At 45.0% G+C, this 72,089-nt stretch overlaps 2 long non-coding RNA genes across 2 annotated transcripts; both read right to left on the bottom strand.

The window, feature by feature from the left end:
* Window positions 1-8,480: 8,480 nt before the first annotated feature.
* Window positions 8,481-43,408, bottom strand: LOC310683343. The gene is made up of 2 exons (XR_014514381.1): window positions 43,354-43,408; window positions 8,481-8,585 (listed from the first exon to the last, which is right to left on the bottom strand). It is a non-coding gene; the product is annotated as an uncharacterized lncRNA (long non-coding RNA).
* On the bottom strand, window positions 33,308-35,740 carry LOC310684109. Its single transcript, XR_014514688.1, has 3 exons — window positions 35,693-35,740; window positions 34,486-34,561; window positions 33,308-33,394 (listed from the first exon to the last, which is right to left on the bottom strand). It is a non-coding gene; the product is annotated as an uncharacterized lncRNA (long non-coding RNA).
* Window positions 43,409-72,089: the final 28,681 nt, after the last annotated feature.

Raw genomic sequence — 72,089 nt, forward strand, 5'->3', positions numbered from 1 at the left:
AAAGACTGGAGAAGCATCTTTATACAGTGGTACCTCAGGTTACAGACGCTTCAGGTTACGGACTCCGCTAACCCAGAAATAGTACCTTGGATTAAGAACTTTGCTTCAGGATGAGAACAGAAATCATGCGGTGGTGGCGCGGTGACAGCAGGAGGCCCCGTTAGCTAAAGTGGTGCTTCAGGTTAAGAATAATTTCAGGTTAAGAACGGACCTCCAGAACGAATTAAGTTCTTAACCCAAGGTACCACTGTATTTTCCCTTTGCTAACCCCAAGGAAGGAAAACTAGGCCATTAAAAATAAAAAGCTCCCCTGAATGGCAAAATAGGGACAGGGACAGAGAATTGTGACTCCCCTGGGTCAATAGGGATGAGAACATGGGCAGTTGAAATTCTGTCCATCATTGGGTGACTGACTGCTCACCTTGGGGTGTATGACCATAAGAAGAGCCTGCTGGATCAGGCCCATGGCCCATCTCGTCCAGCATCCTGTTTTCACAGTGGCCAACCAGGTGACTGTGGAAAACTGATAAGGAAGACTTAAGCACATCAGCATTCTTCCCTCCTGTGGTTTCCAGCAAGCAGTGCTCGGGAACATGATTGCCTCTGATCATGGAAGCAGAACATAGCCATTGTGGATAGCACAAACTGATAGCCTTATCCTTCATGAATTTGTCCAATCCTCTTTTAAAGTCATCCAAGCTGGTGGCTATCATTGCCTCCTGTGGGAGTGAGTTCCATAGTTAAAGTAGGAATGGATCTGGACACTAGGAAAGGATATATTGTTTAGTTATTATCCATCCTTGCTCAGGTTAGTGAGATCAACAGAGTAGTATCCTTTGCAGCTTAAGCTTGGAAGCTAAGCCAAGGTTGATTTAACCTTCTAGAAACAATAATCCAGGATGCTTTAAGGCAGACTGAATTTTCCTGGTATTGCAATCACACACACATTGTTTTGGGAAGAAATAAAAGTAGTATTTAATTACATAATCTAGATCTTGAAGCAGCAATTACAGTAGCAAAATAAAGGCAGGTTTATAGCTACTATCTAAGTTACGAAAGTACAACATCTAAGTTCAAAAATGGTGTCTGAGCTGCAGAGCTCAGACATGCATGTGTGGCCAGCTTGGAAGCATGATGAAGAAAGAAAAAGATGCCCAGGCAGGAAGGATGTGGTGTTACAGCTTCCTACCACGGCAGCCAAAGGAAGTGATCTCACAGCTTCCTACCAAGCTTCTCTAGCAAATTTTACAGGAAAGCTCTGTGAGCCTCAGCCCCTTCATGTACCCATCTGGCAAAGCATGAATTGTTGGTTTTGACTGCAATAATGTCCCACAGTTAACAACACACCATGTGAAGAAGTACTTCCTTTCATTTGTCCTGAATCTTCTGACATTCAGCTTTATTTGAACTTTACAAGTTTCGGTGTTATGAGAGAAGGGGAAAAAGTTCTTTCTATCTGCGTTCCCCATGCCATGCAGAATTTTATAAACTTCTATCACAGTACCAGGAAGAGGGGGCTGGGGGAGAACCATAGCTCAATGGCAGAGCACCTGCTCTGCATGCTGAAGGTCCTGGGTTCAAATCGTCAACAGCATCTCTCGTTAGAAAGGAACAGGGAGCAGGTGATGATGGGAAAGGTCAGCTTCCAGTCAGAGTAGACAAGCCTGGCTTTGATGGACCTATAAGGTGGCTCCCTTTGTTCCTAATTTAAGCTGACCAAAACACCCAGGTCTCTGCCCCAGATCATCTAAATTTGGCAGTGAAGGGAACAGGAGGGAAAGGAAGGACCTGATCCATGCTGTGTCATGGCATGCATAGAAGCCTTGACTAGCTGGTATGTGGGGATACCCAGAGGCCTCTAACTGTAAGGTCTGTCTCAGTGGAGAGGCCTTCAGAATGTGGCAGAAGCCATGGAGTTTTGGCGCTCCTTTCAAAATGTGCCCCAGATTTTAAAAAGCAGGTGTAGGCGCAAAGAACAAGGTGCGTTCCAAGCAAGAGGCAGGCAGTGTTAGCCTTGCTCTCTAGGGGGCACTATGATGGGAATTACCCCTGCTAAGAGTGTCAGGTTCCCACTAGGGGACACTGCCATGCAAACACAGAAGTGGTCTGTTTGATAATGGTGTTTTGAACACTGCAGAATATTAGGATGCAACAGTTGGCTTTTTCCTTACCCCCCCCTACTTCCTTTTGCCACTTATCCTCTGAAGTTTCCTTTCACAAACTGAAACACTGTCAAAACCACTGTCTTTGTGAGCTGGTTTCTCTCCCAGGGGACTCCCCCCTCCCTTTGAAGAGGCTTCTCTGCTGATTTAACAGTAATTCTTTGTTTGCATTTTTTCCTGAACTGCTCAACCAAGGCTCTCCAAACATTTTGCTGATGTTAATTAAGCCTCATGGCACCCCACTCTGTGAGGCCAGGTAAGGCTGACTGCCACAGGGGACCTGGATTCTCAAGGATACTTGGAGTGCTGGGCTGGGGGCAAAGCTTGGAAGGAGAGCCTTGTGGCACCTTGAGCTTCAGCGGCTCTGGCCCATGTCAAGAGTCCACCCTCACTTGGAGCAAGGAGAACAGCATCATTATCATTATCATTGTTGTTAGTATTGCATGATTCCCCTTTTTGAAATGGTCATGTGGTCTAAGACTTCAAGGCAGCCTTACAATATATTCTTATACCAACCCCATTCTCTAAGTGGCAAGAGAGCCAGAGAATCAAAAAGTTGGAAGGGACCACGACCAGGAGTTTTTGCACAGGGTTCAGGTTTTTGGAATGAAGGACAACGGAGACTGTGGTGTCCTTAGAATATATGGTTTTATTTACACATAAATACAACCTGAGCATAGGATGGAGGGGTCCAAAGCATGAATGTTTCAATTGATCTTGCCCCTCCATCAGGTTTTCGGGGAAGCCCCCGGCCTTGGCTTTTTGTGTTGATGCAGACAGATTTTGCTCAGTACAAATGAAGAAACAACCAATGTGCTTTTCCTGTATATGAAGAAAAAGAACACCTTTGTGGGGCATTAGAACAATTCTTGCAGGCATTGCCTCCTATCCTATCTATGTGAAATGTATGTTTGTGATCAAGGTAAAATGTAAAGGTAAAGGACCCCTGTGCTCCTGTGTGTGTGTGTGTGTGTGTGTGTGTGGTTGCCCCTTGGTGAGGGAAAGGTATTTTGCATATGCTCAAAATTATCCTTTTCTTCACAATTCCTGAAGGCCTTCCTAGCTGAGACCTAGCACTGAAATCAGGTTCTGGGGCTAAGCCCTGGCGGTGCAGACCCCAATGAAGCTCTGCTCTGCCCCAGTGCCAGAGACAGTGCTAGGAGGAGGCACCCTTGTTTTTTCATGCAGGGACTTTAATGCTGCAGTGGGGATGGATGAAGTGAAGGGGACCAGAGGAAGGGAGGAAGGTGGCAATTGGCTTTGTGTTGCCTGTGGAATGTGCCCACCAGACTGTTCACTGCCAGGGCATAATTGTCTGAGAAACGCTTGAAATCTCCACTTAATAAGCCAGCAATCTGCCAAAGTAATTAGTATTTACATGTTAGCCTGGTGTATTCTATGAATAGTTAATGGGCCGGGTGCCCATCAAGAGACCCCCTCAGAGCCTCCACAATGCTGACACAAACATATGAATATTCATGCTGTGGGAACCTGAGTGCTTGAGCAGAGAAGGAGATTGACAGGTGTCAGTCTCTCTCCACTGGGGCATGGAGGCTGGCACAAGGGACTTTGCCCAGGGTTATTTTAGGTGTGTTTGGATTGACCCAGAGCACTATCCTCAGTCTGACGTGCAAATGTTGATGTGGAGTGTCTGATGGATGGTGCCTCACCAGGGCTGGGCTTGGACCATTCTTTTGTACATCAGAAATAGGTGATAATTTCTGATGTCCAGACGGAGGCATGCAAACTAAGCTTCAAATCCCCATTGGGTCATGACGCTGACTGGGTGGCCTTGAGCTAGACACCAAAGTTCATCCTAACCTTCCCCACAGGGTTGTTGTATGCATAAAAATGGTGAAGAGCAATTTGGAGGAAAGGTAGGATAGAAACATAATAGGAAGGAAGGAAGGAAGGAAGGAAGGAAGGAAGGAAGGAAGGAGGGAAGGAAAAGCTCTTTCTGATGCCTCTGAGCATCCCATGCAAAGTGGGAATGATGTTGGAACAGCTGGTTCACTTGCCAAGGGAATGGCAAAGCTCTCTGTTCTATTTAGTCAGTCTCTCATTGAGTGTGGAGTAGTAATGTGAATAAAAGGGTGCCTCTGAGCAGATGCAGGGTGCTTTGTTGCTCACCATCAAGTGGAAATGTTTGGGGTCTAAGCTCAGGTGTACCCCGACTCCAATTGGGCCTTGGAGCCCCCTGTTTCTAGCATCTCACACAGGCAGGAAAAAGCCCATTTCCCATCAGACCCGACCCTTCAGCTGTAGGGCTCCTGGTTAGAGAATTATAGGGAGGGTCTGACCCTGAGGAAATGGGTGGGGCTCATGACCTCCGTGGGTGGATCTGGTGGCCCTCTTTTCCCACGCTTTCCTGCTCCTTTTCTTTCTGTCCTGGAGAGTATTTGAAGCCTGACATCCAGGAAATAAATGGGAAATTACAGGCCTATCGACTGCTTCTGAGATGGAGCAGACAGCTCCTTTATTAAAGCAAAGCCGGCTGATGGATTCCTTGGCTTTGCACTGGGGGCCTGCTGCTTGCTGCCCTTGTGGACCTGATGGGACGTGTGCAACACCTTGCACCCTCCCCTTTCCCCATTTGCAGCTGGAATTATTGTCCATTGATTTCCTGGCTCTCATTTTTAATGGGCATTGATGCTTCAGGCCACAGGATAGTGGGTTGCTTACTGGTGTGTGAGGGGCTGTTTCTGCTCCCAGCACCTCCAAGTTGCAGGAAGCTGAGAAGTTTCTGGTACTCAGGTATAAGAGGTGACACATGTCTCTGGGTACAGAAGCTGGGGCAGCCTTCTTCAGCCATGGATTGTTTCAAATGGGGAGGACAGCAGATCTAGAGGCTTTATAGCAGACAGTGCCACTGGACTGGTTCACTTGTATCAGCTGATTCCTAGGACCTGGAGGATTATGGGATGTCTTGCTAGTGTGGTAACTCAGAACCAGAAGGCCACAGGGAGGCAGGATGAGTAATAGGGAAGGGGACTGATGCCCAGGTAGAAGGGAGTTAGAAGTCACAGTGGGTGATGCAGCATGGGGCAGAACCTCACCTAAGCCATGGGCTCACTAGGTGATAAGGGGCACTCTTCTCCCTGGTGATAATAATGCTATCCTGCTTTGGAGGGTGTTTTAAAAATAACTGGGAAATTGTGAGCACTGGGCTTTGCAAACTTGAAATGCTCTATATCAATGGTTCCCAATTAGCTAAGTACTGCGGGCCCCAGTTTTTCAAAGGCCAAGCCATGAACCCCCTACTTTTGAAATTGCTGATATCTCTATAGTAGTTTTTGTTATGTGAATGGTACCAATGGTTACGTGAACCCCCTGGGGTCCACAGACCACCAGTTGGGGACCACAGCTCTATATCATGGGTGGGAAGCCTCCCATCGACCTCCATTTCCCATTGTTCCTGACCAATGACCATTCTGCCTGGGGCTGATGGGAGTTGGGGTCCAACAACATCTAGAAGGCTGCAGGCTTCTCACATCTGCAAATTCTGATGGTAGATATTCTACAGCTGTTTTCTGGGTGTGCTCTTCTGTGAATATCAACCCTTTAGAACAGGCATTTGACATCCAACAACTTTTTGTACAGCGCACGGTATTTGGCTTTGTTTGACAAGTGACATACAGTGATATCTGACATGAAGCAATGAAAATCTGATGGTATCTGACAGCAAGCTGAGATGCTTTGCATTATTCTCATATATTTGGCGAGCAAAACATTAAAAAAATGATAGCAAATCCCAACATTAGTCTATAAATTTTGAAATTTTGAAATTCCCTATGTCTCAGAGGTTTTTGAAATTTTAATTTAATCTCTGATAGGAGCAGCTGAGCATCACCTTTTCAACCACTCCTTAGGCCAGTTCGAGGTCTAGCAGCATGCTCTGTTATGCAGCTCTTCCCCTTGTATTGTGTAGAAGAAAGGTCTCAAGAGGCACCTTGTCTTGAGGCACATCCTGGATTCCCGCTGACCAGGTTGCACTTCTTCCTTGTGATTGTCTGCCCCTCCCAACTGTGGGTGAGTTATCTGAGCTGGATCAATGTTGTTGTGAGGAACAAGAGGTTCATTGATCCTCAAGAATAATCCCCCCCTTAGAATGCAGCCAATTAAGTCCGTCTAATTAAAACAAACGGCCTAGTATGTTTCAATCTGAACAGCTCCCCTGAGAAGGTCAATGACTTCCGGAAAATGACTGTGGGTTATTTGGAAGGGTGGGGTGGAGTGGAGGCAGCACAGATATTGGTCTCTGCAGGAGCCGAATTGGAAGGGCTGTGTGTTCACATCAAAAAGAGCTGAGCTGTCTGTTCATCTCGAGTCTAGGGGGTGAACCTGGGTGAAGATTCTCAAAAGCTGCCTCTGATAACCTGGTGTCCTCCAGACGTTTTGGACTGTAAGTCCTAGCAGCCCCAACAAACTGCAATAAAATTCAGACCTGAAACCACCCAAGCTGGCTTCAACCTTACAGCGACCCCTGAGAACTTGGACTGAGAGGGATTTGTGAATAATTCCATGATGAATAATTTGGTGTGTGTGAGAACCCTTTTGGCATAAAAGGAGCCCTGGAAGATCTCAAATATCTCCCGTTTACATTTTTTGGTGCCCATTCAGTTCTCTTTGCTGACCCCCCTGTGTCAGTAGCTTCAGTGTCATTTTAAAAACGTTGTTGTTGTTGTTGTTTACCTTGGGTGTGTGTTAAACACGATCCTAGACAATCAGGGATGACCAGCATGTTTTTTGTCACATTGCCAATCTATTGTGCCTCTGTAATGATGTCACTAGGGGCCAATGGAACCCTTGTAAAATTGCCCCCTTTTTGAACTGGGTGGCGGGGGTGGGGAGAGAAATGGAATACGTCAGCCCATTGCCCTTCCAACCCAAAATCATCTTGCTCAAGTCCAAGGAAAGATATCTGTATGCAAATCATGTGCTGTAGAGAGGAACCAATGGTTGTGTACCTCAACACACATGGGAGTGAGAATGATGTTTATCTGTGCTACATTGTATTCAAGGGGGTGTGAATATGAATGCATCAGCCATAGGAACATAAGAAGAGCCCTGCTGGATCAGACCAGCATCCTGCCTTTACAGTGGCCAACCAGATGCCTGTGGGAAACACACAAGTAGGCTCTGAGCCCCAGAACACTCTCCCCTCCTTCGGTTTCCTGCAACTGGTTTACAGAAGCATTATTACCTCTGACTATGTAGGCAGGGCATAGCCATCATGGCTAGTAGCCATAGAATCATAGCCGTCATAGGACAATAGAATCATAGATTTTGAAGGTGCCCCATGAGTCATCTAGTCCAACCCCCTGCAGTTCAGGAATCTCGACTAAAGCATCCATGACAGATGGCCATCCAACCTCTGCTTAAAAACCTCCAAGGAAGGAGAGTCCACAACTTCCTAAGGGAGTCTGTTCCACTGTCACTGTCTCCATGAGTATCCCCAGAATGTGGGCAGGACACACTTTGCTGCCTCAGACTGAGGACAAGATGGCGGCCTCACCTGAATGCAACCAGAGTACTGTAGTTGTTGACTCATAATTCAACACTGGCAAGGAGACAGCATCATCTACTGCACCTGAGGGCGCCATTCCAGTTTTGGGCAGCAGGGCAGGCTATAAGGTGTACATGGTCCTGTTCCCAATACTCCACTGCTCCTGCCTGCCTCCCAGCATCTCCCTCCTGAGGCCTCCTCCTCACTCTGTCTAATGGTAGAGCCAGCCCTGAATGGGGGAGGGCAGGCACAGATCAAAGTGCAGAGATCTCTTTTGCTGGGGTGGTGTTTTCATTGCCCACCCTTGCAGCCTACCCAGGAGCTTAAGCTGAGATTTCCTGGCAATGGGTCAAGGCATAACCCTCCCGCCTCAAATTTCTGAAGCATGTCCCTCCCTCCACAAACAGCCCAAAGGTAGGTGTTCCACCGCTCTATCACAGAAAGCTTTGGTAAGCACTGATGTTCTCATGCTTATTTAAGATATTTGGCAAGTTTCAGCAGACATATTCAACAATGCACTGAATTCCTACTCGATACCCCTCCTTTCCACTCTAGCAACAGCTCACCAATTAAATATCCATCAACAGTGAGGAAAACAAACTTGCAGAGCTGTTAATGTGCCACATTAAAAAGTTAATAATACCATCCAGCACCTGCGGCAAGCCGCACGAATTAAGAGCAACGACAATGTAATCCAGCAAATAGAAGAGTCGTGTAATTAACACTCATAAAATGACCGAGCAACGGCTCTTTGGTGTGCCTGTGTATACAAACATGCAGGTACACAGGAACTTCAAAAAAACCAGACCAAGAAGCAGCTGTGTGGGGTTTAATAACATCTCAGCTGCACTGAGGGGGTGGACAATTCTTCTCATCTTCATATTGTGCTCTCTCCTGGAAATGGATTTCAGAATACCCTGAGAAGCAAATAAGGCAGGGACATATGTTAGATCTATTGTCTCTCTGATTAGGAAGGTGTGCGCCACATTTAGAGCAGAGTATTCGTGGAGGTGATGGTTCAAGAGGCCACCAACTAAAATTCTGACAACACCCCCAACCTGGTGCCTTCCAGATGTTTCCCCTTTGAAACCCCTTATTATTTACCTACTAGTCAATGCGAGGCTAATCATCATCTCCGGTTGGAAAGATGCTTCATTTATCATTAGGGAAAGATGAAAAACTTATGCACCACCTCAAAGTCCTCAGGGATGTTGCCAAGCCAGAAGACTTTGCTGCATATAGGGAGGGGCCGTAGATCAGTGGCAGAGCATCTGCCTTATATGCAGAAGGTCCCCAAATTTTTTTTCACATGTGGTGGACTTGTAGTAAGGTAAAAGCTTACTGGGAAATGATATATAATGAGATAAAGAAAATGGTTAAAAATACATTTGTGAAAAAACCAGAGGCATTTCTGTTAGGTATAGCAGGGAATGAGATCCCAAAGAGAGATATAAAACTGTTTATGTATGCGACAACAGCAGCAAGAACTCTTTTAGTCCAAAAATGGAAGCAACAGGAAATTCCATCGCTAGAAGAGTGGCAGACAAAGATGATGGATTATGCAGAATTGGCAAGGCTGACTGGGAAAACCCAAAACCAGCGTGATCAAGCTTTCCAAAAAGACTGGAGTAAATTTGTACAATATCTGAAGGAAAATTGTAAACAATTAACAACACTAGCATGGTTGTTGTAAGGAAACTTGCAATGTTAAGGATTTGTACCTTTTTATATTTATTTAAAAATTTGTGATTAATGGGAAATGGGAAAATGTATAACGTAAATGGGAAAATGTATAAATGCTATGAAGTAATAATGAATTATGGAAACCATGAGAAGGTAGGGAGGGAAGGCAAAGCTCGATTGAGCAAATATGTAATAAGTATAATAAGGATTTGTTTAAATGTGATAAAATGGAAACTTAATAAATAATATATATATATATATATATAAAGGTAAAAGTAAAGGGACCCCTGACCATTAGGTCCAGTTGTGGCCAACTCTGGGGTTGCAGCGCTCATCTTGCTTTATTAGCTGAGGAGCCGGCATACTGCTTCTGGGTCATGTGGCCAGCATGACTAAGCCGCTTCTGGCGAACCAGAGCAGCGCATGGAAACGCCGTTTACCTTCCTGCCAGAGTGGTACCTATTTATCTACTTGTACTTTGACATGCTTTCGAACTGCTAGGTGGGCAGGAGCTGGGACCGAGCAACGGGAGCTCACCCTGTCGCGGGGATTCGAACCGCCGACCTTCTGATTGGCAAGTCCTAGGCTCTGTGGTCTGGACCATAAAGAAGGCTGATCGCTGAAGAATTGACGCTTTTGGTGCTGGAGGAGACTCTTGAGAGTCCCATGGACTGCAAGAAGATCAAACACATCCATTCTTAAGGAAATCAGCCCTGAGTGCTCACTGGAAGGACAGATCCTGAAGCTGAGGCTCCAATACTTTGGCCACCTCATGAGAAGAGAAGACTCCCTGGAAAAGACCCTGATGTTGGGAAAGATGGAGGGCACAAGGAGAAGGGGACGACAGAGGACGAGATGGTTAGACAGTGTTCTCGAAGCTACAAACATGAATCTGACCAAACTGTGGGTAGCAGTGGAAGACAGGAGTGCCTGGCGTGCTCTGGTCCATGGGGTCACGAAGAGTCGGACACGACTGAACGACTAAACAACAACAACAGGCTCTGTGGTTTAACCCACAGCGCCACCCACGTCCCATATATATATATATATATATATATATATATGCAGAAGGTCCCAAGTTCCGTCCTCAATGGCATCTCCCGGTAGGGCTAGGAGAGAGCCTTGCCTGAAACTCTGGAGAGCCACTGCAGTCAGTGGAGACAATACTGAGCTTGGAGGACTGATGGTTTTGACTCCTTATAGGAAGCTTCTTTTGTTCCTTCCTGTACAACATCTCAGACCTTTAATTTTGCCTAAAAGTGAGTTTATTGGAGAGGCATGTAATTTCTTTTTGATGTCCTTGTCCACTTGGCTTCTCTCCTTGGCCTGAACAGACTTTCATCCTCCTGTTGTTTTCTGTATAATTTTCCTTTGTCCTTGTCATCTTGCCCTTGCCTCTGACCTGCTTTTCTTTTGTTCACAGCCTTGATCTTTTCTTTGATCTTCCTTTTCAAATGGCTCATTCAGCGACTTGATGTATGTCAACTGCTGTTCATGTTTTTGTACCTGTTTTTCACTTAATCTTTTTTTTTTAAAAAAACAACAAATAAAAAAGAAGTCCTGACTAGAGGTCGACTTCAGCATGCAAGTCACAGCAATGTGTGGCTCACAGAGGTGCAGTTGTCAATTGCCTCCACCCCTCAGGTGTCTATTTTGCCTCTTCCCTCAACCAGAGTTTTGCAGAGTTTTGCATCAGGTCTGGTTAGCAGAGCATGGAGTTGCAGTAAAGACAACATAAGGTAAAGGTACCCCTGCCCGTACGGGCCAGTCTTGCCAGACTCTAGGGTTGTGCGCTCATCTCACTCTAGAGGCCGGGAGCCAGCGTTGTCCGCAGACACTTCCGGGTCACATGGCCAGCGTGATAAGCTGCATCTGGCGAGCCAGCGCAGCACATGGAATGCCGTTTACCTTCCCGCTGATAAGCGGTCCCTATTTATCTACTTGCACCTGGAGGTGCTTTCGAACTGTTAGGTTGGCAGGCGCTGGGACCGAACGACGGGAGCGCACCCCGCCGCGGGGATTCGAACCGCCGACCATACGATCGGCAAGTCCTAGGCGCTGAGGTTTTACCCATAGCGCCACCCGCGTCCCTTAAGACAACATAGTTTACTCATTTATTTTCAGCCAGGGAGGCTTACAACCTCTGCCCTCAGGCTTACAGCCTTAAAAAAGAAGAAGAAAAAGGCACAAAGGGAAAAAGGGACAGGGAGGGAAGAGGAGAGCAAGCAAACTCAGACATCCATCCCTATTGCTATCTGGTTCTTTTAATAGGCTTTGGTGGGCCTGCAAGAAATAACCTGATAACCTGTGATGTAGCTAGTAGTTGTTGCCCAAGCATGTTGGGATGGGGGCACAGAGGGAAGCCTTTAGAGGCCCAGGTGGCATCTGCTGGCTTCTTGTCAGGCCAGTGTGACAGTTAAGGTCCACAGGGGACCAGCGAATGCCATCACCTCCAGAACAGAGGGTCCTCTTCCTTCTTTCTAACATAGTTTTTGAAACCAAGGGCCTGGTGAGGGAGGACCCCACCCTCTAGCACAGTTCGCAACAGCAGGAGTGAGTGGTCCAGTCAGCATGGAGAGTGGTGAAGGTTGATGTAAGTTGTAGTTCAACCACATCTGGATGGCCATGAGACCATCACAATCCTGCCTCAAAACCTCCTGTCATTCAGGAAAAGAGGGCAGGTCCCAGGGACACCTCCAGATTAATGTCAATCCATCTAATATTTATTTGGCACCTTGTAGACCTAACAAATGTATTGCCGCATTAGCTTTTATGGCTGATAGCTCACATTGTCAAATTCATGAAGTGTTCTTCTTGGATATAAAAATATACCCAGTGAATGTAGGGCAAAAGGTTAAGGAAATCCAAGTCGCCCCGTTTCAAAAGGTGGAAACGTTTTGCAGAGAAATGTCTCAGACATTCTTTCCAGCTCCTTTTGTTGCTTTTGTGCTCCTGATCCCACTATTGTTTCTCTTTGCCTGCGTGTGGGTGTGCAGGCATGTGTGCACATATATATCTGCAAATCAAGGCCAATGTTTCACGCACCTGAAGAAGCTGCCTCTAGTGCATATATGTTTCTGCCACAATAGGAACAAAGGAAGCTGCCTTATACAGAGTTAGACCAATCCTCCATCAAGCTCAGTATTGTCCATTCTGACTGGCAGTGGCTCTCCAGGGTTTTAGGCAGGGTTCTCTCCCAGCCCCAAGAGGGATTGAACCTGGGACCTTCTGTATGCAAAGCAAATGCTCTACCAGTGAGCTATGACCCTTCCCACAAATGTGTCCAGTCTGTAAGCCACAAAACCCTTTGTGGGTTTTGCTGCAACAGGCCCATGCCTCTAGGATTTGCCACATGCCAAAATTTCTGCCTCCAAGAAACTGAAAGTATTCCGAGGATTTTTTTCTCCAGCCTTCCTTTGGGCAAGAAGCCACTAAACTCACCAGCTGTCATCTCGGTCTCCCTGTCCCTCTTCTGTCCCTGTTCTGCCCCCTCTTTTCCCTACCTTGTATTGATTTGATGTATTAAGCCTTTCAATTATTTTGCTGTTTGAAGCCCAAGTCAATAAACTCTAAAGCTATCCAGCGGGATGACCTTTTCCAGGGGCCTTTGCCTTCAGTGGAAGAAAACTGCATTTCTATTGACCAGTGTGCAGCCTTCAAATATCATTCTGCGACCTGTCTCCCTGGTTTGTGAAATATTTGCCCTAAAGGGGAGGGAAGCAAAGGGCTGCTACCTGCCAGCCCTTTCCTCCCCACTTGAGCCACAGAAATAAAATTGCCACCTTTTATTCCAAACAGAGCACCTCTTCTTGAGGCCAGACAGTCTCTTGGCTCTGTGAGAATGGGAGAACAATATCAGTCTACCTTACGGGGGTGTTGTAAGACAGGATGGGGAACAAGAAGTCATGGGGGCCAAATACGCCTCTAATCAGCTTTGTGGGGGCTCTCACTAGGCCACACCCTTCCTTGGGCCACACCTCTCACTGGCTCCTTCTTTGTTGCACAACTCCTCAAGCACTTTTGTTTGGCTGAGATGAGCCATTGACCTGTCTGTGATGAGGCCTTTTGTTGCTGGGATGGATGGAGGTCTGAATATGTGTGGAAAACTGACTTTTGTGTGACTGAAATGTGACTCCCTAGTGATTCTTCCACCACATCCAAGGTCTTGCCGAGATTATGCAGGCACTTGTTTGACTGTGGGGTGGAGTGGGGGGCATGGATAGGTGAATATATCAGCTCCTGGGCTGGTATACTCCACTGCCCCATTCCAAGTGCGTGCCCAGAGAAGGAGGAGTTTGGGGATATGATGGTTCTAACGCCTTCCCTGACCCACCCTGATATCACCTGGGATGATGTCACCATATTTCAAGGCAAATCTATCAAATTTGCATTTTCCGAAACAATGCAAACTGAAATCCAGACATTCTTCAAAATTCACACATACCCAAATATTGTGGTGCACTTCTCCAACCAACCAATGTTTCCAAAAGTGCATATATTACAGAAAAGTGTGCCTAAAAGTTAATACACACCAGGCACATTTAAAAATTGAGTATCACAAACAGGGGCAGAAATATGCAGAACTGAATTTAAGTTTGGAAAAATGAGAAAACAGAGAGAAGTGAAATGGACCGATCCTTCCATCCCCATGTGATGTTCTGATGTACACAGTATGCAAACAGTATTTTGCAAATATTAGGGTTTTTTACGACAAACTAGTGTGAGACATTATGTATTGTGTTAGGTGTGTAGGTAATTCCATTATGTGAATTGGGGTAATTGGATGGGCGCAGGAGAAAGTGTGCTTGGAAGCTTGGAAGTGAATGGTGATTGGATGAGAGTTTTGGAAGGGGGTTTGAACACTGATGGGGGTGGAAGTTGGATGTGTGAGAGGGTGTTTGGAGGGTTGTGGCAGGGTTAGTGAGACAGAATAGGGTCAGTGTTGTTCTTGGTTATGGTTTAGGGATAAATGGTGAGGGAGGAATTAGCTTAGGTCAGTGGCTTTCAACCAGTGTGCCGTGGCACCCTGGGGTACCTTGAATTATGGTCAGGGGTGCTGTGGGCAACACTGGACTCTGTCCCTCTTTCCTTCCCTCCTTCCTCTTATGCCCTCTCATGTCTCTGCCTCCCAAAGGCTTGTGAGCTTCTTTTTTTGCAGCAGGCCCTGGCTACAAGCTCTTCAGGTGAATGGTGCCTCTGGGGCTGGTCAGGGGGTGCTGGTTGCCAGGAGCTGAGGTGCCCTTGGTGTAAGCAAGCAAGTGGGTGAAGGAGCCCAGCCAGCCAGTTCACCAGCCCTTGCTGTTGGGAATGGACAGACTAGTGGGAGCCTGGGCAGGCAGGCAGGCAGGTGCTGCACTGGCATTTATTTTGCTTGCTGTGTGCAAGGCCTGCCTGGGAGCTGAGTGCCCAGTGCTGAAGGGGAGCATTTCCACCATGCAGGCCCAGTGGCGCCTGCTGCCGCCACTGCTGTCTCCCAAGGTAAGGTGCTGGCCTAACGTTCACCTTTGGCCAGTCTCCATTGGGCCACTAAGGCTGGGGGTATCCTCTTCCCAGGCCCTTGTGGGGCACCTCTCCTTGGGGTGTGTGTGCAGCTCAGATCAGGAGCAGCAGCAGTGGCTGCCCAGAGGACTCCCAAGGAGGGGGGATAGGAGAGGAGGCTGAGGAAACCCTCCACAAAGGTGTTCAAAAAAGGGTGAGAAGCTGCCTGTACATAACTGAAAGTACATACTTCTCTGCACTGAATTATCATAAAACCTTTCATTCCTTTTGTTACCAATGAAATCCCCAGCTCCTCACGGGACACTGTGGAACGACACTTTTGTTTGATCTAGTCTTGTTGTATGGCATTACTTTAAACCTTGATTCAAATGAATCAAATTATTCTTTAATGCTATCTCTGTACTTTGGAGAGGGGCTGGGTTGGAAATAACTGTTATTGTTGTTTTCTTAATTTTGTTATACTTGAAAATCAATAGTTTTTTAAGAGTAAAATTTAAAAAATGTTGCCTTGTACACATGTGCCACCAGACTAGCTATGCTAGAGGTGAGAATCATTCAGCTACTTGGTATCTGCAGTGGCAGCAGACAGAGAGAGTTTAAAAGACCAAGCGGCAACTGAGATGAGGGCTGCACACCTTAGAGAAGCCTTTCTCAAGCTGTGGGTCCCCAAATGTTGTTGAACTACAACTCCCATCACCCCTAGCTAGCAAGTCCAGAGCTCAGGGATGATGGGAGTTGTAGTCCAACAACATCTGGGGACCCACATGTTGAGAACCACTGCCTTAGAGAAAGAGGTGAGTTGTTACACAGAAGCTGAGGTGGATCTGAGGGTGGGGCCAGAGAACCACATAGCTGAGGGGGACAGTGGGTGTGACACCCTATTTTTCAATCAGAGAAAGAGTGGGCCACACTGTCCTAATGGTATTATAGGAAGCATTATATTATTATCTATTAATTACATTTTTATCCCAACTTTCCTCCAAGAAGCTCAAGGTGGCATACAATCTTCTCCCTGCTCTCCATTTTATCCTAATCCCTGTGAGGTAGGTTAGTCTGAGGCTGTGACTGGCCCCAAGGTTACTCATGGATGAATGGAGATTTGAATCCAGGCCTCCCATATGCTAGTCCAACACTCTGGCAGTCTGACTAATAGCTTTTATTAATAGCCGCACAACAGGCAGAAATTCATCTGGCATGGCTTCTCTTTGCACTGGGATGTGCTGAGGGGAAATGCTTTAATCAGATGAACCCCCCACATGATTGGAGACAATGTGCCATTATGATTGCTGGATGTTGGGGGCAGACAATGGTAAATAGCAACTGCATCTTGTGACATTCCCAGAAGCATCCTGGCTGGATCCTGCTGGACCAGATGGGTCCTTGGTCTGATGTAGCCCAGCAATTCTTCTAATTTATATTATATCATTTATTAAACTTATATCTCACACTTTCCTCCAAAGGACCATAAGATGGAAAACATGTGAATGCTAGAACAATACAATTAAAATGGCTAGAAAGCAGCTAGTAACAATCTTCTAAAAACAGTTAAAAACTCCTAAAAGCAACCACCTACTCTCAGACTAATAATTTCAGGAATGCTAGGGACAGAACTTTCAACCATCAAATGCCTGGGTAAATGCGAATAATATTAAATTTCTCCTAAAAGATAATAGTGAGGAGACAGTCATTTTTCTGCGACATTACTCACTGGTATGGAATATTTTCACCTCTCCTCTTTTTCTGCTTCCTATGGCAGCCATTTTGTGCTGGTACCCATAGCCCCTTTACAGGAATCAAACAGCCATGTGGGGATGATGAAGCAATTAATTTTGTTCAAATTTTAATGCAAAACTACCTAATTCACACTTTCCAAATAGATAAGGGAACTGAAACACAACTGCCTTTTGAAATGCAAATTTCTCTGAATAGCGAATGCATATGTTAGTGAAAATGATGTACAAAACTGCATTGTGTTAGGGAAAGCTACATGAATTTCCAGACTTAATAAAAGAGAAAAATCTGTCCATGTCTAATAGTTTCCCAATAGATCTGCACATCAGATGATCTTGAAATGATATTCAGCAAAAAGATGAACGTTCACAGGCTATGTGGTGAATATTTGACAAGGGAATAATTTGCAAGATGTTGTTGTTGTTATTATTATTATTAATAATAATTTTCCCATAATACAGTAAAATTGCAACTACAGAAGATACAAATCAAATAAGTAAAATATGAAGTCCTCTCGTAAAAGTAATTCTTGGCCCTTAGCATCCACAGAGCACAATAGCTCCTCCCAGCTCTCACCTGGGATCTTTCCTTTCTCCTCCCAGCCGCTCATCCTGGGATACCAAATTTTCCCTTTCTCTCACCCAGAGTCCTCAATCAACCCTCTATCTCCCCTATGAGTTTACAATCTCTGGACCATAATAAAGGCCCAGACATAGGATTGCAAAGAAATAAGAGAAAGGAGAAAAACAAAGAATTGATCCACTTTGTCAGTTTTTGACGAAAGCTGAAGTCCAGTTTCACAGTCCTCCTGTTTTGCAAACAGCTTCTGCTTTTTGATTTTGGGTCACCAAGGACTGAGAAAGGAGGGGGGGGGGGAGGGAGGGACAGAGCTCATGCTGAAGTCACTGTCAGACTCCTGAAGATGCCCAGATGCTCCTGCATGTCACTATCGATCGCCCTGTCCCCGACAGTTTGCTCCAGTGGAATCTCAGTCCCACACCACTAATTGAGGGAGACAGGCCTGTTTTTTCATTGCCAGTTCAGTTTATTGGCGCCATCAATTGTGGAAGGCTGCAGATGGGGAACGGCAGGAGAAGAGGGCTCTGCATGGGTCCCGTCAGTGCAGTCAATTTGCATCCCAGCCCAGCCAATGGGATGCTAGAAAGCAACCAAAGCAGTGGCCCCAAGAGACTCTGAGCCACCTTTGGCTGAGAGGACGGTCTGTTGATTGTGGTTTTTACCAAATGTGAATGACTTTGTTAAGAGGAGAGAGGTCACTTGGGCAGTTCACAAAGGGAACAGTAAGGACGGCCCTACCATTAGGCTGAGGGAGGAAACCACCTCAGGGGATTATTCCTCCTGAAACCCCCAGCCATTGCCTCTCCTGGTCCCTCTAATCTGTCCCACGGCCTCACGTGTGGCAGAGGATGCTGCCCTGAATCCAACTGCTAGTTTAGTTGTCTTCCGTATGTGCAACGGGGAGGGACTGCCATTTTGCCTTTCGTCTCTGGCAGCAAATTGTCTTGCGCCAGCCTTGAAGGTGAAGTTACTGGTGGATGCACCATGGTAACAGAGGAAGGAGAGATTGGAAGGATAAGACTATCAATGGCAGCTTGCTATTGTGCCTGTGTTCTACCTTCAGTATCAGAGGCAGTATGTCTCTGTACACTCTGTTGCTGGGGAACACAAGCGAGGAGAGGGCTGTTTTGATCATGTCCTGCTTTCAGGTTTCTCAGCGGCACATCTGGCTGTCCATTATGAGAACAGGATGCTGGACCTGATGCAGGAGTCAGTCTCCTCTTATGTTCCTAGGAAAGGGCAAAATCCCTGCCTTTTGGCACTGAGAAGGGGGCAGTGGAGGTGGGGTCGCCTTGTGCAAGTTCACAGCTGCTTGAATTGATGGATGGATGAATGGGTGCTAATGTCAGCAGCTGCACCCATAGCAGAGCAATACTTTCAGCAAGCATCTACTTGCACAGCACTGAAGTGCCCTCAATTCCTCACTCCCATGCCATGAAGGCAGGGGTGCTCCTGCCCTCACTTTTGGGTGCAGGTTTGGCATAGAGAATTGCCTCAGTTGCCCCCACTAGCTAACAGTCCCATCAGAGCTCTGGACATCAATTGGGCACTCCTGAGGAAACCCCCTTTTTTCTCTCCAAATGCATTTCTTTCCAAATGCAATTTTGTGAGTGCTTGGGCACCTAGGGCCCCAGGGAGTTGGCACCCATGGTGGGTGCTATGTATAAAGCGGCAGACATTCTGGACTCACAGCTGTCCATGGAGGCGCAGGTCAATTCTGTGTCCAGGGCAGCTGTTTATCAGCTCCATCTGGTACGCAGGCTGAGACCCTACCTGCCCGCAGACTGTCTTGCCAGAGTTGGTGCATGCTCTGGTTATCTCCCGCTTGGACTACTGCAATGCGCTCTACGTGGGGCTACCTTTGAAGGTGACCCGGAAACTACAACTAATCCAGAATGTGGCAGCTAGAGTGGTGACTGGGAGCAGCCGCCGAGACCATATAACACCGGTCTTGAAAGACCTACACTGGCTCCCAGTACGTTTCCGAACACAATTCAAAGTGTTTGTGCTGACCTTAAAGCCCTAAATAGCCTCAGTCCTCTATACCTGAAGGAGCGTCTTCACCTCCATCGTTCTGCCCGGACACTGAGGTCCAGCGCCGAGGGCCTTCTGGCGGTTCCCTCACTGCGAGAAGCCAAGTTACAGGGAACCAGGCAGAGGGCCTTTTTGGTAGTGGCGCCCGTCCTGTGGAATGCCCTCCCACAAGATGTCAAAGAGAAAAATAACTACCAAACTTTTGGAAGACATCTGAAGGCAGCCCTGTTTAGGGAAGCTTTTAATGTTTAATAGGTTATTGTATTTTAGTGTTTTGTTGGAAGCCGCCCAGAGTGGCTGGGGAAACCCAGCCAGATGAGCAGGGTATAAATAATAAATTATTATTTTATTATTATTATTATTATTATCTGCAAAATATCAACATTGTTTCTCCCTTTCTAACACACCCAAATAAACCCACCAAGCAAGGTCTCAGGCAAACAAGACCCGACAAAGTACTGTTTTGAATGCTAGGACTTGGTGGCTGTAATGTTCACTTGTGGGTGGGTGGCAGGAGTGCCAACTTGGCCCTGCAACTGTGGGTGCCTGGGGGCATGGGTGCCATGCAGTGTGCATGTCCCTGGCACTGAAATCTGTGGGTGCCCAGGCCCTGCATGGGGAATTTTGTGAATACTCGGGCACCCAGGGCCCCAGGGAGTTGGCATCTATGTATAAAGTGGCAGACACACACTCTGAGAGTGCAGAGAAACAAAGAACACTCATTTTTGCTCTGATGCCAGGCAAACAGCTCTAGGAATCTACTAAATCAATCAGTTAAAGCAAGAAACAAAAACACCAGATACTGATGCACCACAAAATGCAACTCCCTGCCCCATCTCATTACTTTGTTGTTTGTGATGGAGTGTTCTGTTTTGCAAATGGCCCAGAGCTACAATCACACACACACACACACACAGACAGAGAGAGAGAGAGAGAGAGAGAATGGAGGAGGTGTGTATGTCTGGCTAGAAGCAGCCACTTGCTACTGCATTCAGCTGGCCTCTCTGTGCTGTTGCTTATCTTTCCATTTGTGCCATTCCCAAGCCTGTGATGGGTGCTTCAATTGGGTTGCCAGTAGCAGTTTATTAGAAGCTTCATTCCCCCTGCCCATGGGTTATACTCTTGCATTGAAGGGAGAGTGAGATAAATACATCTTTGTCTTTCTGCATTAACTCAGCAAAAAAGAGAGCTGATGATTCAACCTTTAACCTCCAACCAGTTTTCTGGAGTGAAAAACTTACCCCAGGCACACCTTTCATTATGCAGGTTACACACAAGTAGACCTACAGGGTAGTCCTCCATTGTGAAGTTTACACACAAGGCAGTCCCAAATTGCCACCTGTACGACACCCCCAAATTTCAGCCTTAATGTTGTCATTCTGGAAATGAAAAACCACATGTGAAATAAAATACCCCAGAATTGCATTGGATTTTGCCAATGGGGTGTTTAGAATCATAGAATCATAGAGTTGGAAGAGACCACAAGGGCCATTGAGTCCAACCCCCTGCCAAGCAGGAAACACCATCAGAGCACTCCTGACATATGGTTGTCAAGCCTCTGCTTAAAGACCTCCAAAGAAGGAGACTCCACCACACTCCTTGGCAGCAAATTCCACTGTCGAGCAGCTCTTAATGTCAGGAAGTTCTTCCTAATGTTTAGGTGGAATCTTCTTTCTTGTAGTTTGGATCCATTGCTCCGTGTCCGCTTCTCTGGAGCAGCAGAAAACAACCTTTCTCCCTCCTCTATGTGACATCCTTTTATATATTTGAACATGGCTATCATATCACCCCTTAACCTCCTCTTCTCCAGGCTAAACATGCCCAGCTCCCTTAACCGTTCCTCATAAGGCATCGTTTCCAGGCCTTTGACCATTTTGGTTGCCTTCCTCTGGACACGTTCCAGTTTGTCAGTGTCCTTCTTGAACTGTGGTGCCCAGAACTGGACACAGTACTCCAGGTGAGGTCTGACCAGAGCAGAATACAGTGGCACTATTACTTCCCTTGATCTAGATGCTATACTCCTATTGATGCAGCCCAGAATTGCATTGTCTTTTTTAGCTGCCGTGTCACACTGTTGTTTATTACCCCAGCCCCTGTTAGTGGATTGGGATACTAATGCTGCATCATTTTTCCATAGACAAATGGTCAGGGAAAGGTCAAGAAACTGTGTGTGGTGTGTAAATAGACAGAACACAGATCTGATGGACTGTATTTGGGTTGCTGAATGTCTGTGTGAACATAGCTGGAGAAAAAGGAAATTAAAAAGAAGAGAATTTAGCCTGTAGGGTTTCAGTACAACTAGACCTTATTGAGTTATACTCACTATGCACACAGGAGGGGCACCAGGTTGTGGAAAGCTGGCATTCTCTGACTCTGTCTTCATCATTACAAACTGGTGTAATCTGGCTATGAAACATGATGGACTGTATTGTGAGATGGCGAATGCACTCAGATTCCTTGTGGTTTCCTTTCCCCCCAGTTCCCAGAATTTATTCCCAGGAAATAGAGGACTAGTGGAAGAGATAAATTAGAATTATTTTTAATAAAATGGAGATCATTTTTAATCACGTTTAAGTTATTTTTCTTTAGCCAGCTTGCATGGTGTAGATGTCCCTGAAAAATGGGGGACTTTCATCTCTTGCCGCACAGAAATTAATTCCGACCTGTCAGCCGTGGTGTTTAATGTAGATAATAACTATTAGTTCTATGCCAGACAGTCTACTCCATTCCATAGCTCTCCCCTCTCCCACTGCAGCCGCCACAGTCTGTTAACCCTCTACCAGGAACTAAAATTCTTCAGAGGTAGAAATGATTGGGTCTCTCTGTGTGGCAATGATGATGCATGGAAAGTACATTGTTATATATTATAAATGAAACAGATTTCCACTCCCTAATCTGTAACAAAAATTCTTGGAATCCTGGCCCTTTGACCTGGAAGTACTTGCCTTCTAATCCTCTGTGTGTGTGTGTGTTTGTTTGTTTGTTAAAAAGGGAAGTGACTGGTTACTTCCAAAGCAGGGGTGTTTCACATTGGTGAGGAAGCTAAATTTTAAAGGCAGTGCTAATCTCCCGCCCTAAGTATTCCAGAATGGTGCTAAGGGCCTGTTGGCACTGAACCCTGTATTCTTTGATGGGACAATGCCCTTCTGCAGAGCATGAAGAGAGGCGATGGAGTTCGGATGCCGACAGATAAGGGCCCAGATGGAAGCAATCTCTCTCCCCTCCTGCAAAACTCCTTTCTGGCTTTCTGTGTTCCAACCTGTGGGAGCTGCTGTGAGCACATGGCTCAGCATTGTAATAGAGTCATTACAGAGCTGATAGAATTCCAAAGCATGGATGGCCTGAGGTGGAAGGAGCTGGAGCATGAAACAGCAGCTCCTCCAGCTGCCTTGCCTGTATTCTTTGGGGATCTAGCATTTGTGACAGCAAAAAAAAGGGCAACGGCAATAGCAGTGTAGGGGTGTGTGTGTGCTGCACCGACCCCACTATCCAGTGCGCAGACTGCAACTTTCAGAAACAAATGGATGGCATCCATCTGAAATGGGTTGGGAACACATTCCCATCCAAGCAGCAATCTCTTTTCACTTTTTCTATCTATCCTGGTCCAGTCAGTTCAGGGAGTAGGTTGAGTCCATAGAGCTGGGGATTACTAAGGAGTTGATGGCTCCATTGATGGAAGGACAAGTTGCTGGACCTGGGAGGTAGGAAGGCTTGCTGGGCAGCAAGGAGAAATGCCACCCCCAAGGCCTAAGGGTGACACACGTGACTGCCTCCTCCCAGGCTTTGAAACTGGGCAAGTGTGCACTCCTGAACAAGAAATAGAGAAATGCATATATAATAGGAGAAAGTGCATACAAAAATGCATTATATGTCATAAAATTGCTTGCAAGAAGTGTTGTGTGAGGAGCAAAATTGCATAAAAAACATGTATGTGCAATAGGGGAAATGTGCACTGCCTTTGAAAAATATTTATATTGTAAACTGTTGTGGAAATGTGACAAACTGAATTTAAGCTTGGAAAAAATGAGAAACTAAAATTGACATATTTGCCCATCCCTTTTTGAGGCAGATGCACATAGAGCAAGTCAGAAAATGAGGAAAGCAATCAAACAGAGGCATGCTAGCAATTTAAATGGGAATACTATTTTGCAAGATCTTTTGCATTCCTGATGAAAAGCTAAAGGCTGCAGTTCAGCTGGCTGACAATTTTTTTTGTTAAAGCTCAGTGTGTCTTACCAGTTGAACTTTTTCACCCAGAAGGAAGGACCACTTATTCCCAGGAAACAATGCATAACATTGCAGCCATTTTGATTCTAGTAAACTGGGTGTTGTGCCCTGTACTGCTGCTGTTTGGTATGGGTACCAACACAGCTGCTTTTCTAGACTGTCCTTGTGGGCAGAGATATGGGACTTGACATGATGAGTTCCAGCACTTCAGCACTTCAGGATTTACCACTGTGCCCCTGAGATTCTGAAGGGAGCCATGTTGAAGCAGCAGATCCAAAGGTTGCATATTTAGAGATTGGAACTGAGGAGCCAGGACCATGGACAGCTCTTGCATGGCAATGTAATTGCTAGTCTAGCTTTGATCAACATATTCTGCACCATTTCTTTCTAGGGTAAAGAGGGGCTTATTGTATAAACAGGAGCTTTTTACAAGTTGAGCGTATGCAGTCAGAAATAGAAGTTTACTCCCAAGAAAGTATACATAGTATTGCAATTATGGTAATCCTTGTAAATTAGGTATTATGCTGTGTATTAAGCCCCCTTTCATAACGGAGCCACACGGCTGGGCTGGCTGCATTTTTGGACTCATGACTTGCGGGGGGGGGGGGCTGTCGTTATGAGTTTCTGTACTTCAAAATTTATCACTATATCACTGGTAGAACTGCTGCAGCTCAATGGGCCAATGAGCTTTTTACAGATTTTTATGCAGGAGTGACACAGCCAGCCAGAACATACTTCTTCCCCTCTCCTCCAAAACCAATATTTTTCCTAGTGCCACCACTGACAATTCAGAAAACACTTTCAGGCATTCAGACCTGAAACCAAATTTGGAGCTGCAATGACAGTTGAGACCTATTTGTGAGATCTGAAAGGCCTTTCCCGGCATACGCTGGGAGCTATGATAGTCCTTGGAGGTGCTTCAAGGCTGCCCTTTGCCAGAATGTCGTTTTTCACTTCCTAACAATGCACAATAAAACAGTTCCAGAGTTTACAGGTAAAAAAAATATAAAAATCTGTGGAGGGCTGTGTAAAATGCTTTGCCATTAATTTCCAGTTACACAGCAGCAAGCGTAATTCAAGCCAGCCCGACAGCTCAGGAGCACCAAAGTTGTATTAGTCAGAGAGGGATGAAACTGGCTCCTGAGAGAAACAAGGCTTCCCAAAGGGGTCCAAGCTGTCTCCCAGCTTTGATATATACTAAGCAACCAAGTGGGCTTTATGAAGTGAGAGATGACACTCAGGTAGAGTCATGTCAATAGCCTATGCCATTCACATGTTCCACAAATCAGCCACAGTTGCAACAGTTGTTCTCCAACTCCATTTTCTGCCTCTGAAAATGTAGGCTCCATAGCCATAATGATAATCAGATATAGAGAACATTGGGATGCTCAGGAATTCAAGGGACTCCAAAATCAACAAACCTGGAGAGGCTCTGAGCCTTCAATTGTCTTACAGCTTGCCTTTGAATACTGAATGGCTGTGGAAGGGGAGAGGAGAAGGGGGGAATTCATTTTTGTTACAAAGGAGCAAGTGTAATGGATTACATGGCAGCTGATGAACTATAAGCATGCTTTTTTGTCATTTTTGAATCTGGAAAAATTGTTTCATACTTTGAAACAAATGATTGAATTACTAGGATCAATGTTAGTCAGGGTTTTGAAAAAGAAGAAAGCAAACCAAGCTATGGATTGCTGCAATGCTAAGTTTGACTTGAGGAGGCCCTTGGTTAAGATGAAAGGAACCTGGGAGTCTTTCTTTGAATTAAGGACAGCATATTGTTGCAGGTTGGGGGGGAGGGTCAATCTGCATGATGCTCTGAGTCCCTTCCATTTTTGGGTGTTCCTGTATCTGTGGGGGGTAGGATATATGAGAGCAAGCTTGCCAATCCAGTCCCTTTGTATGGTGTCCAACAGTACCCAAATGTAGACCAAAACCTGTTACTTCATCTCATGCACTGTCATGTCAGATTGGTGGTCCGCCATCTTGATTCAAAATGGTATCCAAAGAACATAGACCAGTGGTTCCCAAATGGTGGTTCATGGACTCCAGGGAAAGCAGGAATCATAGGTAAAGAATCCCTGTCCGATGGTCATCCAACCTCTCTTTCTTTTTTAATTTCTTACATGGTATTCTAAGTTGAATTCCATAGAATTCTATAGTTTTCAAATTATACATATTCTGCACAGATATGCCTGAATGAAGCTTCTGTATCACTGGTGGCCTGTGGACCACAGTTTGGGAACCCCTTTACTAGAGCAAAATATGAATGTGCATAATAACTGACCATTGTGCACATTCACCAAGCTTCATGGAGAATGTGCACATAATCCTTCCATGAAGAGGGACTTGCGTATATTTCCTGGTCAATATAAATAATATCCAAATTTGCTAGTATCTGCCATCTGCCTCCTCTTTCATGAAGGAAACCACTCCTGGAAAGATTAGCTTTGGTAATGACCTGAAATACAAGACTGTTTTGGGAAATAGCAAGTTGTCTTGTGTTTTCAGAGCAGGCTTCTACATCTTGGTGTACTCCAGATATTTTAGGCTACTGAAACTCAGTCTGGTAAGGGTTGTTGTTCATGACCACTGGAAGGTACCAGCTTGAGGAAGACTGTTTTAGAGGAGAGTTGGAAAACATGAAGATGGCTAACGATTTTAGAAAAAGAAAAAGATAATGCACGGAGAGCCACTCTGTGGTAAGATGCTTACTCTCCTGTTTCACAGCTAGACCAAGAGAGGGTCATATTTATTAATGACCAGTGAGAGGAGATAATTTCCATCCCATTTACAGTGGCTCTAGCACTCCCGGGCATGGCCTGCTGAACATGCCAGACAGATGGTTTTTCATGCAGGTCTGTGAAGAAATGCCAGCTTGGCTCCAAGGCCTTTGGAGAGTTGCCGGGCAGCATTGGAGGGGAGAGAAACCCTTCATCAGCGGGTAATATGACAGACTGACAGGAGGCTGAGTCTGACCCGAATTGCCGAAGAGAGAAAAGGCCATAAATATGAAGTTAATGGGGCCTGAAAATCTCCACCGTTTCCTCGATGAATTTCCCTGACAAGAGACTTAAGAGCCAGATATTAGTTAAGTCAGCTCAGAAATGTCCCATTAGAGGGAAGGGGCTCGATCCAATGCTGAGGAGGTGAGTGAAGGTATCCACTTTTGGAATGCAAAATCACAGATTTGCATAAATTAGCATATGCTAATTTGCATTTATGCTAATTTAGAAATAATTGCAAATATATATCCCCCCAAAGTTTTATTATTTTTTTATTGACTCAAACAATAAACCTAAAAACAAATGAACAAATTTTTTGTTATAGCAAATATGGCATAAAAAGGGGGGGGGGGTCAAAGGTAAGTAGAAGATGGCATTACAGATAGGGGAATTACTGTGCATAGACTGTCTAGAAATCTGTATGAGCATCAGGAGGTTGGACCAGAGATGGATTTAGAGTAGTGCAACTGGTTCAGGTACACTGGACACGGAGCCTTGGGGGGAGCTGCAGGGAATGCCTCAACTATTATTTAAAACAGAGTGTGAGAAGCAAGGGGGCACTGGATTTTGGCATTGCACAGGGCACTGCTGAAATTTGAGTCCCCAAGGTCCACCACTGGTCAGAACCTTTGACTGTCATATTAATAAAAGTCAAACAGGGGAACCAGACTGTCAAACACATTAGGTTTGGCATGACCTTAAGCTAAGCACCTATGGTGTGTAAACCTTCTATTAAAGCCAGGTGCCAAATGCACCTATACCAGTTGTTAACAGAGAAGTCAGATGGTATTACCAGCCTCCTGCCACTGTATTTCTGGTTGCTACGAGGAGAAATATAGCAAGATTTTTGTGCAGCAATTTAGGGCTAGTGAAAAATAGAGGGGGGGGGAGCGAAGGAAGTAGGTTTTGAAACTGTTTGGCTCGTAATTCGGGAAATATGAATGAAAATGGAGCTTGATATGGGCAATATCACCACATGTGGCGACAGGAGCCCCAATGGTTGCAGCCTCTCCAGCAGCTGGATGAGAATGGTAAGTTCATAAAACTCAGTCTTACTGGGGTTAAGGACCATCAGTGAAGCATCCTCATCCTCATCCTCATTATTATTTTATTTTTTCCAGAACGACGACTGAAGGCAGCTCACAAAAAATTAAAAAGACATGGATAAAATACAGATAGCTAAAATATATATACAGTGGTACCTCGGGTTACATACGCTTCAGGTTACAGATGCTTCAGGTTACAGACTCTGCTAACCCAGAAATAGTACCTCAGGATAAGAACTTTGCTTCAGGATGAGAACAGAAATCGTGCTCTGGTGGCGCAGAGGCAGTGGGAGGCCCCATTAGCTAAAGTGGTACCTCAGGTTAAGCACAGTTTCAGGTGAAGAACGGACCTCTGGAACGAATTAAGTACTTAACCCAAGGTACCACTGTAATAGTAATTAAGCTGTAATAGAGTTTTAAAAAATTTAAAAAACCACACAAATCTATTAAAATGCAAAGAGTAAATATACAGCACTATCAAAAACCCTTTCCTTAAAAACGGTAATAAGACTATCTGCTGGTGAAAGGACAAAAAGGAGGGAGCCAATCTAACTTCTCAAGGAAGTTTGGATTACTGTAACGTACACTGTGTGGTGTTGCCTTCGAAAAGTGCTCAGAAATTCCAACTGGTTCAAAGTGTAGCCTTATTGGAGTACACCGATTGGGTCTGCGTTGCTCCCGGACACGAGGAAGGAAGTCAAATGACACCAAGGTTGGTTCAAAGAAAGAGTTTATTCTGCTCTCTGGATAGCAGAAGGCACTTGCGTGGTCAGTCCCAGGAAGTCCAAAGAAATGAGAAATTTCATGCAGTATATATATCCTCCAGGCACCCTCTCCCTCCTTCCCTAGGAATCCAACCACATCAGCCTATGTACGCAGGTTGACATCACATATGTTCCTGCTCTGGTATTAACCACAAAAGGGTATTCCTTCCTATACTTCTGACCATAAAAGGACCTTTCTGTTCCTACTCTTATCTTGGAGCAAGAGGTCACCATCTCCGAGAACATACTCTGGCGCTGTTCCCAGCCTGGGTCTGTGCGTCATTTGTGGTCAGGACGTAAGATAAGGCACAGATGTGTCTTTTCTGTTCTACTGGTACAGTGAAGGCCATACTTGCAGTCACAAACTGATAAAGGAGAGGGCTCCGAGCACAGCTTTATACAGCTGGGTTTCTGCTCAAGAGCTCAAGTTAAAGCATTTTAGCTAAGGAAAAATAGGGATTTTGGTGCAGTTTCAAACTGCCTGCACAGTCAGTTTTGGGGTTTGGGAAACCCATTCCTTCATTCCCTCTTCTTCTTTTGGACAGCCTTACGGCTCGTCCCAAGGTACTGACCGGTATTCTCGTGTCAGTGCTGTAATCTGGGGCCGGATCATTCGTGACATCATTTTACACATCGTTTGGGAAACCCATTCCTTCAAAAGAGCTGCAGCAGTATTTTTGGATGGGGCTGCTTATAGGAAGCACACACCTCCTTTATTACAGCAGCTCTACCAGCTATGATCTGTTTCTGGGCTCAATTCAAAGTGCTGGTTATGACATATAAATCCCTATATGGCTTAGGCTATCTGAAAGTCCCCATTTCCCCATAAAAACCTTCCCGGGCTCTGGTCGGTTCTGTGATTCTTTTATTGTAATGATAGATATGTTTTAATAGATCACACACAAACACACACACTGAGTATTAATGTTTATTATTTAAATGATTGCTTCCTCCTGCCCACCCCCGATGTTTTTAGCTATTTCTGTTTTAGCTGTAAGCCACCTTTAGTCCCTTGTCATGGAAAAAGGGGGGCTGTAAATAAATATAATAATAACCACACAGTAAAAATAATAGTAGTAATAGGGAGTTCCAAAGCTTGGGAGCAAGAAGGCCTATTCCCACATCCCCACCAAGTGTGCCTGTGAGTGTCATGGTACTCCTCAAAAGATTCCATCAATGGTGTGTCTGAAAAATTTTACGCATCACTTGGGAAGACAGGTGAACTAATGCCAGTGTACTGGAAGAAGCAAAGATCACCAGTGTCGAAGCAATGATCTTCAACATCAACTTCACTGGACTGGTCATGTTGTGCGGATGCCTGATTATCGTCTTCCAGAGCAACAACTCTATTCTGAACTTAAAAATGGAAAGCGTAATGCTGGTGGTCAACAAAAGAGGCTTAAAGACTCTCTCAAGGCAAATCTTAAAAAATGTAGTATAAACACTGACAACAGGGAAACATTGGCCTGAGATTGCTCCAATCGGAGAACAGCCTTTACCAAAGGTGTCATGGGCTTTGAAGATGCTCAAACTCAGGATGAAAGGGAGAAATGTGCTAAGAGGAAGGCACGTTTGGCAAACCCTCACCATGATCAGCTCCTGCCTGGAAACCTATGCCCCACTGTAGAAAGATGTGTGGATCCAGAATTGGCCTCCACAGCCACTTATGGACTCACTGTTAAAACCGTGTTCATAGAAGACAATCTTACTCGGCTACAAGTGATCGCCAAAGAAGAAAGAGACTAAAAAAAGGGCCACACCAGAAGATCTCAGAGCCCGGGCTAGTTCACTTTAGGGAAAATGGCCTTTCAGATAGCCTGGCCTTAAGCTGAATAGGGAATTTATAGGTCATAACCACCACTTTGAGCTTTGCCCTGAAACAGACTGGTAGCTGATGGAGCTGTTGTAACAAGGGAGCCATATGCTTTCTAAAAGCTATATCACCTCCCTATATTTTTAAGGATGACTCATGATCTGTGACCGAAATGGATTTAAAGAGTGCAGTTGTCCATAAGGAGAGCCAAGTGGAATCCGAGGAGTCTTCCAACTCAGTTTCTGAAACAGTCCATAAACTTGGAAATTGCCAAATTTATTGTCCAACAGTGTGTGGTGTAATTCTGAAACTAGCCCTTTCCTACATGTGCTGTACTGAAGGCATCCGGTTTCAAATGCACACCGAGGCTTATGAAACTTCTCCGTTCAGCTGATTTGGTGGGCAAAACTATGGAGCTGGAACATAAGAAGCCAGCACCTCTCCAGTAGTGGGAGAGTGAGTTGCTCTGGGGATTGAGGCTTGTTGTGTTCAAGCATATCACCAGGTTGAGTCGTTCCCACCTCCTCCCATTTGCAGAAACTGATTATAGTGCTCTGGTTTAGAGAACCCTGGGTGATCTAAATAGGGGTGTAGAGGGGAGGGCGAAGGAGCCAGAGCCCTCTGCCATCTCCCCCATGTCTGTAGTGTGGTGGTGAGGAAAGGATTACGCAGGTCATGGAACATCTGTGGGGAAAGAAGGCCAAAGCGAAGAGCTTGCAATCTGGGAGATTTAGGAGAGCATTTCATTGCAATCCAAAGCACATAAGAATAGTTTTTGATTACAGGCTGCAACTGGTGAAGTTGACCAGCTTCCCAGTATAATCTTACATTAGGGATGCCTAGACTGCCTTCTCTTGATTTTTTGTAAATAATTTGCCTGCCTCCTCTCACACATTCCCCCCCGATCGCAGAAGACCTCAATGTATCACTGTCAACATTGCAAGCGAAAAATTTGCATAAATTCCCTTATTTTGCATAACGCACTCTACATTTTGCTTTGCATGGGAATAGGCAAGACATGGAACCGCCTTTCCCCCAGTCAGTGGAAATCTGCCTGTGCACTTCCTTTTGTTTTTCACATGCAAGCCGAACTACTGAACTCAGGAAGCTGAGTTCTGTACTGCTGTACAATATCCTGCAGGTTTTCTGTGCTGCTGCAGAATTATTGGTTGCAGAATGCACTGATGTTATCCACAGAACATGGGGACCAGATGGCCATTGAGGGATTCTAGATTTAAGTTCCACACCATATTAATCTGCCTGCCTTCAGAACACATTCCCAGTTCCCCAAAGGCACAGGGATCAATTCGCAGCTTGGTCTCAAGGGAAGGGAACTTTGCTAGCTTTTTTGCATTTCTCCGCTGAGCCATGTGTATCCTGAATCCTTCGCTCCAATGATCCTGAAAATGGAAGGAGTTACAGAGGCAAGCATAGTTTCCATGCCAACAGGACCAGGCTGCATGACACAGGCTGTTTTGCTAGGGACGCTTCAGTCAGGTTTTACATTTCATATGTGTGTAAATTGAACGGGAAATTTAGGGCCGGCCCTACCATAAGATAGGAGACAGCTGCCTCCGGTGGTAGATATTACGTGCCATTCAAGGGCAGCAAATTGCCAGTTATTGGATTATTTTTATTTCCATGGTGTCACCTTTTCGATTTCCCCTCAGGCTGGTTCTAGAAGAAGTTAGACTGATTAAAATGTACGTTTGATTTCAAAACAGTTCCCTTAACACCACACTTTTTCTCCAACAACAGTGCTCGAAAGTGATGTCTTCCAGATGAAAATACATTATTAGCACCATTTGTGAAAGCAACCACAATGGTTATGGAGGGGTGGCAGGATTTCTCTTCATCAGGGGCCAGACCTTGAAGCTGATTTCATTGGACCCGTTTCCAGATGTGCTAGGATCACCTGGAGCAGTTGATTGATGGCAGAGTCATGACAGGACAGTAGGAAACACTCCTTCACACATTGTGTAATTCCTTATGAAATTCTCCACCAAGTAAGATATGATCTTAAATGGCCTAAAAAAAGACACATCCATGGAGATGTTAACCCATGAGAGGTCAAATGGAACCTCCAAGTTCAGAGGCAGTATATCTGTTATTGAGTGTTGGATACTAGAAACAAAGATCAGTGGGTGGACTTTATTTCCAGTATTTGTGCCTTTCTTGTTAGTGAGAACTTGAGGAAACAGGATGTGGGACTTAGAATGGGGGCACCTGCCTCATTTTCACAGCTTAGGCTCCCCCACCTTTACCCTGCCAACATTTGATCTAAAGGAGAGAAGCATTCTGCAGCAGGTATGCTAGTAAAGAGCCATACAGCTGGAGAAGACTTCCAAGCCTAGTCACTAAAACACAACGGAGGGAAAGCACAAATAGGATATGCCTTTAGACTGCACGCCTGCTGGGCCATGCTGGCTTGGTTTTGTTCTGCTGTAAACCAGTATCATGAAACCTGTGGCCCTTCAGATGTCATCATCCCTGAACATTGCCCTTGCTGACTGGAGCTGGTGGGAGCTGGAGTCCCATCAGCTCCAGAACATCACCCCTGCTGTAAATGGCTGTGGACATCAACCATGATATAGCAATAGACAAAGAAAATAGACTCATCTAGCCATAATATGGACAGTTTGAAGCCTTATGGGGCAAAGCTCCTTTGGTGGGCCCCTTCCTATGTGGTGGACCTCTTTATGATTGTTTGTGTGGAGGCTAACTTCTAGCATTGTAGAGTAGCTGTTTTTCTCTTCAATTGCATGGAGCTGCAGAGCTAATGAGAGGCAGACACCTGCTGGCTACCATTTTGTTTCCCCCATAATTTATTGGACATTGCTGGACAGGGCTCCTAGCAGTTGCCCAAGGATTCCAACACTGTGACTTACTACCCCCGCAAATTGGTCAACCTTCTCTGCGTGCTACTTTTTCAGTCAAACACCAAAGAAAACATCAGCCCTCCAGATGTTTTGGGACTACAGCTCCCATCATCCCTAGCTAACAGGACCAGTGGTCAGGGATGATGGGAATTGTAGTCCCAAAACATCTGGAGGGCTGAGTTTGCCTATGCCTGCTTTTGAGCGTATGCTTAGTGAAAAATATGGGTTTGCACTTTGTCATGTGTGAAACAGCCCCAAGGATGTACCTTAAGATGGAAAGAGCCTTAGGAGGAATCAGCTCATTCATGCTTCAAGAACACATCTGGAGATGATCACTGGAGGTCAGGACCAAGATTGGCAGTGGGAAAGTGTGTGAAGGAATGTGGATGCCGCTGTTGTCATGCTTGCAAGCAAAGCCTTTGTCTCCTCTTCATTTCCCCCCTCTTTTCATGCAGCAGCTACAACGGAACTGGCAGGAAGGACCTCATTTTTCAATTATTGTGATTCCTTTTTATAAGGTGCCAAGAGGATGGTTGGCAAGTAGAGTTCCTTCTGACATGGAAGCTCGTATACACACTCAGCGGCATCAAACCAAGGAAATTAACAATAGAATACCGTTCCCTCCACTACTACAACTTGCAGAGAAACTGAACTGTGTCCACCCTGCAGGGTTGTCATGCTGTGCCAAGAGATAGAAGGTTTCTCACTTGGCAGATTAACTGAGAGCTTCTCCTCAGAGGAATTTCAAAGGAAACTTAAATACTTTTGCCAGTTTCTCTGATGCGGTCCCAGACATCCCTTTTGTTTTGGGGGGAGTGTCACTGCATTTTGCCTAAAGCAAAAATGGAAACCACAAGTGGTGGAACCTTTTCACCAGACAGGACAATAGGAGTGGGGAAACGGTGGCTGTGTACACACTGTCCCTTTAGAGCATATTCAAAGAACATTTGCCCCTCAAAGAATTATGGGCATTGTAGTTAGTTAAGGGTTGCTGGGAATGGTAACTGTGAGGAGTAAACTACAGTACCCACAATTCTTTGAGGGAAACAACGTGCTTTGAATGTGCTTTAAAGGTATGGTGTGTGAATTGTGGCCACCAGATGATGTTGGACTACAGCTCTGATTTATCCTGAACCCCTGGCTACAGAGGCTGGGCAGTTGGAGTCCAATATACCTGGAGGGCAGCTTTATAGGGCAGATGGGACTTGATGGGCTCTTTGTGACACCTGCTGGGCTGATAGCTGCAGTTCTGCACTTTGGCCATGTGCAGTGATGGCGTTATAGCACAGCAGAAATCAGGCTTGCAGTTTCTCCTGTGTGCAAGCTGCAGTGGGGATATGATGGAAGGATTAAGGGATGGGGGAAGAGTCTGATTGCTGTTGCCCTGCAGCTTGGTTTGAGGACCCCCCCCCCACTACAGAGGTACATTTTGATAAGTAGCGAAATTTCCTGTGTGTGCATGTTGCAGTTTCCAAGCATTATTAACTTCTTGTATCTGCCCCTCAGTTTGTATGAGAACAGTTGGTGCTTTCAACAACAACAAAAAAGAACCCTCCCCACCTGACAGAGACGGAGGCACTAATTTCCACATGTCTCCTCCTCAATCGAGATTATCTGCCCCCATCAATAGGAGCCCCTGGGAGAAAGAAATGGCTGTTTAAAAGCAATTCAAAGGAGCCCAAAGTAATTTATGGGAAATTAGGGTTTTGTCGCCGTCGGAGCATGGCAGGTTCCTCCCCTCGCTGTCTCGTTTTCCTGAGACTGGAGCCATAATAGGCAGCTCATGCCTCGCTCTGGAGGTGTCTCGCAAGGTGATATTTTAAACAAATCTCTCCTGGAGTCCGATAAGAAGAATCATTAATCCCTGATGAACAGGGCTGCGATTAAAGGCAGGAGAAAAGGAGAGGGACCAGGTTGGAGGGAGGGGTAGCGAAGGGGAGGAACTGACTCCTTTTGTTCAAGCTCAACGGAGCTAGAAAACAATTTTAATGAAAAATTTAAATAGACACCATCCGTCCGCTGGTCGGCTGCCTGATTTGATTGTGGGTTTTATTGGGTTTGATTAGGGCTTCTGTGGTGGGAGGGGGGGCAGCCTAACATGTCTGCATATCTTCCTAGCTGCAACTAGAGCCCTCCCATTTACTCTGCTTTGTCAGGTTAAACAATAAACACGTTAATATATCTTTAAAGCATATTCGAAGCACATTCTTTCCCTCAGAGCATTCTGGACCTTGTAGTTTGTTAAGGGTTGTAACTCTGTGAGGGGTAAACTACAGTGCCCAGAATTCTTTGAGGGAAAGAATGTGCTTCAAATGTGCTTTAAAGGTTTAATGTGTACACAGAACTGTGGTGATCCCATTCACATCTAGAGTAAGGCAGGAATGCCTCAGGGTGGCCTTGGACTCCCCCACCCTCTGCCTAACCTACCTCATAGGATTGTTGTGAAAATAGAAGAGGGAGTGGAAAACCAGGTATGCTACCTTGTGCTCCTTGGAAGACAGGTGTGTGTGAAGGGGGATCTAAACATAGTGGATAAATAAAACAAGCTCCTCAAATTTGGCGGAGACATCACCGGTTAGCACACATCTTCATGAGGCTATCTTTGCACTCTCCCCCTTAGAATTTAAGAGGAATCTGCATTATTAAGAAAACCTGGTGCCACATGATCACATATACTGACTACAAAACACCATGGGCTATGAAAAAGGAGAACAAGCAGACTTTTCTGGAGAGAGTTTAAGGATAGGGAACAGAGATCTAGACTCACCGAGCACAATCCAGTTGGAACTTCTGTTCTAGTCTCAGTGACAGGAGCTGTGAAAAAAGAATTCTGTTTGCATCATGTTTGGGAAGCAGGAAGTCATCGTTTTGGCCCCTTATTAAAAAGAATCACAATAATTGAGAAGTGTCATCCCTGAAAGCTACTGCATGAACCCGGAAACCCCCAGTTTATGAGTTAATTATCAGCATTGCCATTACGTTTTTATCCCCCCTTTCTTCCAACATGGAGCACAAGGAGGTATTTGTGTGGTTCCCAGGAGCTTCAGCAAGCTGGTGCTGACCTCCCATGGCTTCAGGTTAGGAAGCAGAATGCGGTATTTTCCAAGAAGCTCCAGGATACCTTTGGGTTGTGGGTAACATCATGTGCACTTGGCTTCAAACACCAGCAGTGGGTCTGTGCTGGAGCTGGAGTAGGTGGTAACATGTGTACAGCTTGAGTCAGAGTCCATCTAGTTCTGTCAAGACGTCTCTATCTGGCCCTGTGAGCTCTCTCCAGGCCACACCCACCTTCCACAGGCCACACCCCTCACAGGCCCTCCTTTGCATTACAAGCGTTTTTGCCTAGTGGGAGTATGTCCTTGAACTCTTCCTTGTCCGAATAGAGGACAGAGTAGAAACTAGCTGACTTTTCAAATGTGAAACTTACACTTGTTGCTCCACCCACTATTTGTTTCTGGCCCCGCCCACCACTTGCATTTGACTTGTGGAGAGTTGCCTAGAAGGGAGTTTGGTCCCCAGGTGGAAAAAGTCCTCTACCAAGAGCTGGCCTGCCCAAAAGGCGGATGAGATGGCTGCCTCAGGCGGCATGCCCAGGAGATAGCAAAGCCCCACTGCCTGGCGGGAGACCTCTCTCTTCTGCCCGGGGGTGGGGGAGAGATTCCACAAGGGCTTCTCCTTGAGTTTTCCCCCCACAGCCCATTGCTGAGGTGACCGCAGGACATTTCAGCTCAGGTCCCAAGACACCTTGAATTGCCCCTATCCTCCATCCCCATGATCTACATGAGTTTTAAAGAGAGGGTCTTTCCCAGCCCTATCTGCCTTTGCCAAAGATTGAACCTAGGGACCTTCTGCATGCAATGCATATGTTCTGCCACTGAGCTACCATCCTGACTTTAGAGTTTTGAAACAAATGGAGTCTTTTCTTTAATCAGTCAGCACTCTTTCAATGATTTTATGGTTTTCAACATGTTGTTGTTGTTTAGTCGTGTCCGACTCTTCGTGACCCCATGGACCAAAGCACACCAGGCACTTCTGTCTTCCACTGCCTCCCACAGTTTGGTCAAACTCATGCTGGTAGCTTCGAGAACACTGTCCAACCATCTCATCCTCTGTCGTCCCCTTCTCCTTGTGCCCTCAATCTTTCCCAACATCAGGGTCTTTTCCAGGGAGTCTTCTCTTCTCATGAGGTGGCCAAAGTATTGGAGCCTCAGCTTCAGGATCTGTCCTTCCAGTGAGCACTCAGGGTTGATTTCCTTAAGAATGGATAGGTTTGATCTTCTTGCAGTCCATGGGACTCTCAAGCGTCTCCTCCAGCACCATAATTCAAAAGCATCAATTCTTCGGCGATCAGCTTTCTTTATGGTCCAGCTCTCAGGTTTTCAACATACCAGATGCTAAATACCAGCAAGAACCTCTGGAATCTTGCTAGTGCTTTGCACAGGGTGAGGGTGGTGCCCAACCTTTGTAACACCGCAATTGCTCAGTATTGTCTACACTGATTGACAACAGTTCTCCAGTATTTCAGCCAGGGTGTGTGTGTTCCCAGTCCTTCCTGGAGATGCTAGGGATCGACATCTTGTATGCAAAACAGATGCTTCACCACTGAGCTACAGCCCTTCCCCACTCCACCTATTGTGCTAAGAATGCCCCCTTAACCTCTGGTTTTCTTCTCTTGCTCCTCCCCTGCTGAAACAGTCTGCTGCTCTTATCAACATTCTTTTAATTCCCCTCAAAACACCTACAGATGTTTCACCCACAAAGGGCCTTCTAAATTCACCTTGAATTTCACATTCAGGCAAGCAGAGCTGTGTGAAGATCTCCTGCCAAATTCCACGAAGGTTATCTTTTAAACTTCCTGCAGAGGACCTTCAAAGAGGAAGCTGCCTTTTACCAGTCTGGGGTAATTTTCTACTTAGCCTAGAATTGCCTCCTCCGGCTGTCTGTGGTTCTCCAGGGTCTCAGGGTGAGACAGGTCTTTCCCGACACCTGGCTACTATGTAAACTCTTTTTAACCAGAGGTGCCAGAGACTGAACCTAAGTGCATGAGCTCTGCAACTGAGCCATGCTCTCCCCCCGTGTTATGCAGCACAGCACTCTCCCAGTTGGCTTCTGTAGGTCACAACCGGTGATCTCAGAGTTAAAAGGGGCTGCGATGGCAAATGGATTTGCCACTGAGCACTGTGGAGTCAACTGTTGTTTTCTCCTTCCTTCCTGCTCCTGAATGTGCCTGCTTTGCGCCAGGCCCTTTGGCACCAGTTCCCCTCTATTCTGTCCCAGCCAACTGCTTGGCGTTTCAAGGTTGCGTGCGTGTGGATGTGTGTGCCGCTTTGATTTGTGCTTTGTGAATCACACGCGTGCAGCCCAGAGTTGTGACAGAGGCTGCGTTTAATCTCTCACTCTTCACAAAGGGAGCGGGGATAGGAGGCGATTAGTGGGATGAGAGCTTCTTTTTGAAAGTCAGAAGCGCTGGGTCTTGGCGAGAGAATTAATGAAGCCGTTGAATTATGGATGGACTTTGAGAAAGTAAACACATCCAGAGCAGGTTGGGACTGGCAATGTAGCGTAGCTTGGTGTTCCATCGTCTGGACCTCTCTTTCTCTCCGCTGCCTTCATCCTCTTTCATATTAAGCTTCTTGTAGCTTAGCAATGCAGCTTAGAGCACAGGGGAGGGCATGTTTTATTCCAGGAAGATGAGGATAGGAAAATCCATATAGAAATGATTTGAGGTTACAATTGCATTCACTCTTTTTCAATTCAGCCTACATCTGAAAATCTGAGAGAGAGACTGTGTTGTTGTTGTTTTGTCTGCTTATTCCTAATCAGAACTTCACAAAATGTTCACCGATGCACTTTTAGGGGAGAAAACAGTGCCCCCACCCCAATTTATATATTGTAGAGAGATGGAGGTTGGTTCTTCTGGATCGCATACCCTCCAAGTGTCTTGATTTTCCAGGGATGGTCACGAAATTACATAAGCTGTTCTGGTTTCTGATTCCAGAATGTCTCGCTTTTACTTTTTTCTACACTCCACATCTCGTAGAACAATTAGAAGCGGTGTTTGGGTGTAAAAACAGAGTCCCGTTTATCCTGAAAATAAGATACCCACACCAAATGGAGGGAATGTTGAAGCTGGCATATAAAGCCCTTCCTATAATTTCGAAGGGAAAGGTAACCAATCCGCTTTAAATTCTTCAGTTGCAAGGCTTCTGCAGCCAGCTGTTTTTGGGGGAACAAGGGGAATGCTGGTTCCTTTATCTGTAGAAGGTGTTGCACACTATCCTTTCCTTTGCACATTTTTTCTTTACAACAACCCTGTGAGGTAGGTGAGGTAGAGAGGTTGTCATTGGGTCAAGGTGACTGATGTAGATGAGTATATGATGTCTTATGTGTTTGGGAGATCAAACGCAGGAGAAGCTTCCTGATATAGAATAGAATGTTCCTATTTTCATTGGAGAAATGTTGGAGGGTATGTGATCAGGGCTGTCCAACACACTAGCCAAGGGCCACATGCGGCCCTCAATGACTTTTTGGCAGCCCTCACACTGCCTTTCCAGGTAAGCAAGGCACTTGGCTTTGGTAAAAGAGGCATGAGGGCTCTGATATGGTCCCAGAGTCCTCCATCGTCTTCCTCAAAGCCTAGTTAGCACTTTTCCAGCTGTGGGAAGAAGTTGGAAGGGCGCTAGGACCTTGTCAGAGCCTTGTATCTCTTTCCCAAAACCTGGCACCTCACTTATCTGGCTTGGGAAAGGCAGCATGAGGGCTGGGGGGGGGGAACCACTCCTTGCTCCTCCGCAACAAGGCAGTGTGGGGCCTGTAGGACTCTTGTGGCTCACTTGGTATGAAAAGTTGGTCAATCCCTCAAGGACCGCCCCCCCCATGACTCTGCTTGTAAAAAGAGGTCAAACCAACTGGAGAAGTTTAACCAGGCAGATTTCCTACTTTTATGGAAATTATCTGGGTGGTGGCTCTCCTCAGTGATGACCATGGACTGTTTTGGAAGGGTTATCTTTGTGCCAACCCTAAGAAATGTACCAATCTGGGTGATTGGAGGGTGTGAGAAGTGAAGAATGAGAGGTAGGAGGAGGAGGAGGCTGTAGTGGATCTAGATTCCAGGAACTGGACATTGAGACAGTGGGAACTGCTTTACTGCTAAGTATTGACTTGGGTAGGGAAATGGTCCAGACTAGGTTCTGAATGATGCCTTTTCTTAAGTTATTTTAGTTTGCCCTTGTGCCTAACTCTTCAAATGCTTTTAGAAGTATCCCCTCCCCTCTACAATATAATCACAATAACTCTTCAGATGGCTGTTATATACAAACCTTATTATGGCATGGCTTTTCCATTATTATGGAAAAGGCAGATAGAGAGAAGCTGTCTTCTTTGTGCCAGAGCTTGAGGCCATTCCACGAAGCTGAATATTGGAAGATTCTGGGCAAACAAAGTGAGGCACTTGTAGTTGAAATGTGGAATTAACTACCATGGGTTGCAATCATGGCCACCAACTTGGATAGGGAGATTAGACAAATGCGTAGAGGCTACAGACCATCCATGGCTACTCCCCAGGATGGCTATGTTTCCCTACCACTGTCAGAGGCAATATGCCTCTGAATCCCAGTTGCTGAGAACGACAAGTGGGGAGAGAGCTATGGTACTTTTGTCCCACTTGTGGACTTCTCAGAGGTGCATCTGGTTGGCCACTGTGACAAAAGGATGCTTGACTAGATAAGTCTCATCCAGTAGCAAGGCTCTTCTTATGCAACGTTTAGTAGAACCGAATTTTGTTTTGTTTTGACTCTGCCTAAACCCTTATTGTTCACCCTACACCTAATTGCATCCCCCCACTATCCAGTACAGAGAAGTGGTTGGTCCAGCCAAGATTAAAGGTCTGCTGGGAGTGGAGACAGTCAGGGAATAAGGATGCTCACTTGATGGCTGCGGTGAGGATTGAGAGGGGGGGAGGTGGCTCAGCAGGCTTGCATGCCTCCCGTCCTCTCTTGGTGCAGGCTTCAGCCCCTGCTGTGGCTGCAGGCAGCTCATCCGAGCATCTCAGCTTTCAGGAATGTGAACTGAATGGGTGATGTGAACGCCGTCACTTTCAATGACTACCTCACAGGCCTGTTTTGAAGATGTGTGACATAACCGTAAGCCATTTGTGCACTGAAAAGCGTGATAGAATTACTTAATGTCTGCCCTTCTGACCCCAATAAACCACTGCTGAGGTGCTGATTTAAAACGAATGGCACAATATATCTTAACTTAAATATATCCAGCTCCATTTTCAGTTTCTTGGTGCTTTCATCGCTATCCATTTTCATTGTTGTGTTTGGCGTACAAAGGGGGATGCCATTTCCCCCCCAGGAAATGCAGGACGCTGCCTTACATTACGTCAGACAATTGGTCCATCCACCTCAGCATTTTCCACACTGACTGGCAGCAATACTCCTCCAGGGCTCTTTCTCAGTCCCATTTGGAAATGCCTGGGACCTTCTGCATGCAAAGCAGATGCTCTACCACTGAACTAAGGCATTTTCCTGAAGCCATTGAGCCTTGTAGCCTGTTACTGGTGGCAGCTGATGATGCTGGAAGGAACTATCAGCGAGTCACATCTCTGGCGCCTGGGGGATGGGCTGGATCTTGTGGGTAAGAGAGCTTGAAGGGAAATATCATGCCTTAGCTATTCATTAGCCTATGGAAACTCCATTCCAGGTGTGCAGGCCCCATTCTTGGTGAGCTCCTTGGGATATTCTGCCCAGGTGTCAACATGTAACTGAAGGATCTTTCTTAGAGTCCCTCAGGGGACCTTTTAGATTCAGGAATACAGATGGAGGTGAGCTGGAATGGATGGACTTTATTCAGGGGCAATTATTCTGAAGTTTCTTAATCTTTCAGAGTGCCCAAGCACTTCTTTCTCCACAAATATTTAGGTGAGTTCTGAGAGGAGAAAAGCAGGTCTTCTCCTGAGAGCTGAGGGATATGTGAGGAGTTGGTTTGTCCACTGAACCAGCTTTGCTACCTCAGAACTAGGAATGGAAGAAGGGAGTGATTTCCATCTTGACCTGTATTCATCACAATAAGTGCTGTTTCTATTCTGCTGCAGTTTGGTTTCTTCCAAGCACTATATTATTCATATTGCTGGTTGCAAATTAACATGTCATATATCTGTTTCTATTTATGTAACTTATGTTCATTTCAATATAAAGGAACTAATAATAATAATAATAATAATAATAATAATAGTAACAACAACAACAACAACATGTTGTTTGCAGATTTAAAAATGGGAGTGAATGACAGGAGTATTCTCTTGACTGATTTCCAATTCTAACATGAGGACTACGACAATTTCCACTTCCTTTTGTGTTCTCATTATCATTGCCTCACATTCCTCTTCAGAACTAATGTTTTTCTCACCTGAGTTTTTCCCCATTTCTACAGTTCCCCAGTCTGCTGCTACCTCTGCCTCTTGTGCCTTTCCTTGGGGACAGTAAAGTGAGCATGAGGGTTCCCCCTACAGTGGTGGCAGGAAAGTCCAATTACATTTTAATTAAAGCCCCAAATTAAGACCACAGATTTTCAGAACGGAGCTGTCAGTTCCCAAATAAAACTATGCTTGGCTTAAAGAGAAATGGCTGTTTCTGACTCTCTCAGAGCAGAGCCAGAACCACCAGAGATGTTAACTAAGGGAATATAACAGTGCAGGGATCCAATTAAAAGCAACAGATGACTCTACATGGGTGTTTGCAACTTTATGCCATCATAACTGGTTTCAATTTAACAGGGACTAATCTGCCTTCTCTTTCCCAAATGCCTATGAATACTGGATGTGAGAAATCAAGATCATTGGGAGAAACAATAAAAGATACCCATAAACAAAAGGTCTTTTTCTCACATGAAAGAAAAGGATTAAATGGAGCTGGTGGGAGGCTGATGAGATAGGGAGGCCTGGTGGAAGACATTCTACCTGTCTCATTTGGGGATGGTAGAGCGTGATAACTGGGTCTCCAAAAGGCCTTTGAGCAAGCACCTCTTAACCTGTACATTATTCCTTTTCTTCCACAGGACTAACAAAAAGTGACTATTTCATGGTGTCCTACCTCTTCTCCAAGGAGCTTAAGGTGTTATCAACATCCTCATTTTACCCACATAATGACCCTGCAAGTAGATTAGGCTGAAAGAGAGTAAGCGGCCCAAGGTAGCCCAGTGAGCTTCATGCCTGAGTGGGGATTTGAGCCCTGGTCTTTGAGGATAGGGCCTTTTTCTGCCAGAACATCCCAGAGCACAGTTCCAGCACCTTTTTTTGCACTGCTTTGTCCATGAAGTTTCTCAGCAAGCAAAGGTAGTCCCTCACTGGTGAGGTGCACAGGACGGTGGCTGAAGTGGCCTAAGTGGGTGGGTGGGTGGGGGGCAAGTGGTGAGCAGCGAGCTTACTGTGATTTTGGTTTCAAGAGGGTGGTCCCGTCGTCTGGGTTGGCAAATGAGGCAGTGAGTTCTAAGCACCTTTTTCCCTAGAAAGAAAATGGCACTGTCTCCGGCCATTGCCTCCCCAAATTCTTACATGTCCAATTTTCACTGGTCCTATTTTCCAGTGGTCACCAATTGTTTTGGGCTCATTTGCAAACTGGAGAGGCTGTTGTGGACACAACACACACACACACACACACACACACTGAAACCAAGCACATATCTCAGCCTACATAGCAGGTAGAGAGGATTGTGGGACAAAGTGCTGCTGCAGGTGCCGGAGAAGGCCTCTGTGGGCACTTGTGTGCCTGCAGGCACCCCACTGGCTAGCTGAATGTGTGTGGGGCTGGGCATCAGGGCCGCCGGTGGAATGGTGGTAGGTGGGAGTGTATTGTGTTACGTATTCAGTGGTCTGTGTTTGCCTGAGCTTGAGTTTGGACTAAGGATTCTTAGCCCCAGTGTTCTGATTTGATACATGATATCCAAATCACAGACCATTTCAGGATTTGGGCCTCTGCCATTGGCCCTTACGATTCGCAGCTTGGAAGTTTAGGCAGCCAATCACGTTGGGAGTGGGAGTGGCCCAGTCCTTCAGAAATGTATATAAGCAGTTGCTTTGCCCCTGCTGTCCAGTTCTGTTAGTGCAATAAAGGTTCTTGCTGTTATCACTGTGTCTTGCCTTGTGGAAACCCACCTACACTTCATATTGCATGGGGCAGAAGTGGTGAGGGGGGACCTGAGCTGATGGGGACAGTTTACAGATGCTGACAAATGGGACGGCTCAGCACCCACCTGTGAGAGGGCAAGGCCAGATTATGTTGCTCTCTTTGTTAATGCGATTTTCGGTGTGTAATTTGCTTTTGTAGCTTCTTGTGGATCAAAGGTATTTATTTCACACACAACACATCAAACATTCATTGAAAACCCTGATCTCCATGTCGGCTTGGAACATGCGGAGCTGGTGATGGAACTTGGAAATCCCCAGAGTGGATTTCACGGGTGCTTGTCGTACAGTAGTTGCTCTGCCCAGCCTCCTGCTCCAGGCTGTTTGCTCTGCATGAGCAGCTCCATCTGAAGCAGCATCAGGATGTTCTGTTCCAGTTTCCTGGCCTCAATGCTCCCTCCCCCCCCCCGCCAAAGGCTTTATGGTTCAGCACTTAAGGGAGCCCAACAAACAAAACACAGAGGGATAGTATTTTTTATAGCTGTCAAGCAAGGGGTAGGCATATCCTCTAGGCTTTTCTCCAGTTAAAGAGATTACTGATGCTTACATGAGCATTGATGGCTGGTGGCTACTAGCTTTTGTTTCTCACCTGACTGGGTCACTTTGGCAGGCTGGAATGTATCTAGCGACGGAGTTATTTTTTGGCCAGACTAGTCTCAGGGTGACATTAAAAATCCCGACTTTCTTCGTTAACTATTGCCTCAGTATTTAGAGTGATTAAAATCAGCATTTGTTATCATGTAGGACAGAAAAAGTTAATCTTAGAAAAACCATATCTTTTCTGACTGGCTTTAAAAAAACCTGTCCCTTGCTTTCTTTGTGGCTCAATTCCCCCACCAAAAAAACCCCTAAGAGTGGGACTGCACTCAAGAGATTCTGCTATTACAGGGTACATTTTTTGTTTCTTCTTCTTTATTATCTGTCAGCATTTTCCTGAGAGCAAAGTAGGTTGGCTACGTACCTCTATGCCCTAAGTTATGGTTATAAAATGGACATTTACATTTAGAACCTTGTAATTAACCCAGGTATGAATCTAGTCTGCCCATGGCATAGGGAGCCATTTTCCTTTCTTGTAAAATTCCGAGTTAATTTGACCTCCAGATTTGAATGTTCTACACTTCCCTATTCTTTTAAAAATACATTCTGATAAACAGATGCTTTCATTTTATAGGAGAAACTGAGGTGCCTCCAAATGCCTAGAAGACAACAGTAAGGAAATTACAAAGACTCATTCTGAGTAACTGCAAAGTAATTACTACCTTTTAAATATGCTGTTTTATTTGAAGAGGAAAACATCTGAAAGTACAAAGGTAGGAAGCTGGTAAAAAACAACAAACTTGGTTTCCCTGAGGTTCTCCATGAAATGGTTCTCTGCAAATGCTCAGAGGCACTCTATTTTAATTAAAACTTCATGTTTTGATGCACACATTAAGTCCTGCCATTAGAACTGAATGTAATCATGAGGAGCAAAATACCTGTAACTTTGCCAGCTGTGTTGCTGATCAATTTCCCCCTCAACATTAAAATACACAGTAAAAATGCTCACGGTATGATGTGCATGGGATTGATGGAGTGTTAATGGAGGAGTAGTACCTCTGGTGGGGGACACGCCATGTTCCTTCTGGCATAGCTGTAGAGGGAAGTGAGGGGCAGATGGGGCTCATCAACCTGGGAAGGTAGCCCATCTAGGAAAAGGAAAACTCTGAACCTAAACCTCTGCTGTGGCTATATTCATTCATGATAAAGGCTTTGGGAGTAAATCCCAAGGAAAAATCCATACCCTCTGTCTTGTGGGACATCTTCAGGAGAAGAAAAGTCTAGGGAATAAACACTATACAAATCTGGAGTGGAGTCCTTAAGATAGTTGCATGGTGTTTTGTATGCCTCCTTCCGGCATCTCCTGTGGCCAAGCTGGTGCCAAATGCTTTGGTCTGTTTTTCTTTGGACCACATCAGCGATGCTGAGAGGGAGGTCTTGTCGTCTGGGCAGCCCAGGACCTCCATACACACTGCCCAGGCTTGCACCCCAGAGAGGTCTCTTTGGTGCTGCTAACGCAGCAAAAACAATGCCGGAGGAAGTAGTTATGAGTTATCAGTCTCTGCAGTCACAGCAGTTGCTGTCATTCTCCAGTGGTTTGACTTCAGCCCCAGAGGTGCACTCCATTGTCTCGAGACAGATGGATGCCAACAATGATATTAATGTGCGTGTGTTTGTGTATTTGCATTTAGAGTTCGCATATTGCACTTCTGTGCAGAGACACACTTTGTATCTCACCATGGGCTTCCCTGGGTGAGTGGCTGGAACCCCTGGAATCTCAGACCTCTCAGAGATTGGGGTGGCCTGCAACAATATCATGTTTCTTCTAGTACTATATGTCTTGAGAGAGATTGTTCTTGCATTTCAAAAATGCCACGGAAAGGCCAAAAAATTATTATGTCTGATTGTAGGAAGTTTGTGGACACAGAGTTTCCTTCAACATTTCCGTTTCAAATTGCCTGCTTGTTTCTTTACATACCATTAGCATTATTATTGTTATGGGTGACGGTATTTTGAAAGACCTCCTGCATTATTTACATGTTTCCAAATGGGCTGCAGAGCCACTTTATATAATTACTGCTTCTCAGGCACTCTATCGTGTAGAGTACAAACAGCAACACCTTAATTAACTTCTTTTGGCGAGAAAACTCATTCATGTTCCCTGCCATCAGAGAACAACGTGTTTTGGAATTTGATCTTGAGAAGGAGATGACAGCTAGGGACATGGTAGTGTTTGTTGACATTCTCCAGGTTCTCTAAAGATGCACAAAAAGGGTAGCCATGACATGAACGTGACCTGACATGGATGGCACCATAGTTACATGGATCTCTGTACTTCTAGGGATCAAAACACCTTGCACAATGACTTCCGTACCTTGATGAGGTCCAAGATTGCTGAATGCCTCCTTTTCTAGGTAAAAGGTAAAGGTACCCCTGCCCGTTCGGGCCAGTCTTGCCAGACTCTAGGGTTGTGTGCTCATCTCACTCTAGAGGCCGGGAGCCAGCGCTGTCCGCAGACACTTCCGGGTCACGTGGCCAGCGTGACAAGCTGCATCTGGTGAGCCAGCGCAGCACACGGAACACCGTTTACCTTCCCGCTAGTAAGCGATCCCTATTTATCTACTTGCACCCGAAGGTGCTTTCGAACTGCTAGGTTGGCAGGCGCTGGGACCGAGCGACGGGAGCGCACCCCGCCGCGGGGATTCGAACCGCCAACCTTTCGATCGGCAAGTCCTAGGCGCCGAGGCTTTAACCCACAGCGCCACCTGTGTCCCCTGCCTCCTTTTCTAGCTGTGCTTTATTTTTTACAGAATGGAGATAGGCTTTTTTCCTCAAACATAGTTGAAGGGAATTTGAAAGAAGGATCACAGCGCATCCCACTTTTGCTTCCAGTCAACAGTTTTAAAAAATGACAATAAAAAAACCTGCCAATTATGTTTGTCTGATGATGAGAGTTGTCATGACCCTGCTGAAGTGTGGCAGAAACTTAACTTCCCTGGTTCAGCTCCTCTTCACCACAAGCCCATTACCAACTCCCCTGATGTTTGGGCTTAACTCATAATAGGCGCCACCTGTTGCGATTCTTGAGTGTCCTCCCCATTGCTGCCCTGCCCCCTCTTCCATCTCCCCACCCATTTCCAATGCATGGCAGCAGGGATGTGGAAGAATCCTATGGGGAGTTTCAATTAGGCCTTAAAGCAGGCATGCATGGGAATGACACGTAAGAAAGGCGTAAGAAATCCATCCATGCAAGATGGATGTGACCCAGACAGTACCACGGTTTGTAAGGCATATTCCAGCTGGGCAAAAGCAGGTGTGGAACTTGAGGGGAAAGGGTGTAGCCTGATAAAGGTTTCCAAGGTCAAAGCAGAGAGTCTTGGAGCGGCACTACATTCAGCCCCTGGGTCTGAGGTTCTCCACCCCTGCCTTAATGGCACAGGCACAGTACTCAAGGCTGCCAGAAACCATGTGGGTGGGGGGATGTAGCCCAAACTTTCACTGAGATGGCCTCCCTGTGTTTGAACTGCACGACTTCAGTTTGCTCACAAGGCTGAATGCTACTCCAGAAAGAAATATTCTGTCCACATAAATACTAAACCTTGTGCAGGCAGGGTCCACGGCCTCACCTAGTTTTCAATAGGTAAAAATATTTTCTTCTGAGGGCATTTACCTGTATTGATGTTGCTGAAATTCACAATCACCACCTCAGATTTGAACTTGGCCAACTCAGAATATGTTCTTTTCAGACTCACAGTGCTTGACCGCATTTCTGATTGAGTGGCATGTAACTCCCAGAGTTTTTGGCTCAGAATTTAAATTGAGCTGTCCCTCTCCTCCTTAGTGCCTTGAGTCTTGCAGTGACAGCACCCTCCACACTCGGGGGATTTAGTTCAAGCATCCTAAAAATTACACATTCCTGAAGTTTCCTATCCCTATCCTGGGTTCAGCAGTACATCAGGGACAAGACTCTGGGGTGGTGGTGGTGGTGCTGGTAAGGATTCAGGTGCCCTAGAAAACTACATTTTCCAGCAGGTCACTGTTACCCATCAGCTGTGGTCCTGCATTCTCTGGGAAGGTCAGGGGATCTCTGGATCGGTGGTCTCAACATCCCCAACATTGCCACAACTTCTCAGTGCTGCAGTAGGGAGTGCACCTCACTGTGCCCCATCCCTGTGAATGCAATGCTGCCACCACTGTGAGATCACTGTTGCTGCTCCAGCCCCCTTCATAAATCCCCACTATTATCATCCCTGACCCTGGGAGAGCCTTTTGCCTGAAATCCCAGGGAGCCACTTTCAGTCAGTGTAGATAATCTCATTGTGTGGTATAGTGCTCATGGTTTCTAGCAGCCCAGGACACTGTCCTCTTAGGTCCAATGGAGGCCTAAACCAAAGCCTCTCTGCTTCCCGTGAGTCTTCCACGGTCTCCTTGCCATGTACATGTGGGTGCTGAAGAGAAGGGGTCACAAACAGAGGGTCTGTCTGGGATGCTGACAGACCTATTCTGCTCCATGAATTTCTCCAGTCCTTTTTTAAAGTCACCAGAACTAATGGCCACCACCAGCACCACATCTTGTGGCAGTGAACCCCATAAACCAATTACGCATTGTGTGATGTATTTCCTTGGTCCTGAATTAGCCCACTGCTGGTCAGTTTCATTGGGTGAGCCTGAGTTCCAGTACTGAGAGAGATATTTCTCCCTCTGTGGTGACTGACCATAGTATAATCTTCCTCCATTACTCTTCCCAAATGATGATGTCCAGTCTGATGATGTCTGGTGCTAGAACAGAGCTGATAGCTGGCCTCTGCTGGATTCATAATCTATCTTTCTACTGGATTATAAACTAGCTGCTAGCACAATGGAAAATGATTTCCTCTGTATAAAATGATCCTCCACCTCCACCTCCTCCTCTTGATTTGTCAGGGATAGATGCCTCTGCGTGTTGTTGTCTGTAGGATGTGGGGATACCTGCTTGTTTTCCTAGCCTGGCAGCCACATATATCCCTCACAAGACGCAGGTGACACCTTGACACTGACAAGTCCATCTGTCACCCATTTGCCAACAGTCAGCCGCCACCACCACTGGACTCATCTGTCAAGCAGCTCCAGTACTGATATGATGCGTCTGCAAGGCCACAACTGCCTGTCAGTGGACTGACTTCTCTAGAACATCGCCGCCTTAACCCTGCCTCATTGTGACAGCTTGAAGCCTCAGGCTGGACTCTCAAGTGCAGTCGGAGGTGATGCTGCTTCAAGGCAGACGATCCTCAAGGTGAAAGGGGTCTCATTGTAACAGGAATATGGGCAGTGAAAACAATCCAGAGATAGTTTTGAAGACATGTGCATCTTTGTGTTTCAAGCAGCATTCACACTCCAGATCCCTGTTACTATTTCTAAGAGTAGCTTGATACTAGCACTTTTATGTTGTTGGAACCATGGTTTTTCTTCATATGTGCACCTCTTACTGCTTTTCATTTATTTTCTTTCTTTTTTAAAAATGCTCAGATAAACACTATCATATCTTAATATGGTTCAGATAGCCTAGTGTTGCACCAGCACTTTGGGGGGAGGGGAGAAGTTGAAAGTAAATGGAGAAAAGAATCACACATTTTATTAGATGTGATCCTAAACTGATTTCTCTTATACTGTTGGAATATTCTGTTAATATAAGCAAATATAAAAGGTGCGCACACAAAATGAAATATTATCCTATGTACTTTATTACTATTATATTATGATTATTACTATTCTCATTATTTTTTCTGTTTTGCATCTCCTCCTACTGTTTTTAATTTCGATTATTGACAGTGCAAATGTAAACGTCAATGCTTTTGGAAGGCAACAGTTGACTTTCAAGCATCTTAAGAAGGCCAGATTAAAAATAACCCATAAAACTAAGTTTTATATCATAAATCACTTTTTAAATGAAAGCCTTTAAAGAGTTTAGGGACACCACTCTGGAGCCTCTGATCATACTGAAATTAAGTTTGCTCTTCAATACTAACTCTCTCCGATAAACCATTTTAACGCATTAACATTTCAGTCATCCAAGTAACATTCATAATACAAGCACTCACTGAAATGCGAAAGTTCAGCTAGCAGACCCCCAAGATTGGCAGCATTTAGGCAATTATCATTCTGTTTTTCAATTCTGAAGATGAGATGTTCACATTTTTACCCAGTGGGGAATTTGAGCTGCACTTTACCACCTCCTAAAATGCAGTTCTTTTAAGCTAATATTATTCAAAAGGCAGTTGGCGGCCCTTAGCCTATTTGTTTGATTGTGCTGGAGCATGACACTGAATTTTGCCTAGAGCAAAAACATGAAACGAAATTTGGTGAGAATGTCCAAGGGATTTCAAGGGAAACACCAAGAGTGTAGAGAAGACCAGGGCTGTTCGTAGTGGGATTTGAAATAAAAGCCCTGAAGCTGGATCAGGCCCAGCCCAGCATTATGTTTCCAAGGTGACCAGTCAGATGACTCTGGTAATTCCCCAAGCAAAACAAGAGGGCAACAGCCACCTGCCAACATCCCAGAGTTGCTATCAAGTTTTGCCTGAAGGAAGCTGAGGCACATTTTGAAATAAAAAAGCCTATTTAAGAGATTGCATAAACAAACGATTTATTTCCATGTGCTTTTATTTTAATTCCTGCCTTTAATGTTGTTTACGCCTTTTTTACTGCTGTTATATCAGTCTTTTTTATCAGTCTGGAAAAGTCCATTTATTATTTTGAGTGTTGCTTTATAACAAAAGCTGTTTAGAAGTGTCGTAAGATTTATAGTATAAGTGAAATCAACAAATGCAGCTCATTCTCAACCTTTATGGAAAATTAACCTGAGCATGTTTAAAGCCTGAATTTGTGACCTCCAGATGTTTTGGAGTATAACTCCCATCAGTCCTTGCCAAAGTTGTATGCCAAAGCTGTATGCCAAAGTTGGCAAAGGCTGGATTGTAACAGTATTTGCACATGTTCCTCCATGTGCCTCTTCCCTTCTTCACCTCCACTTTCAAAACTTAGCTTGGGAGCTTCTTGGAGAAGAACCTGCCTTATGTTGCTCTGTAATATTACTAGTTATATAAAGACTACCACTATTAATTTTTTTTCAAATAGTGTACTATCAAATACCAGAACTGAATATCAAATGCCACACCAAAATTTCATATTTGGTTCATATTTTGACAAACATTTGAATATCTAGTGAACATTTCATAGCAACAGTCACTGAGGAGAAATTTCTGACCTCAGATTCATTGACCATTGACATCATAGGCACTACAAATCACACATTCATGTTTTTGGGTCAAATCTGACCTTCTCCATATGACCAACAACCTTCTCCAGCAATTAGTTTGGCTAAAATGACAAGTTTAAGGGGTGGAGAGAAAGAAGATAATTAATATCTGAGGGAGGTCAAGAACCCTGAATGTGTGTGTGCCACCACTACAGCTAGCATCACATTTTATGTGTGTGACTCCTCATAAATTTTTATCCTGTCAGTAAAGTCTCCTGTTTTAAATGGTATTTAGATTTTATATCCCACATTTTACAAGTAATAAAAAGCGCAATGGCTTTGGGGGCTCTTTAAGCACCACAGATAATGAGGGGAGACTGGGAGAACTGCCAGAAATAGAAACTCCCTCTTCTTCTTCTCCTCAGCCCACTCCCCTAACTAGGCCTCAAACAACTGTGAGGTGAAGGAGAACTTTCATGGCTGTCAAAAATGGAGTGGAGGATGGAGTAATAGGGCACAGGGCATCCAAGAACTTGAGCAATGAAAAAAGTCCTTAGGAGAAATAGGAGCAACATGGGTGTTTGGTGTTTCCCCCTTTCCATTCCTACAAGTTGCATATCTGAGGAGACCAACAGATGTTGTTTTCTTCACACAGGCTCTAATTTACAGTAGTAACCAGGAAAGAGGAGGAAAAATGGGGGAAGAAACGTGTTTACACAAAGGATTTTGTGTCATTTGCTCAGCCAACTGTTGCAGCCAGTGCTTTCTCACCATGCAATTTTTGTTTTCCTTTTAAAATGAATTAAAACCTCACCCTGTGCATTCATCATTTTCACTGAATACTGGGTGGGGAGGATAGCCACATGGAAGGCTTTCAGGGAAATCCCAACCTGAATTGGGCCAGAATCCAAATTTCCACTCAAAAACCAAAGACTCCAATAATCCCTCTAGTCCAGAAGTGTAGCCAGCCAGATGCCTCCGACATGCTTGCAAACAGGTTGTGAATGTACCCCCCCCAAACCAGCAAAATAAACCCACAAAAACACCACCAGTCTTTAGGGGTCCAGAGACATTTGGGGAATTTTTTTCTAAAAGGAAAATAAAAACATAGAATTAACTAGCTGAACTCTACTTATCAAGAAAGTTGCAGTGGAATATGAGAAGCCAACTGTCACGTGATCAGGTCAAAGGCTCATCTAGTGCATCTGGTGGTGACCAACCAAATCCTAATAGAAAGCCCACAAGTAGGACTTAAGGGCAACAATACTGTCCCCATTTGGGATTTCCAGAAATTAATATTCGGAAGCACACAGCCTCCGACAGTGGAGGGAGAAGATAGCCTTCATGGTTAGTAACCATTTATTCCCCATGAATTTGTCTCATTCTCTTTCAAACACAGTGTTTCTAGTATTCCCCCCCCCCAAAAAAAAAATTCTAACAGCAAAGCAGTTGATTGTAAGAAGCTGGTATATCTGAAAAAGGTCTAAGATATTATTTTGCATGCCTTGTGTTTTTGTTTGTGGCAAACACACATGAAACCTGTTCAAATATTTGCAGTAAATGGAAGCGTTTCAGTGATTGGGAGCATTTGAATAACATTTTTATAATGTTGGTCATAGAAACATCGGACTGAGATGCATAATTAAAATGGAATAGCTTAAAAATGGTGGACTTAGTGATGATTCTCTACAAAAAGCAATTTAGACACAAAGATAAATGGCAACATATTTTGAAGGTTATGTTGGATATTAACCAACTTTGTGCAAAAAAATAATTTTGTTCTTCAAGGCACTACAGCAACTGCCAGTGGTCTTAGCACAGGAATTTTTCTAAATCTCATTGAATTGATTAGCCATTATGATAATGAAGTCAACAGCCATTAGTGAAGTCATAAAAAGAGGACTGTAAACTATTGATCACATAATATATATAAGGAATTCCTTGAATTATTGGAGGAAAACATTCGTATTGAGGTAATTTCTAGGATAAAAAAGGCAAAGTATTATTCCTTACCATTTGGATTGTACTCCACATGTTTCTCACTGTAGGCAAATGTGCCAGATTATCAGGCAGGTCCATTCTGATACTGGAAACGTTTTGAGTGAGGAAAGTTTTGTAGAGTTCATTGAAACAAAACAGAAAACAAGAAGCACTTTAGCGGACGAAATCATGAACAAATTAAAACAAGACAGAACAAATATTAAAAATGCCTGAGGCCAAGGATACGGCAATGGGGACAAATACGTCTGCTGTGCACAAAGGTGCTAAAGCCCTTATAATAAAACAAAATGAATTTGGCAATGTCTATTATTTTACTACAATTGTTGATTTTTAACATGGCTTAGGGGCACATTTCATATCATTTGCCCAGTCATCAAGATATCCTTCTTGCAGTTCCTAAGCCCGTGGGCAGCAGATTTATTTGGCTGGGCACAGAGGGCACCTGGTTACATTCTTCACTGCTGTTTACATTATGGCAATTATTTCTAAATTTGTTTCTAAACACATACGCGGGCACACACACATTTTTAAATGAAAATTAATGTTTCCTTTTGTCCTTGTTTTTGGCAGTGTGTGAGTGGTCACTCTCCCTGGCTGTGAAGTCATAAATGTCATAGTGTGACATGAGAATATGAAAATGATTCTTCTGTTCATGTACAGAATGCCTTTGCTGCAGAACCCTGCACTCAGCGTCAAGTTCCAGGCATCTGGGATTAGGAGGGAAGGGTTTCTCGGTTTGAGGTTGCAACTTGCAGGCCAGCCTGAGCCCCAGTGCCTCTGTCTTTAGGAAGAAGGCCTTGCCTAACTTGTGACCTGCCGGGCTGACAGCAACCCATCAATCAAACGAGTCATCCTTATCAAGAGTTTCACAAACCTCTTCCTTCTGTTGCTGGTGCAAAATCATTGGAGAGGAAAGCAGGCTGCTAGGAACTCTGTGTTTGTAAGACTGGCTCATGCGTTTTTCTGCTTCCCTCTTCAATATGTTTTCTTTTATTTTTATGTAATGCTTTTCAGATTGTAGGTTTGCAGGCAGAAATTTTCTTGTTTTTAATCTGTGAACAGCACTTAGTAAATTTCAAGCACTAACATAATATTTTTAGAAGCACCAGTAATGGCTGGTGGGATGCATTTTGCTTGGTAAACACTGCTAAGTAGAAGAACACCTCTCTCTCTCTCTCTCTCTCTCTCTCTCTCTCTCATACACAACAACTCTGTTTATCTAAATGTTCTGGCATGTACTTTGATGTCTCTGTGAGCAACCCTTTATTTCTTTATCCAATTTCTGAGTGCGCCAATATTTTAGATCCCACTCCGTTACCCTCTGGCAATTTGGATAAAAAAGGTGGCACTATGTACGGTTGCCAACTTTCCACCCCCTGCCTTGCCTGGTTCATGTGCCTTTAAAACAGCTTGGCATGCAGATAGTTATCAGAAATTTAAAGTGGGAAACTCTTTGCTGTTTCATCCTCAGGCTGTTAGGAAAGGTACAGGAGCAGAACCAGTAAAACAGCAGGCAACTCTTCCACCACTGGGCCTTGAATGCTCTCTTAGGTATATTGATTGAAAATGTGGCAGAAGCTGTTGCTCTTGATTACAGGGCCATGTGTGCTTACATGGTTGCTATGAAGATGAGATTCCAAGCCATCCCAACTCATTGTGAAGGTTCTATTGATGCTCTTTGACTGCCTGGACTACGTTGGAAAGGCATTTTGCCTCCATTTCAGTGATCTTTGACAGTGACTTACCACTCCTACCATTCCGATTCATGGAATATTTATTTGATTCTTACTAATTTGTGACTCCATGAACATATTATATGTCTTCTGTTTATGAATTTTGAAACAGTATAGTGTTATAAAAATATTGTCAGTATATTATTAGCCGCCATGTTGCTTGTTGTTGTTCAGAGTGTTCTGTTTTGCAACACAGGATATTTTCTTTGGTGGTCTACATTACTGGCAGACAGAGCCGTCTTTCCCATAGGGCTTAGTGGTGCGTCGTGCCAGGGCGCCAGCCTCTCAGGGGCACCCCAGTGAGTGGGGGAGCTGTGCGGCTTTGCTGGTGGCCTCCCCTTTCCCTGCACGCCCGCCAGCTGTGCCCCGCCAACCATATGACTGGCGGGCATGCAGCTTACCTCCCAAGCCTCTGCGGGAGGAGAGTGATCCCTGCAGAGGCTTAGGATGGAAGCTGCACCCCGCCAACCATATGGCTGGCAGGTGCGCAGCTTCCCTCCCAAGCCTGTGCGGGGATCGCTCTCCTCCAGCGGAGGCTTGGGAGGAAAGCTGCGTACCTGCCAGCCAAATGTTTGGCAGGGCACAGCTTCCCTCCCAAGCCTCTGCGGGGATTGCTCTCCCACAGCAGCATGGGGGAGAGTTGCGCCCCCAATGGCTGGCAGTCCGCAGCTCCCCCCCCACTATCCATGGTAATTTTGGGGCACTGGGAGGATATTTGCACCCCGGCGCCGCATCTGCTAAAGACGGCCCTGCTGGCAGAAGCACCTTTGGGTGATTACACTGGTCAACAACAAATTTGTTTTCTGTGTTTTTTCTGTTGATTTAGGACGAATCTGATGAGCAGAATCCAAAAATCACATTGATTTTGCTCAATCAGGTCAAGTTTTTGAGCTATGGCCACATGTCTTTTTTTAAGTTTTTGTTCACATGTACGCTTGTGTGGAGCATTTTAGAAGAAGTTGGTGGGGGTAAAATGCCATGTCGAATAATTGGAAATGATTATTTTAATGACAAGAAGTATTCAGGTCCAATAGTTCTGGGTGATTATGTCAAAAAGGGATCAGTTTGAAGTCATAAAACCTCAAAATCTTCCATAAATTGGTGCGGCAAAGCATAAAGTTGGGGGATCAAAACTAAGTTAATGGGGCAGCTGCCCCACGAAGAATTGTCAAAGAACTCTGCCGAACTGTTGGCATCCAGATTAAAGGAAAAAAACCTCCTCTCTGACAGTGCTCGCATCAGCTTCTTCCGCAACAGGCATCAAGAGTACCTCCGTTTTTTCTCGGAAGAGAAGGACTTGGTGTACTGTGCAGATATTGCGCAGCTTCTGCTCAAGCTTGGAGTGCCACAGTACAAACCCAAAGATTGGAGACTGTTCATTGACAGCAACAAGCGATCACTGAAATGTGTTCTGCTACACAACGGCAACCAGTTTGCCTCTATACCCCTGGCTCACTCGACTACACTGAAGGAGAACTATGAAGCTCTGAAGTATGTGCTGGAGAAAATTGGTTATGATCAGCATAAGTGGTTTATTTGTGTTGACCTGAAGATGGTGAACTTTTTGTTGGGACAATAGTCTAGCTTCACCAAGTACCCATGTTTTCTGTGCATGTGGGATAGTAGGGACCATGCTCAGCATTACACAAAGAAGGACTGGCCTGTGCGGGAGGAATTGGTGCCTTGCAGAGAAAGGAACGTCATCAACGACCCTCTGGTGGACAGAGACAGAATACTCTTCCCACCACTGCACATCAAGCTCGGCTTAATCAAGCAGTTCACCAAGGCTCTGGACAAGGATGGTGACTGCTTCACTTACTTGTGCCAGGCTTTTCCAGGATTGACCATGGAGAAGTTGAAAGCTGGCATCTTTGATGGTCCTCAGATCCATCAGCTCATCAGAGATCCAGAGTTCGGAAACTCAATGAACGAAGTGGAACTGGAAGCGTGGAAGGCATTTGTTCTGGTAGTGAAGAACTTTCTTGGCAACAATAAGGCCAGAAACTACGCAGAACTTGTCAACAACATGCTGACTGCTTTCAGAAACCTGGGCTGCAACATGAGCGTCAAGATGCACTACCTATTTTCACATATGGACCAGTTTCCTGAGAACCTGGGTTCAATGAGTGACGAGCAGGGGGAGAGATTCCATCAGGACATGATAGAGATGGAGACCAGGTATCAGGGTCGCTGGGACACAGTCATGATGGCTGACTACTGTTGGACTCTGAAGAGAGACCTCCCTGCCGCTGAACATCCCAGGAGTTCCAAGAAATGGACGTTCAAGCCCTGAAGTTTGAAAAATGGTGAAGCAGCATGCAATTTACGTGTACTTACTTTTATCAATGCCCACCATTCAGTATACAGTAATCGATGTTTCTATCAGGTAATCAATATATGTTGTTGGAAAAACATTTTTTTCTCTTAAAAACATATTTAGGATGATATGTGTTGGCAAAAATCAGCTGATAATGCCACAAAAATGTAATCGATTTTGTCACAAAATCTGATTTTTTTTCAAATACACAGCAGAAAAACCTGACCTGATGGAGAGAAACGGATGCCATTTCCTGATTCAGTAGTGCAAAAATACCCTAAATCAGTTGTAGAAATCAAGACAACATTCAAAAAGTAAAAAATTGTTGCCCAGTGTTATTGCTATTGCCAAGTTTCCTGCTGCTTGGCTGCCTGTGAATGTCCTGGTCCACTATTGCCACATCTGTGAAGGAGAAACAGTTTGAAATGAGTGCTGATCACCCAGCCCCAAAGATGTCTGGTGGAAATAGACCACTGGGAATTGAATCATGGAAGCCAGTTATGATCATTTGAGAGCATGGTCCAGGTGGGCACAAGAAACTCATCCCGATCCAGAAATGTGGCGAACTGAATTTAAGTTTAACTACAGCCTGGCAGGGGGTCTCAACCCACCAGTTGATGGTGAAAGGTCATGGAGAGCAAAGCAAGAAGGGGTTAAAAGGTTCTGGTCTTGCTCCAAACCTCAGCTTAAGCACCCACAGAGGTCAGCTGTGGGTGAGATAGAAAGGCAAGGCAGATGAAACAGAGGAAGGCATCAACTGCTATTGTTCTGCTTGCATCATTAAAGCTTTCAGAAGGGAACCACGCTGTGCTAACAGGACTGGAATTTCCCATTAGTCAAACTAGCAGCCGTGAACATTAATAAGGTGCATGTTTAACAAAATATCTCTCCCCCTCCTTCTCCCTCTTCGCCCCTCCTCATTCTAAGGAACAGGTTGCAATTAAACCCCTGCTCTTTAAATGCAAGCTCAGAGAGAGGAAAAATTGGTATAAAATATGAAAAGGCCCGGCTCCTCTCTAATATTCACCGTAATGAGATAAACTTAATTGAACATTTTACAATGTCATCCTCATTTCCCTTTTTAATTAGGTCCTTCTTCCAGAACAACATTAGACCATATGATTGCGAGCCGTTCGTTATGGAAAGCGCCACAAACGAAAATTAGCAAGGGGTTAAGAAGGCACCAAAGGGATGCTCCGCCAGAGCTTTTAGAAACCCATTAGAAGCGGAGTGCTGGGAAAGGGGAAGAGGCGAGGCTAAAGCTCAGCCAGGTGCTTTGGCTGTCCCTTCCCCCAGCCAGGCCTTTCCTCTGATCCAGACCTGCAGGTCTCTATCAGGTCAGCACTGCAATCACAGGGCTAGGGAGTGCTGGATGGATTTCAAAGGGGTTTGAAATGATGATGCCAGGAGGGGCTGGCAATGAGGGGGGCATGATGAATATCTGCAGATTATTACCTCCTAAAGTGAACCCCACCTATTTGCTGCTGTAAGCTTGTGTCCTAAAATTAAGTTTTGTGCCTGTTTTAGTCAGAGCTGCATGTATGTATATCTGTGTGTGGTGGTGGGAAAACAGTGGCTCAATCGTGCAAGCTGTCACACAATGAAGCCAAGTGCATATGTTCTGCACAGTAGGGGCTCACATCTTTGCACACAATTCCGCTAATGGCGCAGATGCTGTCAAGGCTGCTGGGTGACAAACATCCCTGTGCCTTTGAGGGCCAGGCTGCACATCACATGCTAATGTGCATGACGGCAACCGAAAAGTCCCCCTTTCCAATATTTAAGTAGGAAAAACGTCACCAGGAAGGGGAGTTTGGGATCATGGATGTAGCAAAAGATGGGGGAAACCCAACCCTTTTGACACCTATTTCTCCAAACATTCCCCAAGCAGCTTTTCTGTCTCCCCTTCATGTAGGGTTGCCAGTGTGTCTCCCCCTCCAGAAAAGGAAAAGACTTTGGGGAGGGGGCTGTTAGGAATGGAGAAATGCCAGGCATGGAAATGGTGAAGCACTCCTCCCCTTCACTGTTCCTGTGATCCCAACTGTCACCTAAATAATAATAATAATAATAATAATAATAATAATAATAATAAGAAGTTGACCTCAAGCTGTATTTTTATTTTATATATTTTTATTTTCAAAGATTTTTATACAGTGGTACCTTTGGTTAAGTACTTAATTTGTTCTGGAGGTCCGTTCTTAACCTGAAACTGTTCTTAACCTGAAGCACCACTTTAGCTAATGGGGCCTCCTGCTGCCACCGTGCTACCGGAGCACAATTTCTGTTCTCATCCTGAAGCAAAGTTCTTAACCCGAGGTACTATTTCTGGGTTAGTGGAGTCTGTAACCTGAAGCGTATGTAACCCGAGGTACCACTGTACAGAAAAAAAGCATGGCATTAACATTATAAAATCAACAATAAAATTGCACCCATAAAACAAAAACAGAAGGAGAAGAAGAAGAGTTTGGATTTGATATCACGCTTTATCACTACCCTAAGGAGTCTCAAAGCAGCTAACCATCTCCTTTTCCCTTTCTCCCCCTCAACAAACACTCTGTGAGGTGAGTGAGGCTTCAGAGAAGTGTGTCTAGCTCAAGGTCACCCAGCAGCTGCATGTGGAGGAGCGGGGACACAAACCTGGTTCGCCAGATTACGAGTCCACCGCTCTTAACCACTACACCACACTGGCTCCCTGAAGACATCACAAATCAGTAGAGATCAGATGAATACATCCACATAGCTGGATCAGCCCTCAGGGAAAGCCTGAGTGATGTGTAGTGGCTTATTGTGTGTTGCCTACTACCTCTGCTAAGATCCACAGGTTCAGTTTCTTTTGAAAAAGAGCACTGGAGGCCAATCAGTGACTCCATTTAAACAAATATGCAGAGCAGAAAGAGAACAGGCATTACTACAAGGCAGCAGATTTGCCACCCCACATCAGACCACCCAAGAGATGCCCATGTCCTCAAGGGGCCTCCAGCCTACTCATGTCCAGTGTACCGGAACAATGAGAGATTCGGGACATGCAGAAAGGAAGCAATTATTCACACAGCCAGCACAGCATACTGCTTAACTGTGGAATTCACTCCCAGCACAAGAGGTGGTGATAGCCACCAATTATAGACAGCTTCATAAGGTGATTCGACACCATCACAGTGGAGAAGACTATCACTGGCTACTAGTCATAGTGATGATGGCTATTGCTTTCTCAAGGATTGGGATTGCATGTCTCTGAATGCCAGTTGCTAGGGGAGAACAGTGTGTAAAGGCTATTGCCTTCAGGTCCTGAGCTAACAGGCAGCCAACAGGTAGTTAAGAAACCAGCTGTAAAGCCTGGGTTGGGAGAAAACAGATCTGCTTCTCGGAAGGGAAATGTCTGGCTGGTTTGTTTTTGAGTTGACATTAGTTTGGAGAGCAACAGCAAACCACAAAGTGATTAGTCCAGCATTTCATTTCCTACAGTGGCCGACCATATCCATGTGGGAGGCCCACAAGGAGGACAGGAGGGCAAAGGCCTTCCTTGCTGTTATTCCCTATCCAAGTTGGTAGCCCTCACTGCCTCCTGTGGGAGCAAGTGCCAAAGTTCAGCTACGTGCTTCATGAAGAAGTTCTTTATCTTCCAAAATTCAGCTTCATTGGATGGCCACAAGTTCTAGTGTTAAGAGGGAGAAAGAAAATTGTTTCTCTGTTCACTTTCTCAATAGCATGCATAAATTTACAAACTATCATGTCGTCTCTTACTCATCTTTTCTCTAAAAATCCCAAGCACTGGAACCTTTCTCCACAGAAGAGTCGATCCATCCCCTTGATAATTTTGCTCACCCTTTCTGAACCCTCCTTTCTGAGGGGAGGCGACCAGAACTATACACAGTATTCCAAATGCAGCCACACCATAACTGCATTGCGCTATTGACAATTTTATTTTAAATTCCTTTCTAATGATCCCTAGCATGGAATTTGCTTTTTTCATCCCTACTGCACACTGGGTCAACATCTTCACTGAGCTATCCGCTATGACCCACTTTCTGCACCTCTCCATTGGGAGAAGTGACCATTTAGCTCAGAGCTTTCCAAACTGTGTGTTGTGACACGTAAGTGTGTCGGCTGCAGTGTGCAGGTGTGTCACGCGAATGCTCCCCGCGCTCCTCTGGGGCCTGGAAAGGGGTTAGTTTAATCTCCAGTTTGCCATTAAAACTGAATGACTGTGCCGCGAAACGATGCACAGGTATGTCACCAACATGAAAAGTTGGGAAAGCTCTGATTTCATCCTACTCTCTGCTTCCTGCTACTTCACCAATTCCTGATCCATAAGGGAACCTCTTGCTGCTAATGCTGTGAGCCCTTCTGTCGTATGCTCAGCCTGCATGTATGTGTAAATAAAGCCAGTTATCAGCACCATCATCCCTGGTGACCTTCATTCAAAGGAAACCAAACACAAGGTCTCACTGCTCAGAAATAAGGGTGTGTGGGAGCCCAGTAGCAGAGCCCACATACAGCATCTGGAAGTTCATTGGTTTAATCTCTGGCAGCATCTCTGGGAAATACTAGGAAAGATCCCTGGAAAGCTGTTGCCAGTCAGTGCAGACAATAATGGGCTACATGGACAAATGATCTGACTTGGTATAAGGCAACTTTCTGTGATAAAATATATCACCCCAATATATTGCAAGTTTAAAGGTCTGCTTTAAAGTTTATTTCAATAGCCCAAGCATATGGAATATTCTTTGTGGAGTTATGGAATAATGGAATATAGTTACACACGATAAGGAATGTGGCTATTTGGAATATCAGATATTTCAATAGCCCAAGAATGTTGACTATTTTTTACTCTCAATAATTCAAGAAGGTGGCTGCCCCCTTTTGCCCAACCCTCCGGGCTGGCAGAGTTTTTACAATTTACCAGGCAGAAGGAATAGAGGAGGCTATGGGAACCCTTCAGGGCAGGGTTGTTTGATTTAATAAGACCCTTTTGGCACAGGAGCCCTGATCTGCAGTGGAAAACAAGAGTTGGGGACCTGCAGTTTCCTTGTTCTGGGCTCCCAAACAAGCTCCCAGAGCTAGTCCTATGCAGACCCTTCCAAAATTGATGGATGCCTTTAGCTTTTGGCCGACGTTGCTGTACATTTAATTTTATGCTCCTATGCATTAGTCTTAATGACAAACAGTCAGTGTAGTAGGTTAGGGTTCTGGTGTGTGTGTGTGTAGATTTATTGCCATGAGCCCCCCTTCGGTGCCCAAATTTTTATAAGAGGGGATATTTAGGGAATCTTGAGGCTCCTGGGGGGATCCTCTTCCCTGACCCCCTTTCAACTTAGAGCAAAGAAATTCCTTGAGATTAATTCAGCCCTTGCCCTACCTCTCCATCAGTGACTGATGGAACTTCCCACCCTCCAGAGCCTTGGAATCAAGAATTAATCTCGTTTAGTAACGTAAACAACCTAATAAAACTCTGAAAAAAAGGAGAAAGATGAGCTAACACTTTGATTTAACGACCTTGTCATTAGGGATTCATTAGATATTCATAGCGATAGCACAATGGAGCTGGCACAGTTTCGTAGGCAAACATTCAGACTTGGAGGACTTTGGGGGTTCATTGGCATGCGGCATGCATGGCATCCTCCATGGCACCTTGGTGGGGCAGCAGAAAGACAAGCATGCTTTTCCTTGGCTTTGGAGCGCCAGCCTCTGCCAACCTGGGGCCCTCCAGATGTTGTTGGATGGCCACTCCCATCAGCCCCAGCCAGTACAATGCTGTGGGGGAGTTGTAGCCCAACATCTTGAGGGCACCCGCTTGGTGAAGGCTGGCCTATACTGTACTGGTGATAGGGAAGGAGTTTATTCGCGGTGAAGACACACAGCACTCCTCAGCCTGCTTTAAAACAGGGCTCTTCTTTGATTGATCTTTTCATGCATCTTTCAAATTAATATGTATTATTATTGTTTTCTTTTTTGAGTTTATGTAGATTTAAAAATAAAAATATAAAATAATAATTTATTTAAAGGTGTGCCCCCCCCTTCTTCCTTCCTTCGTTCCTTCCTTTCTTATTTTTAAATACAGTGATACCTCGGGTTACAGACACTTCAGGTTACAGATGCTTTGGGTTACAAACTCCACTAACCAGGAAGTGGTTGCTCCAGGTTAAGAACTTTGCCCCAGGATAAGAACGGAAATCGCACTCAAGCAGTGCAGTGGCAACAGGAGGCCCCATTAGCGAAAGCACACCTCAGGTTAAGAACCGTTTCAGGTTAAGAACTAAGTTATTAACCTGAGGTGCCACTGTACTTTTATTTTCTCCGTTATTAATAGGTTCATAATATTCTAACAGATGGATTAATGATACCAATTTATACGATTTTTTAAATTTAGCAATATCTTTCTTTCTCCTCATTTATTTTTGACTTTTTGATTAGCAAGGCACTCTCATAACACAATGATGAGATAATGTTGTTATACTTGTGATGATATAGAAGTGTATTTCTGAGCTTTAAAATACAACAAAAGAAAACAAGGCTCTTCCAGTACATTTGATGGGCATGGTGTACAAAAAACGGTAAAGTCAGATGGTACCATTGCTTGACCAGTTTGCCACTGCAGACTGCAGACAGGGCCAGTTTGGATGCTGGTGGGAGACAGTTTAGAGAGTTTGGGAGTGGGTGGTAATTGGCGTTTGAGATGGAAAAAGTATTTGTATGACAGGGAATTCAGAAATATCCAGCTCAGGACTGTACATCCTTCACAGAGTGATAAGATGTTACAGGGGATTCTGTGGGTAGTGCCAGGGCCCCACATAGCTTAGGGGGGTGGTGGAACGTAAATACCCTCTTGACACCAATGCCACTGTAGCTTACCTAGATGGAGCAGATGTGAGCCAGAGCACAGGTGATCTCAGGGGTGCACTGGTGGAGACAATCCTTGCTGCTGCTTTGCTGCAACCCATGTCACACTGCCCATATCACACTGCTTGCTTTGGTTCCTGGGGTTGTGAAAACCTTTGTTTAATTTGAAGGTACAGTGCTTGGGTTACAGATGCTTCAGGTTACAGACTCCGCTAACCCAGAAGTAGTACCTTGGGTTAAGAACTTTGCTTCAGGATGAGAACAGAAATCATGCAGCAGCGGCGCAGCAGCAGCGGGAGGCCCCATTAGCTAAAGTGGTGCTTCAGGTTAAGAACAGTTTCTGGTTAAGAACAGACCTCCAGAATGAATCAAGTACTTAACCCAAGGTACCACTGTATCTCTGTCTTGCTTCCACAGTGATTGGCACAGGGCCACCTTGAGCTTGTAATGAGAGTGACTAGTGTTAATCCATGGCAAACCTTGTGATTGTGTATATTCTCTTCCTTTAACCTTTGCATTCCCCAGGAGCTACTGCTGGGGGCAGACTGTGCACTAAACGAAATGACCCAAATCTTGTTTGCACCCAGTTCTAGCACGGAGAATGCAACACACAAGAGAGAGGCGCTGTCATTTTAGTTGAAGCAAATATCCCTCTCTAATGGAAAACTTTTGGTGCTTGATTTCAGTCACTGTTGCTGCTTTCCTTAACTGCTGTTTCTAACTATACTTGTACATTTTGTACTGTGAATGAACGCAGAGTTCCTTAACAGGTTCTCAGTCTGGGAATAGATCTTTGAGAACTTCTGAAAGAAGGCCAACAGCTTTCAGTTACAACGCCCAGAACCAAGTAGCAGACAACTTCTTAAAAACAAAAGGATAGACAAGATGGAATATTCTAAGACAATATACAGCTTTAAAACACAGCCCCAGACCTCCTTGAGCTTTGGGCATCTGCTCCAGGCTGGAGCATAGGCTGTAGAAGTCCTTTCGCTGTTTTCACATCAGACTAGAGAAGGATGTCATGAATCCCAAGGAGACATTGTGGAGGGGCAGGTTGAGTTCTGTTAGGACCACTGGGACCATAGACCGAGCAGGCACACAGGTCCAGCTGGTCACAGCCTTCCCCCTTATGGTGAGATTATTGAGTTTCTCTTGAAATTATAGTTTGCACCTATATCTATAAATTAGCACATATGCATTTTTTAATGCAAATAAGTGTCCTCTTTCATACTTTCTCTTGAAGGTAGATTTCCTCACTCTTGGCCAAGCACACAGCCCGATTGCCCAGCTAATGGAGAAAAAAAAATGTGATTTTCAAGACTAGCTATGGAAAAATGCTGACCATCTTGACCACTTGATCCCAGTTGCCCTGCTGCTATTATGCAGATTATGTGGGTCTTACATGTTCCAAATAAAACTGTACTGTGGTGGTATCATTAGTCCGTTGTCTTTCTGGGTTAAACAAGAAATAAAGTCATACCAGGCTGCATAAAAGGAATGTGGCTGATTATGCTGTGAACTGCCCCGAAATCCACAAACGAAAAGTGGTATACAAATTTAATAAACAGCAGCAACAACAACAACAATAGTTATTATTACTGGCCAGGTGCCTTGTGAGCCTTATGAGCCTTATGCCTGTCTGTTAACTTCCTCCCCTACATTCATGAAACAGGCATAATAATATGCTTTACATCCTGGATCTTCTTCAGTGTCTGGTGGGCTGAGAGCAGGACTAAGGGGAAAGCTGTCTATAAGTTGTGAGTTCAAAGCAAAGAGGAAACCTGAATGTTTTCTTAGGTTCAGGGAGTATCCTCTGACTCTCTGACCTGGTCATTTTAAGAGATTTAGGGATTATCCACACTTTCTCTTGTCCCACTGCTCTCCCTGCCCCCACCTTTAGAACTCACCCAGATTGCCATTTATTCTGATCTTTCCATAAACAGTGGATTTACTTTGGGAAAGGAGTGGAACAAGGTGAAAACCACCTGCACCTGTGTCTAGACAGCATGGGTTAAGCAGAAAATACCATGCATTTAAAGCATGTCCCCCACCCACCCTGGAAACCTGGGAACTGTAGTTCCCCACCACAGAACTATACAGTTCCCAGGATTCTGAGGTGGGAATGGGGTGTGCTTTAAATGTATATGGTGTGTGAACTGGCAATTCCCATCTTGGCCATTTTCTGGGTTATGGTGCATGGAGGGCTGAAATTTTGTGGTTGTTCCAGCATCTCCCATTTGAGAAATGAAACTTCAGGAAGGTATATGTGCCTGTGTAGCCTTTAGGGCAGGTTTTGTTGCTTAGCACAATTGCAAAAGAGTTAATAATCCAATGACCTGGATGGGTGAGGGAGCTCCCCCCTCTTTTTTTTCATCCTTTTTTTTTTTGAGAGATGCTAGAGCACTTTCCCCAGACATGCTAATTTGCTTTGTATGGGGAGTTTTTATTTTGGAGGGAGGATCATTCAGTACATTACAATACAGCACAGTGTTTTTTTACACAGTTTACTATCAATTAAAACTAAGTGAGCAGAAGAGTTAAGAATAGATATAATAGGTCTGAGTTAAGAGACAGGAAGACTGTTAAGCAAAACATTAGAATAATCAACAGAAGATAGAATGTGGGTCTGAATAAAGGCTTTGGTAGAATCAGAAGATAAGAGAGCATGAATTTTAGAAATACTACAAACAGGCAGACCTAAGCTACATCAGTAATGGGAACTGAGAAAGATCAAAGATAACACCCAAGCCCTTAACTTGCTGAGAAGACTGAAGAGTTATGCTGCTATTTGAGAGTCAAAGAGAAGGTGAAAGAGGGGATTTTTTTTGGGGGGGGGGGAGGGAATATATAATCAATCCTGTCTTCTACATATTGAGTTTGAGATAACAATCTTGACATCCAAGCAGAACTAGCTGCAAGACAATTGGAAATATTAGTAAGCGGGGGAGAGAAAGGGAGAACAGGAAAGATAGAACTGGATTTCATCAGTCCAACAGTGATATTACAGACGAAAAGCCAACATCAGATGGGCAAGAGGAAGAGTACACAGAATGAAGGAAATGAGAGAAGGAAACTGAGGACACCTACCTTTGGAAGGATGCTAGGAGTGAAACAAAAAGAAGACAATGCCAAACCCTGGGAAGGAAACGAACACAAGAATGAGACCAACCATATCAGAAGCTGAATGAAGATAAGTGAGGCAATGAACAAATGAGCTCCTCTCAGCATAAAGGATGGGGATGGGGAACATCAGGCCTGGGGCCAAATACAGCTGTCCAGGACTCCTTGTCCTGACCGTTGAACTCTGGCTGGAATGCACCCTTGAACTGTGACAATGATGCTTGCTTGTCTGGCTGGTGTGTGCATCTGTCAGCTCAGTCAGTAAATCGTAAGTCTCTTAATCCCAGGGACATGGGTTTGAGCCCCTCACTGGGCAAAAGATTGGGCTAGATGACTCGCATGGTCCCTTCCAAGTCTACAATTCTGTGATTTTATGACTTCTGTGTGGTTGGGATGTAGTCTACTGTAAAAGTCACATTGATTGCTCCTCCCACTTTTGGCTCTGGCCCTACCCATCACGGGCATGTACCCCCTGTCCCAAAGGTTGCTCATTAGGGAATGCAGCCCTTGGGCTGAAAAACTTTCCCCACCCTTAACACAGAAGTTCATTGGAGGTTTTGCACAGAGCAGGCTCAGTACCATGACGTAGAGGTAGAAAAACAGGTTTAGAAATTGCTAATAAGGGAATTAGATGGGAAATGAATGGCAGCACTGGGCAGGGTCTAGACTTTCAGGGCACTTTCGGAATGAATGAAAGAAGAGAAATAGTACAATAGTTGAAGCAAAAGTGTGGGAGGTCCAGAGAAAGGTGCTTTTTTGTTTTTTAAAAGTGTGATGATGCCATGCCTTCTGAAGCAAGAAGGAACTAGTAAGGGAAGAGAAGGAAATAATATGAATGTTGGCTGTTTGTTGTGCATTGATTCTGACTTGTTTGTGGAGAAGTTAGACAACATTCCATCAAGCATTTGTTATCCTATACCTTCCAGTGCATATCTCTATGGCATATTTCCTTGTTGGAAAAAGACCACTTCTTTTTTGGAGGGCGGGGAGTGAGGTTGTTGCCCATGAGTACTAATGCATTTTAATTGTGCAACCAGAATTTGCTGGCATGTGATTGAATCCCACCCCAAAATAGCAATTAGCCCTCTAGTGGGATGGGAAGAGATGCAGAAGGAAGCTGGTAATAATGAAGAATGCATGATTTATTGATAAAATATTGAGAGAAGAAAATTGCTTATCAAAAAATAAAGCTGAGGAGTAGGTTGAAAGAATGAATTTATAATGAAGTTATTCAAACATTTTTTTTTTTTTTTTAGTTTATTAGAGAATGATGGGAGGTTGGGGAGCTGCAGCTTTTGGTGCCAGCCATGAAATCTCAAAACACGATGTTTCAGCCACAGGTTGCCTCTTGTATTGGAATATATCTGGAAGAACTTTGTCTCTTGAGGAGATTAGGAATGAACCTTCTTCTTATCAATGGGTATTCCTTATGATAAGAGCATTTTAAGACTCCTGACATGTGTCTCATGTGGGCATGAGTAATGCACCAGTTAGCTTGTGCAGTGTGATGCAGTGTGCGTGCGTGCGTGCGTGCGCGCGCGCACACACACACACACACAAGTTGGAAGCCCTGTTGGACCCAGCATAGACCAGGAGATCCCAGAACAGTGTCATGTGTCAGCCAGTCAGCTTAAGCTATGAAGATGTTCATCTGCTGTTATTTGTAAGGAATCCCTCAACAGCAGATGAAGCAGTCAGTGTCTAATAATTGTAAGTGCTCAGTAGCCTGGCTTGCTTAGTCTAACTGGGCTCTGTATAGGTTTATTGTGCATGTTTATGTTTAATACTTGCTGTGCAACCTAAACAACCCACAGTCGTCACCCTTCAGCATGCTTATTGTCCCCAAATCCACAAAAAAAAGCTCCCCCTGGCACGCTTTCCCTCCAAGCATGTACAAATATAACCACAAACACAGATGACTTTGAAAAATGACTAGATCAATTCATGGAGGACAGTTCTATTCAGGGGCAATTGGCCATCATGATTAAGGACTGAACATTCATGCACTTCCAATTAGCCAATGATTTGGGCATAAACACATCACCCTCATTCTGATGCCTTTGAGCTTCTGAGTGGCATCAGTCTGGTCACTGTTGGGGAAACATTGTTGATGTGCCTACTTTGTCTATGTGTCATCCCTGTTGTGTATGCCACTTTGTGAGGCAATGGTCCTAAATGACAGCCCATATGTCTAGTAGATAAATAAATAAGGGCTTATCTACACTTACCTTTCCTCTGCTCTTTCCAGGCATGGTCTGTGATTTAATGCTCCATGTCCGAGTGCCCTTTCTTTTCTCTGGCAGTCCATGGAAAACCTGAATTGACGTTTGCTCCAACTGAGCATTGAAGAGTGGGTTTTTGTGAGGAAATATCTCAGACAAAAACAAAACAAAACAAATACCAATGCCAGGACATGAAGCCTTTAAGCAGAGACCTGGGTCTGGAAAGGGCAAAATGTAAGTGTGGATAAGCCCTCTGTGGTGACAACAGGAACAGAGGGAGCTACCACCTTCTAGAGGTGGTTGCCATGTTGGCTGTTGCAGCAAAAAATCAGGAGTCTTCTGATGCCTTTCCCCCCATCTACTCCCTCTTCTTTCTACATCCATGTCTCCCTCTCGCCTTCTCTCTCTGCCAACTCAGGCCAACACTTCATGCATCTGAGAGAGTGGGCTCTAGTCCATCCATGCAATCCCCTTTCTCAATAAATCTGTTAGCTTTTAAGATGCCATAACAAGTCTCCCTGTTGCTTCCCCATGAGTCAGTCCACATCTAGGTTGAAAGCAATATTAGTAGGTGGCTGAATAGCCTGGCTGGTTGACTAAGCCAAGTGTTTTGTCTGTGCATTATGCGTTAATAAGGGAGTTGAATAGGAGAGGTTTGCTGTGAGCCTTTTCCACTCTCACCAACCAGTCATCTTATGGCAATGGACATAAGAACACAAGAAGAACCTGCTTTCTTGCCCAGCATCCTCTTCTCATGGTGGCCAACCAGATGCCGGTGGGAAACCCTCAAGCACTCTGTCCTGTCCAGAATCCAGATTCCAACATAACTTGGAAGCTCTGGGTTCTGCTGCAATTCATATATTTTTTAAATAATTTTTTATAAGTTTTTTAAACATATTATTTCCAACAGTAATTAAACATACTTTTATGTATACCATTTTTTGACTTCCATCAATCACATCTGAAAATTTTCCAATCTATTCACTTAATATACATTTACTTTCACTATTACATTTAAGTCTCATATCTAATATCTCTATTCTTTCTCTACTTTGCAATATTTCATATGTTTCTTCTTACAAAACTTCTTGTAGTCCTACCAGCGTAATTTGTTGATTACAATTGCTCTTCAAATAGTTCCTATGTTTCTTCCAATCTTCTGTGAATCTCTGGTCCCTCAGGTTTCAGATCCTTCCGGGTTCTGCTGAAATTCAATCCTGTCTCCCTCTTCTCTTGAAACTACTAGAGAAGGGGGGGGGCAACCCCCCATTTCCCTCCTTCTCTGAGGGAAGCAAAGGAAGAGGAGGGGGCAATTCCCAGCCTTCCCCTTCAGTCCAGTCCCTGACATCAGATGATAAATGGAGGCATATCTAGGCTCCCTTGTGCCCTTGGCAAGGAGCTTCCAGAGCAGCCTGTGTGCCTTGCTGGGCAGGGCAGGGCAGGGCAGGGCAGGGCAGGGCAGGGCAGGGCAGGGCAGGGCAGGGCAGGGCAGCAGACAGGCAACCTGGAGATGATGCAGATGTGCGGGCAGCTCCTAGACACTCTGAGCCACAGTGGAGAGGCATGATTTTTGCTCCTCCCCTAGGCTTGCACTCTTGGCGGGGGCCAACCCAACCAGGCCCCAGGTACGTCCCTGATGATAATGGCTATCAATGGTTACTAGTCATGATGGCTATTTTCTGCCTCCACTGTCTGAGGCAGCATCTCTCTGAATACAGTGGGTTAAGAACTTAATTCGTTCTGGAGGTCCGTTCTTAACCTGAGGTACCACTTTAGCTAATAGGCCTCCCGCTGCTGCCACACAATTTCTGTTCTCATCCTGAAGCAAAGTTCTTAACCCGAGGTACTATTTCTGGGTTAGTGGAGTCTGTAATCTGAAGCGTCTGTAACCCGAGGTACCACTGTACAAGTTGCTGAGAATTGCAGGTGGGGAGAGTGCTGTGGCACTCAGGTCCTGCTTGTTTGCTTTGTACTGGGG

Source organism: Podarcis tiliguerta (assembly GCF_965153285.1).
Source record: "Podarcis tiliguerta genome assembly, chromosome: 8".
NCBI classification, from domain to species: Eukaryota; Metazoa; Chordata; class Lepidosauria; order Squamata; family Lacertidae; genus Podarcis; species Podarcis tiliguerta.